This window comes from Nicotiana tomentosiformis, chromosome 7, assembly GCF_000390325.3.
Source record: "Nicotiana tomentosiformis chromosome 7, ASM39032v3, whole genome shotgun sequence".
Classification (NCBI taxonomy): Eukaryota; Viridiplantae; Streptophyta; class Magnoliopsida; order Solanales; family Solanaceae; genus Nicotiana; species Nicotiana tomentosiformis.
Window position 1 is genome coordinate 7,549,999 of NC_090818.1, and position 72,089 is coordinate 7,622,087.

At 36.2% G+C, this 72,089-nt stretch overlaps 6 protein-coding genes across 9 annotated transcripts in view; 4 read left to right on the forward strand and 2 right to left on the reverse strand.

Annotated features, from left to right (window-relative positions):
• Positions 1-4,160: 4,160 nt before the first annotated feature.
• LOC104110821 (WD repeat-containing protein 26 homolog) lies at positions 4,161-13,553 on the forward strand. 2 transcript variants are annotated; one of them, XM_009620378.4, is made up of 5 exons: positions 4,161-4,445; positions 6,319-7,214; positions 8,743-8,844; positions 11,806-12,435; positions 13,171-13,553. In XM_009620378.4, exons 2-5 carry the CDS (start codon positions 6,417-6,419, stop codon positions 13,384-13,386), a joined length of 1,746 nt encoding a protein of 581 aa, XP_009618673.1. In that variant the 5' UTR covers positions 4,161-4,445; positions 6,319-6,416; the 3' UTR covers positions 13,387-13,553. The 2 variants fall into 2 exon arrangements, with proteins under 2 accessions (XP_009618673.1, XP_018631348.1); XM_018775832.3 differs by having other exon boundaries at positions 6,432-7,214.
• Positions 13,554-13,867: 314 nt separating this feature from the next.
• LOC104110819 (oxygen-evolving enhancer protein 2-1, chloroplastic) lies at positions 13,868-16,121 on the reverse strand. Its single transcript, XM_009620377.4, has 4 exons — positions 15,736-16,121; positions 14,980-15,212; positions 14,824-14,874; positions 13,868-14,337 (listed from the first exon to the last, which is right to left on the reverse strand). Exons 1-4 carry the CDS (start codon positions 15,995-15,997, stop codon positions 14,077-14,079), a joined length of 807 nt encoding a protein of 268 aa, XP_009618672.1. The 5' UTR covers positions 15,998-16,121; the 3' UTR covers positions 13,868-14,076.
• A 3,489-nt stretch (positions 16,122-19,610) lies between these two features.
• Positions 19,611-23,472, forward strand: LOC138896412 (polygalacturonase-like). The gene is made up of 4 exons (XM_070181272.1): positions 19,611-19,832; positions 20,372-20,683; positions 21,804-22,319; positions 22,928-23,472. Exons 1-4 carry the CDS (start codon positions 19,698-19,700, stop codon positions 23,168-23,170), a joined length of 1,206 nt encoding a protein of 401 aa, XP_070037373.1. The 5' UTR covers positions 19,611-19,697; the 3' UTR covers positions 23,171-23,472.
• A 4,793-nt stretch (positions 23,473-28,265) lies between these two features.
• On the forward strand, positions 28,266-32,128 carry LOC104105794 (polygalacturonase-like). The gene is made up of 4 exons (XM_009614185.4): positions 28,266-28,487; positions 29,028-29,339; positions 30,460-30,975; positions 31,584-32,128. Exons 1-4 carry the CDS (start codon positions 28,353-28,355, stop codon positions 31,824-31,826), a joined length of 1,206 nt encoding a protein of 401 aa, XP_009612480.1. The 5' UTR covers positions 28,266-28,352; the 3' UTR covers positions 31,827-32,128.
• Positions 32,129-62,306: 30,178 nt separating this feature from the next.
• Positions 62,307-63,047, reverse strand: LOC138895219 (uncharacterized). The gene has a single exon (XM_070179885.1). It carries the CDS (start codon positions 63,045-63,047, stop codon positions 62,307-62,309), a length of 741 nt encoding a protein of 246 aa, XP_070035986.1.
• An 8,051-nt stretch (positions 63,048-71,098) lies between these two features.
• Positions 71,099-72,089, forward strand: part of LOC104092588 (reticulon-like protein B8) — a 4,784-nt gene continuing 3,793 nt past the window's right edge. The window contains exons 1-2 of one of the 3 annotated variants that reach the window (XM_009598220.4): positions 71,183-71,323; positions 71,752-71,788. The gene's annotated coding sequence lies outside the window, so the exon portion shown is untranslated. The other 2 variants (XM_009598219.4, XM_009598221.4) reach the window with 2 other exon arrangements.

The following is a 72,089-nucleotide window of genomic DNA, read 5'->3' on the forward strand; positions in this document are numbered from 1 at the left end:
AGATCACCGAAGACCTTGAAGTTGCTGGGTTATTTCTCTTTGGGCCTGTACTCATTTAACTTGTAATATTCGAGCATGTATTCTTCATTTTGGGCATGTAATGATTTGTAAATAAATAATTAGGGTGTTAGTGAAATCGGGGAATGGGTGTGCTTTCTTCTTGTATAAAGGGTAAAGAACATGCTTATAGAGCCCATGTGTTTTATTTGCTATTCTGTTTGACTTGCTCTACTTTTGCGTGCTAATAGAAATCATGTCTATAGGAACCACATACATCTCACCTAATTTGACTAATACTCACTACCTCAAACATGTTAGCATTCACTATACTTGATTTCTATGTTATTACTGTGCGTTTAGACAACATGCCTATAGGATATATAACATATGTTTTGTCAACCTAGAAACCATGCCTATAGGATTTCAAATAATCCATCGGTCAATTACTTCTATTACTTTTAGTGTAATGCCCATCTAAATATTATGACTATAGGACCCTAATCTTTTAATCAACTACTTATGTTTTTTTCATTACACTGCACTGCCTAGATGACATGCCTATAGGAGTAAAGTGTTATAAAAACAAGAATAGTTGTTAATTGTTAGAAATCCTACCTATAGGATGTTGTTACTCGCATAAGAACTGCTATGAGATCAATGTTGTTAATACTAGACTCTCAAAGCTGTTTCATTGCCTAAGTTATGCCACTACTAGAAATCATGCCTATAGGACAGTGTCAGCCGCCTAAGACGCCTATTAATAAAATCAGTGTTAATAATTCTGAGTCTGCAAACAGTTTACTGCCTCCTCGCCTAAGCCATTTAGAACAATAACGATGCATATACGATACTGAAATTCAGAATCACCTAGAAACCATGCCTATAGGACTCTAAGTCTCGATTCTGAAACTATGTACTGCCTAAGCTGCCCGTTTGCATTTGTTGTTTATGTGTGGAGGCTAACTTGGGCTTTTAATTGTCTTTATGTGAAGTCCTATCTGTTTTGAATGTCACTTAGTTTTACCATTTTGAGCAACCTAGGTGAAGTCTAGAACCATCCAAATAGTAGGTCAAAAGCGTCCTGGACCATAGGTATGGGACGAGTAGTGCACGCATAAGATACGATTTAGAATTGAATTAGAGCGCCTTTAAGTAACAACTTCGATATAGTAATTGGGTAGCAAGAGATGCTAGTTATGCCCGTTGAATAATATGAGCAACCCCTACCTTAAGGGAGTTGCGAAGTATTATTTATATTGCACGGGGTGTTCCTTTAGGCTAAAAAATATAGGACCCCCCTTTTCTTTATATACTTGTTATTTACACATAGTCATTTAACATAGACCAATGTAGTTGTATCCTTGTAATCATTAGGGATTTGTACCAATTCTCATGTGTTCATGATAAGACTCTTCGACTTCTATATTTTCCTTTGTTTATTTTATCACCTAGCTTAATTACATAATTTGCATAGTTTAAAATTTGGTCGGGATCTACAGTTGTGGACCTCGAAGAGTGTCTGACACCTTCTCTTTGAGGTAATTTGAGCCCTTGCCTGATCTTTGGTGACACAGACTAGTGAAACAAAGTTATTTACAAATAGACGCCCTAACGCACTTTAAAATTCGTTAGGCGACGACTCTTCTCTTTTAATGCTTAGAGTTGTCACATGTCAAAGCCCGTTCTCACAAGAAAACGGGGCGCGACACCGAGAATAACTAATCTTGGATTAGTTATATTATTATGATTTTATCCCAATCAAAAATGAGATAAACTCGTGTTAAATTTAATTCTGAAGTTAATTATCCTTTATCCCTCGTGTCCTATCTTCTTGAAAGTTCGATAGCTCTATTTGTATTTTTGTGTTTTTCCTAGGGTGAGTACTTTCCGATTGTGATTGTAACGATTTGACATCATATTATTTAATACTATAATCCTCATAATCTTGTTTTCTTTTTTAATTTGTTTTCTTCTGTGCGACATTTTACTAAAGAGAGTCCTAGATGTTATTCAGTTATGTTTATCCCTAACCGTGAACTATGTTTTTTATTTTTTATTTATTTTTATTTTTATAAAGTAACCGTGTATTATGTTCAAGTAAATGTATTCTTTCGTATTAAAAATTAGCAAAGCAATTTAGCATAAAATCATACATTTCAGACACCTATTTTTGAAAGAGAAAAACCTAAAATATATCCTGATTAATCTTATAGGTAGGACTACTAGTTGTTTAATATAAAACATGTTGTTGGCATATGGATTAGAGAGATTCATGTGGGAACGAATTGGTATTTAGGGATCGTTTGGTAGAATGCATTAGATAAAATAACGTATGCATTAACTTTGTGTATTAATAATACTTTGTTTGGTACACTTTTTGAATCTATACATTAGATATGCAAGCATTAGTTATACATCCTATTTAATATTATCCTATGCATAACTAATGCATAGAAAACCATGGTATTAATAATGCAATCGGTTTTAATGCATGCATTACCTTATTTAAAGAAAAAATCGCCCTTCAAAATTTATGCTTGATTAAAATTTGCTATTATATTAATGCAAGTTTGAAATAATCCAGGAAAGTGGAAGCTAAATTATATATAAATATTTATCATATTTCCTTTTTTATAAATAAATATTCAGTTCTATACTATAATATAGGTAGACAAATTAAATAATTTTTTAAAACCTTTTTATATAGAAACATTCCTCAGTATATGTTTCTTTTAAAAAGATAAAGTGATGGACTAGTTATGAGGGTATTTTTATAAACAAAAAATGCTTTTAGAAATTGTGCAATGCTTTAATACATCAAACCAAACAATGGATAAGAAATATATCATCATAACTAATGCCAGCATTACTATAATACACCATATTAAGTATTATTCTTGTGAACCCTACCAAACGACCCCTTAGGCCGTTGGATATAGAAAAATAAGATTTTGAAACACAAATCCAAGAAGCAAAAAGTCAAAGGTAAAAAACTTATCGATAACACCAATCAAGCACCAATACAAATAACTACTTAGGGCTCGTTTGGTATGTGAAATTAGGGATAATTAAATTAAATTTGAGATGAGTTTATCCCATGTTTGACTGGGATAAAATCGTATTGTATTTTTTTTTTAATCCCTCTGGGAGAGTGTGCTAACTAATCCCAGAATAACTAATTCCGGAATAATTAATCATGTGATAACTTGCTTCCCAACCAAATGACCCCTTATTGTTTTAGTAGGTGACACATGATTATAAGTTGCTTTCTTTGAACCGAGATTCTATCGGAAACAACCTCTCTATTTTTACAGGATAAAAATAAGGTCTACATACATACTACCCTCTCCAAACTTACTTGTGGAATTACAAATATATTATTGTTGTCGTCGTTATAAGTTCTACGAAGACATGTTTTTGTGGTTAGAATAGATGATAACATATAACTCCTCTTTAAATTTGAATTCATCAATTAGGAGAGTTTGTATGAGTTTAAATTTTATGCACGTAAGCAACCATATCATTTAAAATTAATTGCAAGTAACTCTATTTAATAGTATTGATTGATAACTTAGAATAAATAATAAGTAGCTTGTTATAACATAGAGACATTGAGAGAGGTGGTTCCCAAATAGCTTGTTTGGATTGTTGTTACATGTCATTTCATAATGTATCGTATTGTATTATACTGTATTGTACTGTATTATTTGATGAATATAATATTTGAATAGTTGTATTATTTGCCGTTGTTATATGATGTCACACACCAATAATATGAAGAATAAACTTTCAACATTACTAAGGAAAAATAGCATACATAGTAAAATTATTATATAAAAAATAAGGTGAAAGATAAATATGATTATTTAATAAGAAATGGCAAGATGAGAGAGAAAAGTGAGTTAACTATGCCACCACACTAAATTCGTCGTTGGTACTTTTTATTAATAATGAATTTAATAATATGATATAATAAAATTTAAGTAACATTATATTGAAAGTAACGATACAATACTATATAAACAGCCGCTCAAAAAAGATTAGTATAATATCTTACAAAGGTACCCTTAATAATATATATAAGTAAAAAATAAAATAAAGTGCCGAACTACACTTTTCTCCATTTCTCTTTTCATACAATCTGCCCCTAAAACTCCATTAACAAATACCCAATTCTCTCTCTCTCTTACCACATTCCTAACTCCTAACCCAACAATCAAATCATTTACCCTTCTTTAGCTTTCTTGAGATTGTCTCCTCTCTTGTTTTATCAATTAACTGCTCTTTACTCACCTAAATCTACTAGTCTTTCTTAGTTTGCCGACACCTAAAGAATACAATTACTGTTTTTTTCAATCAGTTTCTGTATCCATTTTGATCTGAATCTTTCAAATTCCTTTCTGGTATTGCAGATTCTGCCCCAATCGTTGTTCTTTCATTTTCTGGTAATCTTTCTTTCTTAGCGTATACTTTACTTTTCTTGTACGGAAATGCTTTTTGGTTTTCGTTCTTCATTTTGTTTGTTAGTGGATTATCTATAATCTGATTTTTCCGAGTTGGTTTTTGGGTGATTATTTGTAGTATGCTTATTTTTACTAAAAATGATTATGATTTGCACAAGTTAAGTTAGACTTCAGATGTATTTTGAGTTGAATTAACTTTTGCAAGATAGAATCTGCTTTGCTTGATTAGGACATTTATCTATAAAGTAGTGCCATTGTTGTTTTTGTGGTGTTGTAATGCACTAACTCTTTGTTTTTTATTGGATAAATTTTAATTCCCATTGAATCTTTTCATCAAGATGCGGAGTTTGTGCTGTTGATGGAGTTGACTGGTTTAGATGTACTGTAAATGCAATTGCATATTGGAGTTCAATTGTCCATAATTAGTTCATTGTTGATCATAGAAACTAGGTTTAAAAGGCTTAAGATTCATTACTACCTTGTGCATATATGTGTATGCGTTGCTATCACTCTTGATCGAAACAGGTTTGAGGGGTTAGGTGGGCGCACTCGTATCTTGCTTAGGAGAGGAATTAACTTTGTTGGCAAGATCTGATATAACAGGTCAAAGAATCTTGTAGGGAAATAGGGTAGACCTTGTTTGTCGTTTTGAGAGAACGATTACTTTGTGTAGGCTCTTGCAAATATTTGCACTGAATGAGTGAGAGATTGTGTTGATAACTCCAGCTCTATTGTGGCCCAATTTATGGTTTCAAGTCATCCTTGCATATGATTAGGAGGACTAGACTTTTCCAGTTAGTGGCTAAGCTATTCTGGATAGAGTTATCAAGTCAGTAGTTGTAACATATGTAGGATGTATTTTCTTTTCTATTGAATTCGAACATCAAAGGTCAAACATCAAGAGGCGAATTTATTTATTCATTTTACAGTAACTACCTAGTCTGAGTGTTGATTAATGGAGGACTTGTGTGTTACCATGCACACTGGTAAAAACATCTGTACTTTCTGTAATCTACTTCTGGTGTTGCATCAGTTTTCATATTTTGGTATCTGTTTGATCTAGAGGCTGGTATTCAGAAGATTGAGTAGGTTATGCAAATAAAATGGTAGCAAATGCTTTGTTTATGTTAATGTGGACTTCCTGGGAGCAATACTCTGGCAGGTTGTTCAGTGGTTGGATAATTAGTAGTCCTTTCTGGATGTCTATTTTAGGCTGTATGTTTGTTAAGTTCTTATTTCAGGCTGGCCCTCCCTCCTCTCTCTCGAATTGTTCTTAAAAAGAAAATTTTATGCACTGTACCTTGTATATGGATCAAAATCTCTAGTACCAGCGGAGCCATCTGTTTTTTGAGTTTTCAAGTTAAGCAGGAAAGAAAAAAAAAAAAAGGCAGAAGCAATTACTGGTATCTGGCATCATGTCCAATATTACTAGTTTCACTTGTGATGGCATTTATCTTGTAATTCCTTTAATTCTAAGTTGTCTGTTTAAGGTGTTGGTAGTGGATGGTTAAGAGCTCTTGACTGTTTGAAACTGGCAGCACTGTTCGTTGAGAATCTCTCCAAACAATTTTCTTTCATATAACTTATTGGGCACGTTTGTGTGATATAGATATCAACCGATGCTTTTGCTTAATGCTGGGCAATCTTCATCAATAAAATGGTTACATACTTGTAAAAACATTAGCCTATACTCTTTAATTGCAGTGTTTTTCTTTCACCTCTGTGTTTTGCACTTCTGCTTGCTGTCTCATTACTATCGTTTTCTTTTTGTAATCTTCGATCATTCAAAGTTGCTCCCTTTTTTCTGTTTCTATTTAATTAATTTTGTGTTATTTCCTTTTCTGGTGTTACATAGGAGTCTCTTTTGTTAATTGAAGGATTTAGGCCTACAATTTCAACTTTTCAGTTTTTTCTTCCCCCTGTTTTTTATATATGGGCTGAGGTGTTTGTTTCATGGGCGGTGCGGAGGATGAGGAACCACCATTAAAACGTGTGAAAGTATCCTCCGGACAGTTGGTAGATATTTCGGACGGGACATTTGTTAGAGATCGTGCAAGTTGTTCATTGGGTGACTCGATGGCTCGGCCCCTGGATCTTCAAGGGGATGATGAGGTTGTCGGTACAAAAGGGGTTGTCAAGAAAGTTGAATTTGTTCGGATCATAACTGAGGCATTATATTCTCTTGGTTATAATAAGGCTGGGGCCCATCTTGAGGAAGAGTCAGGGATACCCTTGCACTCTTCTGGCATTAATTTGTTTATGCAGCAAATTCGTGATGGTAAATGGGATGAAAGTTTAACCACATTGAACAGAATTGGTCTGGTGGATGAAAAAATTGTAAAGTTAGCATCTTTTGTGATATTGGAGCAGAAGTTTTTTGAACTGCTGGACAAAGAAAAAGTCTTGGATGCCTTGAAGACACTGAGGACCGAGATTTCACCTCTTTCCATAGAAAATAATAGGGTCCATCAGCTTTCCTCCTTCATTATATCACCTTCTCAGCAGGTTCTTTCTGGGGTATCAGGTCAAGGTATAGTGAGAGTAAAGTCACGTACAAAGCTATTAGAGGAATTGCAAAGATTGCTTCCCCCAACAGTTATGATTCCAGAAAAGAGATTGGTACATCTTGTTCAACAGGCTCTTGACTTGCAACTAGATGCTTGTAGATTTCACAATTATGTGGTAGGTGAAATGTCACTGCTCACTGATCACAAGTGCGGAGGAGATCATATTCCATCTCAAACAGTACAGGTTAGATCACATTAATATTCGGGTTCCACTGATTGTAAGACGTGTTCAATGCATCTGGCGATCACGCAATAATTTGTCCTATCTTTATCTGAGTCAATAAAGGGTGGTTAATGAATATGTTGGCAAGTGTTAATCAAGTTTATTCCTTTGCATTCTGAACATTGACATTGTGGTTAAAAGCCTTGCTACTGCTATTTTATGTCACTGTTTGAATAACATATGATGGTGTTCTGTTGAAAAGCATTCATTGAATTCATGTTTGCTTCATTTAACTTTTTTGGGGTTGAAGGTTTTGCCATTTTTGCATATGCTCTTTCAAAAGGCTTGTTTTAATAAGAATGGATGGGATGTCTTAGATTGTTAAATTGTTGTGAGACATGGTGGAGAGAAATTAAATTGTTACATCAAGTTTTAAAATAATATAAGTCTTCTATCTTTTTCGGATAAAAGTCAGCCCCGTGCAACCTTATCTTGATTTCTGCAAGATGTTGTTTTCACGGCTTGAAGCCTTGAACCAGTGAACTTCTGCTCGCATGGCAACAACTCTTACCGTTACGCTTCCCTTCAAAAAAGAACTTCTATTAATGATGTAACAAGTTAGTATCCACACACAAAAAGAAACCATACAAACTGCTTCAGTGTATCTGTAGTTCTATACACTAAAGTACGTTTACAAACTATCTCGAAGCTAATGTAATCCTTCATTCACCAAATAACAAATGAAGAACAGTGATCTGACTCCAGTTTTCAGTGCAGCTGATCTCCAAAATATCGGCTCCTTTTCAGTAGTTATCTACCATGAAACTCTAACTAAAGCATATTCATTTGTGCCCCTGTTTGTTCAGCAAATTAATATGAATAGTTCAGTCCTATCATAGCGAGCTTAGCAATAAATGCAGTTTTCTTTCTTCGGTGTTCTGTCTTTGCGTGATGCTGGAGTTAATGGTAAGCACTATTGGTTTCTGGGAGCTTTGTGCTTTCCAGGTCTTTAATGAGCTTGTTTCCACCATTTTATGAGGCTTTTGTCACAATGATATGAATCATTTGATGGATAGTTGCCAAACTTTTAAATCATGAAATTTAGCTCCCTTTCCTTTGTCGCTGTATGTTCAACGTGTAAACAAGTATGTGCTTTTTATTCTCTAGTTTTTGGCTTTTTTTGGGATGAAGGCGTAGCTAGTGTTGTTCATGTCGTTTATACCATTTGCTAGTTGACCTAGTTGGGGTGTTTAACCAGAAGATGTGGTTGGATCCACTGTGATTTACGTGAAAGCAGAAAGTATGTGCTTTTGTTGGGGGGGGGGGTGGGGGGTGCAAAAGTGCCAAGGAAATGTAAATGTGCTTGAAAATATTGAACTTCACTGGCTTTCCACTTGATATTTTTACCAGCTTTACATGCGACAACTGGCTGTTTTTGTGTTATAAGTCATTTTAGAACGATCGGTGGTACTGGAGTTTGATTTTTGAAGATAAAATTTGTTAGTCACCTTAAGCTCTAATTGTTTCTTCGTTGCTTCTACTGCACCAGATATTACAAGAACACAGTGATGAAGTCTGGTTCTTGCAGTTTTCCCATAATGGAAATTACTTAGCCTCGTCATCTGCTGATTGTTCGGTCATTATATGGGAGGTATGTTTAAATCCTCTTGAATTGTCGTAACAATTGTTGTTTTTTCAACTTAGATCAATTGTCACTTTGCTTTTTGTTGAAAATTTATTTTTTCCTCCATTTTTTGCATCTTATGTCGCAGTTTCTTTCGTATTGTCCTTTACTTCTGCTTTAAAGAATTAATATCAGGAAAAAGATGCCATTCTTGTATGCTTCAGAGCAGGGGCGGACCCACCTTATAGCAAGGGGGTTTAGTTGAACCCGCTTCGTCGAAAAATTTATTATTTTCACTTGCGAACTTCATCAGAAAATCATGAAAGAAGATACTCCAATATTATAAGACATGAACCCACTTGACACAAATGGAAGTTGCAGAGCAGTGGCAAAGAGGGTTCATAATGTGGGCAGAGGCAGTGGCGGAGCCATGATTTTCACTAAGTGGTATCAAAATATAAGAATTTAAATACACCGTAAAATTAAGGGGAGTCAATGTATAGTAAATATACATAAAGTAAAAAATTTATCTAGCAATACAGTTTAATTTTCCGGCGAAGGAGTGTCGATTGACACCCCTCGGTTGAATGTGGCTCCGCCACTGGGCAGAGGTCAGAATTTCGAACCTCTGCTGAAGTGTCGAACTTATATTTTTTCCACATTGCATTTTATGTTCCAGTTATATACGTAATTATTTTAGCTATTCTTATTAAACTCTATTTTACTTCAAAAAAAATAAATAAACCTTTCCATTAAGTGAATTTTGGTTCTCTCTTACATAGTTTCTGCTAAAATTAATGAGAGTGCCTTGTTGAGATTATTTGTAATTTTTTAATTTAATGTAGTTTGGTTTATGTTCGAGCCGTGGAAACAGGCTCTTGCAGAAATGCAGGGTAAGACTGCGTACAATAGACTCTTGTGGTCCGGCCCTTCCTCGGACCCCGCGCATAGCGGGAGCTTAGTGCACCGGGCTGCCCTTTTTTTTGGTTTATATATGTTGGAATTGTTAATTTGTGTTATACTGAAAATTTTAGTTTGGTGTTTACTCTTTTACTTTAAAAGTTTATATCAATTAGTTTAGTTCATAACTTCCCTTTTTACTTTTTTTTTGTTTGTAAATACTTATTATGTTAAATTTCTTAGAGTTATAAGATTTTTAAGTTGGTTAAATTTTTTTTGTTAAAATTAATAAATTTACAAATTTGTTGAAGTAAAATTTGTTTATATATATGGATAAAATGTCAATTTTGTTTTTTAAATTCCCACCTTTGATTATAAAATAGCGTCAATGACTTTATTTCGAGGTCACATGATGAATAAAACTAAGTAGTGAGCAAATTCTATTTACCGGTGCCGCTTATACAAGTGACTACTATGCTCTTTGACCGAACCCGCTTGTATAAAATCCTGGGTCCGCCATTGCTTCAGAGTTTCATGGTGTGCCACATATGGGTCCTCAAACAAACATAATGTAATACAACCAAAAGTCAATTCATTTTGATTAAAATGGTGACCTATCTTGGCCCTTGGGGTTTTCTATAAAGTAAAAGGTTGTGAATTAATGTATTACTCCCCGTGTTTCATTTTATGTGACACTCTCTCTCTTTTTAGTCTGTAAAAAGAAGAATGTCATGGCTTGTTTAAGACCAAAAGTCTGCAACTAACGGTGAAGCCTATACAGGTTGAGGTGTTAGTTGTCCGAAATTTATTTTCTTAATATCTCTTTTACTTGTCCAAAATAATTTTTTTTTAAAAAAATACAAAAATCAGTTGCAAGCTGATTTTGTATATAGTCTGAGGTGTTAGTTTCATGGAGCTTGAGCTCTATGTAATCTAATTAAATTTTTAGCCTATTAGATTGTCCGTTAACTGTTTCATGGTTCACGTTAGAAAATTATTGTATCAGATATTTCAGTCCAAAATTTAGCAAGGAAGCTAAATAGATTTTTCTGCCTGCAATAATTAGTTATTCATTATTATTCCATTGTTAAGAACAAAGTTATTATAAAGGTGATGTTGCCAAATAGTTATGAATGGCATGCTAAACGTTGATGTGCATGTCTATGTCAAATGTTGATGTGCATGTCTATGAATATCAGTTGAATACAACATCAACCTTAAGATATAATTTGGCTTTAGTTCCATTATAAGTACTCCTTCTGTTCCAAATTACATGACACTCTTCCCATTTACACGTTCCATCATTCTATTTTAAACAACTTTTAAGAATTTAAATTCATTAAAGTATTCACACTTTAACTTTGATGTGCTGTTTGTTGTCTTTTTGATACTACTTTAATACTCTTCCAAAGTCACTAATGTATTATACAAGTCAAAATAACATCTTTAAACCCTGTGCCCAATCAAATACCCTGACATAAAATGAGACCGGAGGGAATAGTTGTTTCATATCATGATAACCTTCCTTTTTAGGTTTCAAGAGAAATAAACACATGTAAGAGTTCCATGTACTATAGAAAAAATGAAAGTTGAAGGTCAATATTACTTTACTATAAGAAGGGATTTTGAACAAACTGTCTAGAAAAGAAATGTTAAGAGTGTCCTAGAGGTGATGATGTGCTTTATTCAGCTAGCTTTGTAAGTTGGAAATCAGAGTTTTATATTGTATTTATTCCTGAAATAATAGGTGGTACTTGTACCGCTTCTGTTTGCTTATCAACAGGATTAATATTGAACATATTGGGTTCATGTCCTCTTCTTTTTGATGCTTGATTATATTTTTGAGAGCTGTGATATGCAAGGTTCTTTCTCCTCCAAACTTTAAGATGCTATTATCAGGTGCATTTCATTTTGGTAAAAGTTAAATAGAAAAAGTTGGTGTTTAAAGGTTAAATAGAAAAAAAATGGTCTTTATGTGGGAGGGAGTGCTGGGTATGAAAGAAAAGAGTGCTGTTGATCATGAAGATTTGAACTAATCAGACAGTTGATAGCATTTAACTTCATGCCTTAATTTTCTGCTCTTTATAGGTCAAATTGGATGGATGTGTCTTCTTAAAGCACCTATTTTCTGGTCATCAAAAACCTGTCTCCTATATATCATGGAGTCCTGACGACCATCAGCTTCTCACTTGTGGTGTAGAAGAAGTTGTCAGACAGTGGGATGTCGAGTCCGGTGAATGTATACGCATTTATGAGAAAAATGGACTTGGTTTGATCTCATGCGGATGGGCTCCTGATGGCAAGAGGATATTCTGTGGTGTAACTGACAAAAGCATTAGCATGTGGGATTTGGAAGGGAAAGAGCTGGAATGTTGGAAAGGCAACAGGACTATAAGAATATCGGACTTGGGAATAACAAGTGATGGGAAGCATGTTGTCTCTGTTTGTAAAGAAAATACGATAGTATTATTTGAATGGGAATCAAGAACAGAGAAAGTAATTCAAGAGGATCAAGCAATAACCTCGTTTGTATTGTCCATGGACAATAAGTATGTATTGGTTAGTCTTTGGAACCAAGAAATTCATCTTTGGGATATACAGGGAACTGTAAAACTCATAGCCAAATATAAGGGCCATAAACGTTCTCGTTTCGTTGTGAGGTCTTGCTTTGGAGGACTAGATCAAGCTTTCGTTGCCAGTGGAAGCGAAGATTCACAGGTACTTCTTCTCTTATTGATCGAGAAGCACAATGCATTTTTATGTTGCAGAACTTTTTTTTTTTAAAGTATGCATATTAGCAGTTTAGCACATGATTAAATTGAGAATTCTATTCCTCAAATCAGGTTTGCATATTGCAGACGGTCTGTCTTTTGACCATAAAATCATCTTTCATTTACTCATTAAATACACTGTTTTCCTGCATAAAGAAGTCCTGTGAACAAGTTATGTTTTTTTAGAAATAATCATTTCATGTTTATGCTTCATATATGCAAGCAACATCATTATTTCTTTTGCATTTTCTAGGATTCTTGTAAATGATGCCCTAAAGAGTTAATTCTGTTTCTGTTGTTTGAGTATTTCAAAATTGCCTCTGGCAATCTGCTTAATTTTCTTTTTGAGTTTCTTCTACCATGAATAAAGCGTATTTTACTATTTGGACACATATCATCCTGCCTTTGTAATAACCACTGCTCTCAATAATCATGGATTTCCAATGCTCTCTTATTTGAGTTATTTCCATGTCATGGAGTGTCTCGTTATTGCAAAATTCTCCAGTCTTTCAGAGATTTTCAGACCATTTATATATCCTTGCACACGTTATCTTTATTATCTGTAGAGAGTTGGATTCTGACCTTGTATTCTCTAGAGAGACTTTGATCTTAGTCTATACCATAAACTTAGTCTTGGTATCCTTGAGAGAGATTTTGATCTTGGTCTATACAATATTTTCAGGTTTATATATGGCATAGAGGCTCAGGTGAACTTGTTGGGACATTGGCGGGACATTCTGGGACGGTGAATTGTGTTAGCTGGAACCCAGCAAATCCTCATATGCTGGCATCAGCAAGTGATGATCGTAGTATCCGTATATGGGGCTTGAATCGAGTAAACATGAAGCAACATGGCACTGTTACTAATGGTGTGAACTGCTGCAATGGGCGAAGTTGAAGTCTGAGATGCAAAAGGGCAGTGTATAATGTTTACAAGATTGATCTCTTATCCCTATTCACTGCTTTCTCTGTATATTCTTTACGTTCATGTCAAATTAAACATTTATGACAAACAAGAATGTGAAATTTGCATTCAGTCCATCAATAATTCATGTACTTGCTCCATATCTCAGTTCTCAGTGATTGCTTTGTGTCTCTTACTGAATTTAAGCTGGGGAAGTAGTCAATGGTTTGAATAGGTTGGATGCATTGTCATTTGCTTTTATCTCCAAAAAAATAGTGAAAAGAAGGGGAATTTAAGAGGGGGTTTAACTGTTATTCACGGGCAATGTTATCGATACATAGTTATAAAACTTGCCTATGGTTTAGTAACTCAAAATTTGCATATGAGAAGTGAGTTTAGGTCCTCAGAATGACACAAAAAGAAGAGAAATGGAAATAAAACAGTGCTTTAAACATGTCTAAAAGGGTGTCTAATATATGCAAAGAAAATATTAAAATTATTAACATTAGCTTTCTCCAACAATACTTCAAACATCTCTACAAACTTTTTTAGGGTGGCTTGAAAAGAGAAAAAAGGAAGTCCAATTAAGCAACTCATCTCAGCACCATATTTCTTTTTAAGAGGGGGGAGAACTAAGTACATACAAACTTAATACTAATGGTTTTACTTTTTTTTCATTCTTAATTAAGCAACACTGAAAGAAGTGGCAGCATTCTCCACAAACTTCCTAGCACCCTTAAACCATCTCTTGTCACCAGCTTGTGCTTTGCAAATGTAAAGTTTGCCACCATTTACTGTAGCTGAGATCAATTGGTGCTTACCACCTTCATCTCCATCTGCAGTTCTTGTTAATACTGACAAGATGTAGTACTCTTTTCCTCCTACAGTTGAGCTTGATGTCTCCAATAGGTTTGCAGTTGCCACTGCACCAGATTCAAATCCACCCTGCAGCAACAAATTCCCACTCTTCATTTTTCTATCATAATTCTTGCATACAATAGTCTAGATGGTGCTTTCGCAAACACCATCTAGATGGGCATAGTTATCCGGTATTTCTGCTGGTGGAAAATAGTTGATACACTAGGGGAATCAGGGGCGAAGTGAGCCTTTTGGCTATGGGTTTGACCGAACCTAGTAGCTTTGGTCCGAACCCTATATTTGTTTATGAGAAATCCGTTGAATATATACAAATTATTAAATTAGCTAAAATCCCCAACGTAATAACTTCAAATCCTAGCTCCGCCTCTAAGTGGAATAGTCTAGGTGCATGTGCGCGCAAGTTAGACTTGACACCACCGGTACGAAAGAAATTGTAGGGCATTTATTTCTAGGACTTACTTCATTTGTTCCATGTGTAAATACTCCCACTCTACAAATAACCAGAACAACAAATCCTTTTCACAATCATTTATTGTAGTTATGACTACTTACCTCTGAATCAGTTTTACCAAAGTAAGCTTGCTTTCCTAGCAAAAAGTCCACCTGCTCAGACAAAAAAAGAACAAGGTCAAAACTCATCACTTTGTGCAATTTTCAGTCTATAAAATGCATGCTTTTAGAGAGAGAGAGAGAGAGAGATGTAATTACTTGAGTGAGGAACTCTTCGGGGGAGCCGTAGTCAGTGATGGATTTCTTATCAGTTGGAGTGACAGTGACAATGAGATTGCTGGTGGAATCAAAGTTGTCTTCATATCTGAGAACTTGACCAGGGAACTCAACTTCTTTGCTGGGGTTCCATTTAGCTGGGACTTGCAACTTGAATCCATCTCCGTTGTATGCCAAGAAATCAGTGTTTTCCTTTGGCTTACCAAAAACATTAGCTGTATATATATGTATCACAAAAACCATCATTAAATTCCATTCAATAATTGTTTTAAGCATCATCATGTTATTCCATGGAAGAAGGGGAGCCTTGGTATAACTGGTAAAGTTGCTGCCATGTGATCAGGAGGTCACGGGTTTGAGTTCTGGAAAAAGCCTCTTGCAGTAACGCAGGGTAAGGCTGCGTATACTAGACCTTTGTTGTCCGACCCTTCACCGGACCCCATGCATAGCGGGAGTTTAGTGCATCGGGCTGCCCTTTATGTTATTCCGTGGAAGTTTTATATAGGTGCGTCTGATCAATAAATGTGTTCAAAAGGATTTAGTTTATATAACTAACACTATAAAGAATGAATTTTTACACTATCACTGATTTAACTTGTTATAACGTGTTGTACATATGCTCTACTTTCCTAGTGACTCATTCGCCGTATTATTAACAGTTACCTGTAATTATCTTTTAAATGATCTGATAGTATAAAAATTATTTGAGACAGTATGTCAAAATTGAACTTGACATACCAGCTTCTCCATAAGCAGCATCTGCAGGGGAAACCTTGGAACCAATGGCCGCAGCACCAATAAGGACAGTGAGAGCCAATCGTCGAGAGACGACGACGCTGTTGCCATCATCTTCTTGAGGTGAGGACTGTTTTTGGGCACGGCAAACCAATTGGTTAGGCTTAAGGGATGAAACGTACCTCTGTGATGACACTGAGGATGTTGTTCTAGCTGCTGAGCTAGAGAGTGCATGCTGGTGCAAGAAACATTGTGTTGAAGCCATTGCTTACAATTATCCTTTCTTTTCTTTGTTTTTTGGCTTGGTTTCCTCTTAATGTTTGTGATCTATGTGTGAAGGGAAATTGGCTTTAGTTTATGAATGTGTGGGAAATGGATATTGGGAAGATTAGATTTATGATGTGGGATAAGGTTCTTGAGTATTTGATTGGTGCCAAATGGACTTTCAAAATATTATTGTTTGTTCTAGTTTCCACTGCAATCTCCATGTCATAAAGTTGTGGGGCTTAGTTTGGACCAAGGCTGTTTCCAACCACACTTCCTTTCAGCATATATAGTGTACAAGATATATTGTAGAAGTGCAGCCTTTGTATGTTTTTAGGACTAGGACACTGACTCGAACATTTTTTTTTCTTTAGTGTTCCGAAGTATTATTTACATTTCGTAGCCGAAAAAGTGTATAAAATTTGTATATAACATACATAATGTATATATATACAAAAAAATATATACATATTTTTGACTATTATTTTGAGAGCAGTTATACAGTGTTATTTTTCCAATATAATAGGGGTAATACAAACACAACATAGTGTAGTGTACAAGTTTAAAATGATAAAATTATTTCCGTGTGACCGATAGGTCACAGGTTCAAGCTGTGAACGCAATCCTTGGAGTACGTCTTTCTCCGGACCCTATATGGATACAGAATACTATCCAATCTTAAAAAACCGATGAAATGCGATCTCATAGGCAATTTTCTATGAGGGTCCGCTCCATTATATTCCCCATTATTTCACTTTCTCGCTATTCGAAATAAGCGTCACGACAACATCCAAAGGTGACCTTTAGATTCTTAAGTAGGGGGGCAAGGAGGAGCACGTAGGAATGCTGACCACTATATAAGCCACTAGTGGCTGAGAGAAAGCGATGTCAACAGGTTAGGAAACTCTAAGATGTTTTATATTCGGTGGAAGGAAGGCTGAAACTCCACCCCAACCAAGTGAAACTAAGGGTCTGAAAGAGTTCATGATCTGTAGCTAGCTCAATCAGTGCGCTGGAGTTCCGTTCGTTCAAACTCTCCGCCAGGGAAGTGCTCTTCGGGCTGAGACTCGGTTGCTAGGAAGAATGCGGGCTTAAATCCAATAAAACTCGTGTTCCTTCGTCACCCTCTAGCGTACCAAACTTGTGAAAAGCATAATTTAAGATATGCAAACCTACCATTCTGTATAACCTATTCACATTAGTAAAGCGGTTAGATGCATAAAGAAAGTGAAAGTTTGTGAGACCTTAGTCGGGATGCATATGTGAGTCAACCTACGAGCACAGTTGATGGATCTGGTCTTGTCGAACAGGTCCAGATTCGAGGTTCGAACACAAAAGTCCACTAGCCGAGCTGAATGCACTTTGAGTGAGATAGCGTTGACCGTAAATCCCCTTCTTGGAATTCAAAGAGGTCTGCAAACCTGTGCTTCGGCTTTCGCTGGGAGGCTTTCGTCATCCATATCCATCACTGTCGGGGGTAATTTTTTTCTATTTCTTCTTTCTAAAGGCAAGGCTAAGCCATCGGCCCTTCATTGCAGGGTAAAAGGGGAGACGGTTCCCAAGGGGTGGCTAGTTCGAGTAAGTGAGACAGATACATATAAGGTCCTTTTTTCTAATCGAGCCTATGAAAGAGTATGCCCGAGTGGAACTGAGAAGATCAAATGACCCGACAGAGCTACCATCGGAGAGACTTTAGCCACGCGATCAAGAAAGTCGCCCCGAGGACTCCGCTTCGATATCATCTAAAGAGTCACGGTGCACTTGGCTGCCCTTTTACTAGATATAATGACAGGAAAAAAAAAGGTGCCCCCAAGACTACTATTATACAAGCAATGACAAGATTAAATTAAAACAAGGTGTTATCTAGGGGTGTACAAAGAAAACCGATAAATCGCACCAAACCGATAATCCGAGTCATACCGGAAAAAAAAATCCGATGTGGTTTGGTACTGAAAAATAAAACCCGACCATAATTGGTTTGGTTTGATTTTAACTAAAAAAAGTCAAACCGATACTAAATCAACCCGATAGTATATTTATATAATTTTTAAAAATATTTTATACATATAAATATTTATTGTAATGTAATTTATAAATATTTCTTAAACTTTTTCACAGTTTTATCTTTTAACGTATTATTTCAAGTTTAGACTTAACATTCTTGAATGGTAAATAAATTTTATAGCACATAAATCAAGAATGGTAAATAAATTTTATAGCACATAAATGTAGTAACTCAAACAAAGTTCAAATCAATACTAATGCTAACAAAACAAATTCAATTCAATACGAGGAATGACGATAGTGTTGGATAATTATTTTAGTTTTACATTGGTTTATAATGAAAATGCATAACTTAGTTTATATTTTTCTTTAGTGCTTAGTTATGTAACTAATATTAGTACTTATTAGCTATACTTATTTTAGCATGACCTATATAGTATTTTTAGATTACGTTAATTTTCATTATGACTTATTAATTAGTAATATTTGTTTTATGTAATTTTATTATTTTATCTTTGTTATTGAATATTTTAGTATAATGATATGACTTATCTCATATTATTGTGTTAGTTTCTTGGAAAACACATTATATAGTTGTATTTACTAGGATTTAAGAAATATTTGGAGCACAAGTTACATATTTTATGTTATGAAACTTTACCGAAAACCCCCCCGAAAAATCCGAGAAAAACCGAGATTGAAAAACCTGGCTTTGTTGGTTTGGTTTGGTTTATAAATTTAAAAATCCGACACCATTGATTTGGTTTGATAATTGAAAAATCCGAACCAACCCGACCTATGTAAACCCCTAGTGCTATCCTTTGATAAGAATGAGGTACAAACTAGGAATTGGAAGGTCACAAATGATAGTAATGGTTAACTCGTAGTACACTTCAAACATTATTAGAATTAGACTAAATTTTATTAAAATTAATAAGGCACAGTTGAGAAAGTATAACATGAAGAAGTACTTAAACTATTAAATTATCTTTGTTCCACTGAGGCTATAATAATTTGAAGAGAATTGACAACTTGTAGGATCTTAGTTTTGCTGGCTAGTAATTATTTCCCTAAGCTACAAAGTTAAACTACTAAAATCTTTGTTTTCTGCAATCTTCTCCTAAGTTTCTGGTTCCAAAAAAAAAAAAAAAGGACAGATCGGTGTACTAAGCTACCGCTATGCGCGTGATCCTGGGAAGGACTGGACCACAAGAATCTATTGTATATAGCCTTACCCTGCATTTCTGCAAGAGGCTGTTTCCACGGCTTGAATCCGTGACCTCCTTGTCACATGACAACAATTTTATTAGTTACGACAAGACTCTCCTTCCAAAATGATCGATAAATAATGAAAATTAAAGTCATTCACTAGGATTAGATTTTAGAAGAGCAAGAGCTTCTAACTTGGCTCTTTGGGTAGATGGTTTTGAAATTTTCAACACAATCTAATTAAATTTCTTGGATCTTAATTTCCCTAATTAATCATCCTCCTTTGTTGGAGAATATCTGTTCCATAGAAGACTAATTCAAATGAACCACTAAATTTCTACCATGTTGGTAGAAATTTGATGGTCTCAGTTCATCTTGATCATACTATAAAAGAGCTTCAACCTTCACTTACCATTTCAAACGCCAAAAAAGAAAAATACACAATAACGCAATAAAATACAATACAAAAGAAAAAGACAAGAAAAAAAATGGAATTAAAATTTACATCGTTTGCATTTTTATTGTTATTTTTTGCACGAATTGGAGACGCTCAACCAACAGCTTCGCCCGGAGTCTTTGATGTTACCAAATATGGCGCAACAACTAATGGAGATATCAGTAAGGTAAATCATGCATTTTTACCATATAATTGATTTATTTTTTTACTTGAGACAAATTCAAGATTTAAAGTCAATCTGTTAAGAATGAATGTGATCTAATATATATTTATGCTTTGAAATATTTTTGCATATGTATAGCATTTCGAGCTGAAAGTAGTGAGTTCGGTTGAATCCGGAAAAAGAAATCAGAAATAGTCCGATTTACAACTGATAATTAAAAAATAGTCACCGTTTCGAAAGTAATCGAAATTTAGCTACTTTTTCACGTAGAACAAAAACACTCTTAAAAATTCGAAAAAATTTCAACATTACGTACGAGATTCCAGCATAATGTGGTGGAGTTCCAACATAATGTGCTGGAAATTTAAACGCAGGAGCTCCATAATAAACTTTCCGTGTTTCAATTAAAATAGTAGCTATTTTTCAATGATTTTACAAACGCTGGCTATTTTTCGATTACCAGTCCGAAAACTGGCTAGCCCGTGCTATTTTCACGTTGAATCCTTTCTAGATTTGCCTATAACAGAAATTATAATTTATAGGCTGTGTTAGATGCTTTTAAAGAGGCATGTGCAGCAACAAGCCCAAGTACAATAGTGATACCAAAAGGTACATATCAAATGAATCAAGTAAAACTACAAGGGCCATGCAAAGCACCAGTTGAGCTACAAGTTCAAGCCATTTTGAAAGCTCCTTCAGATCCTAAACAACTCAGTGCAGATATTGAATGGTTAACTGTTAATTATATTGATCGTTTCACACTTTCTGGTGGTGGTGTTTTTGATGGCCAAGGTAAACAAGCTTGGGGTCAAAATAATTGCAAGGATTCCAAAAGTTGCAGCAATCTTCCCAATGTAAGTTATGACATGTATATTCCACTATATCTTGTGTTGATCAATGTTTTTAATGCGGATTTAACTTATATACACCGGCGGTATATAGGCCGCAACTTTTTAACTGCCACAGTTTTCTACTCCTGCTAATAGTTTAGCACATTCATTGTTGTTACTATGGGTCCTGAAGCACGAGTAGATTTTACTCGATGGTGTCAACAGGGGCGAGGGATCTGTGGACTTTTGTTGCTCTCTATGGAGCTTTTGGCCTGATAGGTTTCATGTTACGTCAATTTGAGCTTGCTCGATCTGTTCAATTGAGACCTTATAATGCAATCGCATTCTCTGGTCCAATGTTGTTTTTCTTTTTGTATTTCCGATTTATTCACTAGGTCAATCTGGTTGGTTCTTTGCACCTAACAGCCTCGTTTGTTCCCATTTTTTATTTTTTTTGTAGCGAAGTGATGTTATACAGAACATATATCATAGTATAACATAAAGAAAAGGTCCAAAGAAAACTTGGTTGTTTTAGGGAATTGTTATTATAGGGGATGACTGTTATAGAGAGGTCTCACTGTATTAGATATTTGTACACTATCAGTGCAATTTAACTTGTTATACAAAATTACTTGCCTTTGTTTTCAAGTTACTCATTCCATCTATCATAAGTAATTCTGATTATCTTTTAAATGATCCGATACAAAAACTTTGCAAAGTTAGTATATCAAAGTCACTCTTTTAAGTTGACTAGTAACACATTATCAAAAAAGAACTTAAGCTATATACAGTCAGTCCTCTCTATATAACAGCATCCCTATATAACAACACTTCACTATAAAAGTCAAGCTTTTTCGGAACCAATTTTTATGTTATGTTATAATATATGTTCTCTATAACATCACTTCGCTATAACATCCAAAAATATTCGGAACAAACGAGGTTGTTATAGAGAGGTTTGACTGTACATTCGTAGTTTAACATGTGCTAGTAAGTACATTACCGTTTTTATCAATAAATGTTTTACTATAGAATTTCTCCTATAATTACCTTGTAAGTGATATAATATATGTAATTATTTTTTGTACTGCATACAACATAAGCTTTTCCAAATTTTGTGCTCATTATCTTTACTCTGGTACAGAATTTGAGCTTCAACTTCCTTACAAATTCCACAATCCAAGACATAACTTCACAAGACAGCAAACTATTCCATATCAACGTGAATGGTTGCAAGAACTTGACATTCATCAGAGTAAACATCACAGCTCCACAAGAAAGCATCAACACAGATGGCATTCACGTCGCGCGATCGAGCAACGTGAACATCACAGATTGTGTAATCGGTACAGGAGATGACTGTATTTCTGTAGGAGATGAATTGGAACAGCTTCATATCACTAGAGTTACTTGTGGTCCTGGCCATGGTATTAGTGTTGGAAGCCTTGGGAAAACTCCAGGTGAAAAGCCAGTGGTTGGAGTTTATGTAAAAAATTGCACATTTATTAATACTGATAATGGTGTTAGAGTAAAGACATGGCCAGCTTCACATCAAGGTGTTGTCACAGATTTGCACTATGAAGATATCATTGTGCAAAATGTTAGCAACCCTATTGTCATTGATCAAGTCTATTGCCCTTACAATCAATGCAACAAAGATGTAAGAACAAAACTTTATGCAGTTACTTCTACTTTATGCAGTTACTTGTACTTATCTTTTTAAGTGACGATCTGATATATTATACTATAAAATTTATGTCAGGTAACCGACCCTTTGCCAGAAAATTATACCATGTATACAACAACCCAGTAAAATCCTACAAGTGGGGTCTGGGGAGGGTAGTGTGTACGCAGACCTTGCCTCTACCCGAGGGAGTAGAGAGACCGTTTCCGATAACCCCTCAGCGCGCAGAAAATTATACTATGTATATAAGTTAAATATTGCGAATAGGGTCGTGAGTTAATCACCTTCGTTTGTAACATATGGCGAAGGGTGGTTAGTTGAACATCATTCGCGAAACTATATTGAGTATATAAGTTAAACATAGCGAAGTACGGTCAGCTAAACACCCTTCGCCGGAAAATTACACTGTACATATAGGTTAAATATACTACGCCTATACATATATATTGAATCTTGAATACCTATAACGAAATTTCTAACTTTGCTACTACTATCAGCGTATAAGAGTTAAACTCCTTGAGAATAAGTTCTAGATTTGATTTTGTTATATTATGGTTCATATATTTATTTTGTGAATTTTGCAGTTGCCATCAAAAGTAAAGATAAGCAAAGTGAGCATAAAAAACATAAGGGGAACATCAAGAACACAAGATGCAGTGCTTTTACTGTGCAGTAAAGGTGCACCATGTGATGGAGTGGAGGTTGGAGATATAGACATTACCTATAATGGAAAAGAAGGACCAGCCAAATCTAGTTGTGAAAATGTGAAGCCAAAGTTAGTAGGGAAACAGAATCCACCAATTTGTGCTGGAGCTCAGTCTTCTTGAGCTTTTTTTAATTAGTTCCCAATTTTTGTGCAATTTTTAGCAAATTGTTTTTATATAGTTTTGATTAAGAATTAGATATTAATCCACCAGTTTGCACTGGTGTTGCTCAGTCTAATTATTGAGCTTAATAGCTTATAATATTTATTTATTTTAATTCTAGAGTTTTTAGTTTTTGGATATCCTAATTGAAATAGTATGTGTGCACGTATATAAGATGTGCATTGTATTCAAAGTGTAGAAATTACACATGAATAATGGAGTAATAGGAAATCCTCTTGGCGAGAGATTTTTGAACGTGAGAACATATATTATAACGTAGCACAATATATGTTTGTGCTGGAGCTCAGGCTTATTTGCTTCGAATATTTTTGGATGTTATAACGAAATGCTGTTATAGAGAACATATATTATAACATAGCATAAAAATTAGTTACGAAAAAGCTTGGCTTTTATAGCGAAGTTTGTTATATAGGGATGTTGTTATAGAGAGGTGTGACTGTATATGATATTTAAATTACGACCTGCATTTGCATTTTTATTATTAGTGTACGTAGCAGTGATTATTTGTGTTGTTTTTGCAAACAAAAAAAAAAGTTGCCTTTTTATCTTTCAAACTATTTTTTCCTTTTAATGTTTACAACATAACATCAAACCGAGTGTGATCCTACAAGTGGAGGTCCCAAGAGGATAAAGTATATGTAGATCTTACCCATACTTTGTGTGAGGTAGAGAGTTTGTTTCCAATAGACTGTAGGCTCAAAAAAAAAATCAAAACAGGTTGGGAAAATACGCTATGATTAAAATACTGACGATTCTTGTTTGAATGGTTATTACCTATTGTATTGTATCGTATTGTTCCTTTAAATACAATATTTATTTTGATTGTTCAAAATTTTATTGTATCGTATCATTAAATCCGTCGTTATGTAACGATGAAAAGTGTCACTTTATGTAACGAACGATTTGGTGTGGTTGCATCGTTACCTTGTTCTTTTCTCTCATCTTATCCTTCTTTATTATTAAATAATTATATTTTATCTTTTATCCTACCTTTTATATAATAATTCAACCTTGTACCCTACTTTTTCTTTGTAATATTGCAAGTTTATTTTTCATATTGTTTGTTCATTATATCATGGACAAGAGTGGGTTGCTCTAGTGGTAAGCACCCTCTACTTCTAACCAAGAGGTTGTGAGTTCGAATCACCCCAAGAGCAAGGTGGGAAGTTCTTGGAGGGAGAGAGCCGAGGGTCTATCGGAAACAACCACTCTACCCTAGGGTAAGGATATGGTATGCGTACACACTACCCTCCACAGACCCCACTAGTGGAATTATACTAGGTTGTTGTTGTAATAAGTACTATTAATTACACAATTAAGCATAGAAATAATAGATATCCAACACTATTGTCATTCCTAGTGTTGAATTGAATTTCCTTTATTAGCATTAGTATTGATTTTAACTTTATTTGACTTACTACTTTTATGGGCTATAAAATTTATTGGACCATTCAAGAATGTTAAGTCCAAATTTTAAATAATACTTTTAAAGATAAAACTATGAACAAGTTTAAGAAATACTTATAAATTATATTACAATAAATATTTATATGCATAAAATATTTTTTTAAATTGTATAAATGTAATATCGAGTTGGTTTGGTTTTAGGTTTGATTTTTTTTGTAAAAAACAAACCAAACCAAATCACAATGGATTTTTTTTCTCTCGATTTGACTCGAATTATCGGGTTGGTGCGCTTTATAGGTTTTCTTTGTACACCCCTAGTAATAGACACCCAAAAAGAAATGGTTTTTTTTTCACTCTTAGCCCACGCCAGAAACTATTTACATTTCGTAGCCGAAAAAATATATAAAATTTGTATATAACATACATAATGTACATATATACAAAAAATAAATATACATTTTTTCGACTATTATTTTGAGAGCAGTTATACAGTGTTATTTTCCCAATATAATAGGGGTAATACAAACACAACATAGTGTAGTGTACAAGTTTAAAATGGTAAAATTATTTCCGTGTGACCGATAGGTCACGGGTTCAAGCTGTGAACGCAATCCTTGGAGTGCGTCTTTCCTCGGACCCTACATGGATACGGAATACTATCCAATCTTAAAAACCGATGAAATGCGATCTCATAGGCAATTTCCTATGAGGGTCCGCTCTATTATATTCCCCATTATTTTACTTTCTCGCTATTCGAAATAAGCGGCACGACAACATCCAAAGGTGACCTTTGGATTCTTAAGTAGGGGAGTAAGGGGGAGCACGTAGGAATGCTGACCACTACATAAGCCACTAGTGGCTGAGAGAAAGCGATGTCAGCAGGTTAGAAAACTCTAAGGTTTTTTATATTCGGTGGAAGGCAGGCTGAAACTCTGCCCCAACCAAGTGAAACTAAGGGTCTGAAAGAGTTCACGATCTGTAGCTAGCTCAATCAGTGTGCTGGAGTTCCATTCTTTCAAACTCTCCGCCAGGGAAGTGCTCTTCGGGCTAAGACTCGGTTGCTAGGAAGAATGCGGGCTTAGATCCAATAGAACTAGTGTTCCTTCGTCACCCTCTAGCGTACCGAACTTATGAAAAGCATGATTTAAGATATGCAAACCTACCCTTATGTATAACCTATTCACATTAGTGAAGCGGTTGGATGCATAAGGGAAGTGCAAGTTTGTGAGACCTTAGTCGGGATGCATATGTGAGTCAACCTACGAGCACATTTGATGGATGTGGTCTTGTCGAACAGGTCCGGATTCGAGGTTCGAACACAAAATCCCACTAGCCGAGCTGAATGCTCTTTGAGTGAGATATCGTTGACCGTAAATTCCCTTCTTGGGATTCAGAGAGGTCTGCGAACCTGTGCTTCGGCTTTCGCTGGGGGGCTTTCGTCATCCATATCCATCACTATCAGGGGTAAAAAATTTCTATTTCTTATTTCTAAAGGCAAGGCTAAGCCATCCGCCCTTCATTGCAGGGTAAAAGGGGAGACGGTTCCCAAGGGGTGGCTAGTTCGAGTAAGAGAGACAGATACAGATAAGGTCCTTTTTTCTAATCGAGCCTATGAAAGAGTATGCCCGAGTGGAACTGAGAAGGTCAAATGACCCGACAGAGCTACCATCGGAGAGACTTTAGCCACATCTTAACCCATGGTTGAAGAATGAGGCGATCAAGAAAGTCGCCCCGAGGACTCCGCTTCGATATCATCTAAAGAGTCACGGTGCACTTGGCTGCCCTTTTACTAGATATAATGACAGGAAAAAAAAAGGTGCCCCCAAGACCACTATTATACAAGCAATGACAAGATTAAATTAAAACAAGGTGTTATCTAGGGGTGTACAAAGAAAACCGATAAATCGCACCAAACCGATAATCCGAGTCATACCGAAAAAAAAAATCCGATGTGGTTTGGTACTGAAAAATAAAACCCGACCATAATTGGTTTGGTTTGGTTTTAACTAAAAAAAGTCAAACCGATACTAAATCAACCCGATAGTATATTTATATAATTTTTAAAAATATTTTATACATATAAATATTTATTGTAATGTAATTTATAAATATTTCTTAAACTTTTTCACAGTTTTATCTTTTAACGTATTATTTCAAGTTTAGACTTAACATTCTTGAATGGTAAATAAATTTTATAGCACATAAATCAAGAATGGTAAATAAATTTTATAGCACATAAATGTAGTAACTCAAACAAAGTTCAAATCAATACTAATGCTAACAAAACAAATTCAATTCAATACGAGGAATGACGATAGTGTTGGATAATTATTTTAGTTTTACATTGGTTTATAATGAAAATGCATAACTTAGTTTATATTTTTCTTTAGTGCTTAGTTATGTAACTAATATTAGTACTTATTAGCTATACTTATTTTAGCATGACCTATATAGTATTTTTAGATTACGTTAATTTTCATTATGACTTATTAATTAGTAATATTTGTTTTATGTAATTTTATTATTTTATCTTTGTTATTGAATATTTTAGTATAATGATATGACTTATCTCATATTATTGTGTTAGTTTCTTGGAAAACACATTATATAGTTGTATTTACTAGGATTTAAGAAATATTTGGAGCACAAGTTACATATTTTATGTTATGAAACTTTACCGAAAACCCCCCCGAAAAATCCGAGAAAAACCGAGATTGAAAAACCTGGCTTTGTTGGTTTGGTTTGGTTTATAAATTTAAAAATCCGACACCATTGATTTGGTTTGATAATTGAAAAATCCGAACAAACCCGACCTATGTAAACCCCTAGTGCTATCCTTTGATAAGAATGAGGTACAAACTAGGAATTGGAAGGTCACAAATGATAGTAATGGTTAACTCGTAGTACACTTCAAACATTATTAGAATTAGACTAAATTTTATTAAAATTAATAAGGCACAGTTGAGAAAGTATAACATGAAGAAGTACTTAAACTATTAAATTATCTTTGTTCCACTGAGGCTATAATAATTTGAAGAGAATTGACAACTTGTAGGATCTTAGTTTTGCTGGCTAGTAATTATTTCCCTAAGCTACAAAGTTAAACTACTAAAATCTTTGTTTTCTGCAATCTTCTCCTAAGTTTCTGGTTCCAAAAAAAAAAAAAAAAGGACAGACCGGTGTACTAAGCTACAGCTATGCGCGTGATCCTGGGAAGGACTGGACCACAAGAATCTATTGTATATAGCCTTACCCTGCATTTCTGCAAGAGGCTGTTTCCACGGCTTGAATCCGTGACCTCCTGGTCACATGACAACAATTTTATTAGTTACGACAAGACTCTCCTTCCAAAATGATCGATAAATAATGAAAATTAAAGTCATTCACTAGGATTAGATTTTAGAAGAGCAAGAGCTTCTAACTTGGCTCTTTGGGTAGATGGTTTTGAAATTTTCAACACAATCTAATTAAATTTCTTGGATCTTAATTTCCCTAATTAATCATCCTCCTTTGTTGGAGAATATCTGTTCCATAGAAGACTAATTCAAATGAACCACTAAATTTCTACCATGTTGGTAGAAATTTGATGGTCTCAGTTCATCTTGATCATACTATAAAAGAGCTTCAACCTTCACTTACCATTTCAAACGCCAAAAAAGAAAAATACACAATAACGCAATAAAATACAATACAAAAGAAAAAGACAAGAAAAAAAATGGAATTAAAATTTACATCGTTTGCATTTTTATTGTTATTTTTTGCACGAATTGGAGACGCTCAACCAACAGCTTCGCCCGGAGTCTTTGATGTTACCAAATATGGCGCAACAACTAATGGAGATATCAGTAAGGTAAATCATGCATTTTTACCATATAATTGATTTATTTTTTTACTTGAGACAAATTCAAGATTTAAAGTCAATCTGTTAAGAATGAATGTGATCTAATATATATTTATGCTTTGAAATATTTTTGCATATGTATAGCATTTCGAGCTGAAAGTAGTGAGTTCGGTTGAATCCGGAAAAAGAAATCAGAAATAGTCCGATTTACAACTGATAATTAAAAAATAGTCACCGTTTCGAAAGTAATCGAAATTTAGCTACTTTTTCACGTAGAACAAAAACACTCTTAAAAATTCGAAAAAATTTCAACATTACGTACGAGATTCCAGCATAATGTGGTGGAGTTCCAACATAATGTGCTGGAAATTTAAACGCAGGAGCTCCATAATAAACTTTCCGTGTTTCAATTAAAATAGTAGCTATTTTTCAATGATTTTACAAACGCTGGCTATTTTTCGATTACCAAGTCCGAAAACTGGCTAGCCCGTGCTATTTTCACGTTGAATCCTTTCTAGATTTGCCTATAACAGAAATTATAATTTATAGGCTGTGTTAGATGCTTTTAAAGAGGCATGTGCAGCAACAAGCCCAAGTACAATAGTGATACCAAAAGGTACATATCAAATGAATCAAGTAAAACTACAAGGGCCATGCAAAGCACCAGTTGAGCTACAAGTTCAAGCCATTTTGAAAGCTCCTTCAGATCCTAAACAACTCAGTGCAGATATTGAATGGTTAACTGTTAATTATATTGATCGTTTCACACTTTCTGGTGGTGGTGTTTTTGATGGCCAAGGTAAACAAGCTTGGGGTCAAAATAATTGCAAGGATTCCAAAAGTTGCAGCAATCTTCCCAATGTAAGTTATGACATGTATATTCCACTATATCTTGTGTTGATCAATGTTTTTAATGCGGATTTAACTTATATACACCGGCGGTATATAGGCCGCAACTTTTTAACTGCCACAGTTTTCTACTCCTGCTAATAGTTTAGCACATTCATTGTTGTTACTATGGGTCCTGAAGCACGAGTAGATTTTACTCGATGGTGTCAACAGGGGCGAGGGATCTGTGGACTTTTGTTGCTCTCTATGGAGCTTTTGGCCTGATAGGTTTCATGTTACGTCAATTTGAGCTTGCTCGATCTGTTCAATTGAGACCTTATAATGCAATCGCATTCTCTGGTCCAATGTTGTTTTTCTTTTTGTATTTCCGATTTATTCACTAGGTCAATCTGGTTGGTTCTTTGCACCTAACAGCCTCGTTTGTTCCCATTTTTTATTTTTTTTGTAGCGAAGTGATGTTATACAGAACATATATCATAGTATAACATAAAGAAAAGGTCCAAAGAAAACTTGGTTGTTTTAGGGAATTGTTATTATAGGGGATGACTGTTATAGAGAGGTCTCACTGTATTAGATATTTGTACACTATCAGTGCAATTTAACTTGTTATACAAAATTACTTGCCTTTGTTTTCAAGTTACTCATTCCATCTATCATAAGTAATTCTGATTATCTTTTAAATGATCCGATACAAAAACTTTGCAAAGTTAGTATATCAAAGTCACTCTTTTAAGTTGACTAGTAACACATTATCAAAAAAGAACTTAAGCTATATACAGTCAGTCCTCTCTATATAACAGCATCCCTATATAACAACACTTCACTATAAAAGTCAAGCTTTTTCGGAACCAATTTTTATGTTATGTTATAATATATGTTCTCTATAACATCACTTCGCTATAACATCCAAAAATATTCGGAACAAACGAGGTTGTTATAGAGAGGTTTGACTGTACATTCGTAGTTTAACATGTGCTAGTAAGTACATTACCGTTTTTATCAATAAATGTTTTACTATAGAATTTCTCCTATAATTACCTTGTAAGTGATATAATATATGTAATTATTTTTTGTACTGCATACAACATAAGCTTTTCCAAATTTTGTGCTCATTATCTTTACTCTGGTACAGAATTTGAGCTTCAACTTCCTTACAAATTCCACAATCCAAGACATAACTTCACAAGACAGCAAACTATTCCATATCAACGTGAATGGTTGCAAGAACTTGACATTCATCAGAGTAAACATCACAGCTCCACAAGAAAGCATCAACACAGATGGCATTCACGTCGCGCGATCGAGCAACGTGAACATCACAGATTGTGTAATCGGTACAGGAGATGACTGTATTTCTGTAGGAGATGAATTGGAACAGCTTCATATCACTAGAGTTACTTGTGGTCCTGGCCATGGTATTAGTGTTGGAAGCCTTGGGAAAACTCCAGGTGAAAAGCCAGTGGTTGGAGTTTATGTAAAAAATTGCACATTTATTAATACTGATAATGGTGTTAGAGTAAAGACATGGCCAGCTTCACATCAAGGTGTTGTCACAGATTTGCACTATGAAGATATCATTGTGCAAAATGTTAGCAACCCTATTGTCATTGATCAAGTCTATTGCCCTTACAATCAATGCAACAAAGATGTAAGAACAAAACTTTATGCAGTTACTTCTACTTTATGCAGTTACTTGTACTTATCTTTTTAAGTGACGATCTGATATATTATACTATAAAATTTATGTCAGGTAACCGACCCTTTGCCAGAAAATTATACCATGTATACAACAACCCAGTAAAATCCTACAAGTGGGGTCTGGGGAGGGTAGTGTGTACGCAGACCTTGCCTCTACCCGAGGGAGTAGAGAGACCGTTTCCGATAACCCCTCAGCGCGCAGAAAATTATACTATGTATATAAGTTAAATATTGCGAATAGGGTCGTGAGTTAATCACCTTCGTTTGTAACATATGGCGAAGGGTGGTTAGTTGAACATCATTCGCGAAACTATATTGAGTATATAAGTTAAACATAGCGAAGTACGGTCAGCTAAACACCCTTCGCCGGAAAATTACACTGTACATATAGGTTAAATATACTACGCCTATACATATATATTGAATCTTGAATACCTATAACGAAATTTCTAACTTTGCTACTACTATCAGCGTATAAGAGTTAAACTCCTTGAGAATAAGTTCTAGATTTGATTTTGTTATATTATGGTTCATATATTTATTTTGTGAATTTTGCAGTTGCCATCAAAAGTAAAGATAAGCAAAGTGAGCATAAAAAACATAAGGGGAACATCAAGAACACAAGATGCAGTGCTTTTACTGTGCAGTAAAGGTGCACCATGTGATGGAGTGGAGGTTGGAGATATAGACATTACCTATAATGGAAAAGAAGGACCAGCCAAATCTAGTTGTGAAAATGTGAAGCCAAAGTTAGTAGGGAAACAGAATCCACCAATTTGTGCTGGAGCTCAGTCTTCTTGAGCTTTTTTTAATTAGTTCCCAATTTTTGTGCAATTTTTAGCAAATTGTTTTTATATAGTTTTGATTAAGAATTAGATATTAATCCACCAGTTTGCACTGGTGTTGCTCAGTCTAATTATTGAGCTTAATAGCTTATAATATTTATTTATTTTAATTCTAGAGTTTTTAGTTTTTGGATATCCTAATTGAAATAGTATGTGTGCACGTATATAAGATGTGCATTGTATTCAAAGTGTAGAAATTACACATGAATAATGGAGTAATAGGAAATCCTCTTGGCGAGAGATTTTTGAACGTGAGAACATATATTATAACGTAGCACAATATATGTTTGTGCTGGAGCTCAGGCTTATTTGCTTCGAATATTTTTGGATGTTATAACGAAATGCTGTTATAGAGAACATATATTATAACATAGCATAAAAATTAGTTCCGAAAAAGCTTGGCTTTTATAGCGAAGTTTGTTATATAGGGATGTTGGCGAGAGATTTTTGAACATGAGATTTTTATTGGTACAGTTAAACCCTCTCTATAACAGGCTTGTTTGTTCCGAAAAAAAGTAAAGTCTCTCAAGAAGAGTAAGTTTTAATCAACTTACCTCGTTTTCGCTTTATTAACATTCACAAGTATTCAATCCTCCTCCATCATTCCAATGTTGATTAAAATGTTCAACATCACTAACAAGTCGATATCTACAATTAGATATCCTAATTACATCAAAGTATGACCTAAGATATTGATCAATATCCATACATGACTCATAAGTTGGCTACAAGCCTCCAACAACTCAAATCGCCAAATAGATTTACAAGCTAGACAATTCAACTTCATTCTTATATTTTAATACCCATTCGAAATCATTATTGATACTACATCGATTGTCCAATGCCACCAAGTTACTATTCATCGTCTTTCATAATCAACACTTGCAAAATCTTGGGTTGATATAAATGTTTTAAAAGTATATATTGTGGGTTATGTTTTACTTGTCTTTCATTTAAAATGACAAGGATCATGAATTGATAAAATTTCTTTTCGTTTTATATCAAATATTGATGCATTATTTTTATAAAGTTTGTCCCAAGAACTTAAGTTAGAGAAAGTATATGACACTTATTGAGTATCGTCATGGTGTACTCAGCCCTTTAGGGCCCCCCTCCAGGGTCCCGCTTACTTTACATATTTCAGAATGATATATGATACGTGGCATGCGGTCAGGGCTAGGATGACTCTCTTTCCGAGGTATTATGAAGCACCATTTTTATTTCGTGGTAGCTATCGTGTTATTTCTTATTTTATTTTATTGAAATTACTCCAAGTGTTGGTTCTATTCTTTGGTATAGAGGCCCCATAGATAGTTGTGGAATTATAAAAATAGGATTTGTGGACGTCATGCATAAAGGAATAATCATTTAATTTGATTATATCATTTTTATAAAAGGTTTCATGTATGATTTTGGAAATGAAAAATATGTTATGACTTGATTTGAAAATGTACAAGATTCTCAATTGGCTTCCGTAATTATACTTGGTCTTGACATATGGGTTGGTTCACTCGGGTCGGGTAGTATGCCGGGTGTCGGTCACGTGAATTTGGGTCGTGACAAAGTTGGTATCACAGCACTAGGTTCTAAGTCGAGTCCTAGGAAATCTATGGAGCTGTGTCAAGTAGAGTCCCTCATATCGGTGTGTTGCCGGCCACACTTATATCAGGCAGGCTACAATGACATCTAGGGAGTTTCACTTTTTTCATACTCTATATCGTGCGTTTGTGCCTGAGGTGAGAGTACGAATTCTCGATCGTATTGATTACCTGATGAGGAAGATATTGAAGTGATGAGAATAAAGCTCAAGGTTCAAGTTATAATACAAGATGTTTAGGCTAATAGCCAGGAAGTGTCAGATTTGTTCAAAATGGAAGGATAAGTTGAGAATAGATTGGGACTGATACAGTCAACACATATGACTTTGGTGAATAAGGATTATCAGTCGAATACTGAGAAATCATGGAAGAAAATAAGGTGATGATGTCAGCTGGTATTGTCAGGATGGTGTCCTGACTTATAAAGAATTTTACTAAAGGATGCGAATAAGGGCACCTATGTTAGACCCTAAATTTCAATTCAATATTGTTGGTCAAGATGTTAGAGCGACTGTTTACTATGGTAATCACCATGTCACGCCCCGACCTGGGAGCGAGACTGGCACCCGGTGCCTCAACTAACCCGGTGTACCAAATTGCAACTAAGGAAATCTGAACATATAATGTCATAATTTGGCCATGAGGCCACCTTGCAAGATAATTTGCGAAGCAAAATATAAAACTGAATGGAAACTAGCGTTGACTAAACATCAATATAAAGTTGGGTCGACAAGGCCGTCATAACTACTACAACTGACAAACCACCAAAATATACATACCAGGCCTACAAGTCCAACATAGTGCACTAACTGACAGGATATGTCTACAAGCCTCTACTGATGGATATATTATAATCGGAACAGGGCCCCGACCTACCCATAATATATATACATACATACATACATATATACATACATACATACATACATACATAAGATGTACACGAAAACCTAGACCCGATAACTCCAAAGGACGTGGAGCTTACCGATCAGGCTGAACTCTGAAAACACCTACTGAGGAGGTCTACCCGTCTGTCTATCTGAACCTGCATGCATGAAATGCAGCGTCCCCAGAAAAGGGACGTCAGTACAAAATAATGTATCGAGTATATAAGGCAATAACATAACTGAAAGTTGAAACTGAACTGATAATATAATAACTGAAAGTAATTGGGAGTCAAAGATGATCTGGAGATATACTTACCTGTTGATACTGACTCAACTCCTTCAATATAGTAAGTAAAATAATTGTCCGGCCTTATAAGGCTCGGTATATATAACTGCTCTGCCATAGTAGGCTCGCTCATAGGCGCTCGGCCATACTAGGCTATGTATCTCGACCATGCTGGGCTCGCTCATAGGCGCTCAGCCACAGTAGGCTCGGTATATAACTTTCCATCTGATCAGAGGTTACCCAATAGGGGCCTGCCCATTGATTATAACTCGATGGTAATGAAAATACTGTAATACTGTATATATAGGCTTGCTGCTCTCTTGAATGGAAGAAAACAATACTAAATTGAATATAGAGTCTCGATAAGGAATAATATTGTAACTTATGAGACTAGAATAATGTGAATAAATTCATGAATACGAACTTCTCTTTATGTCTCATTACTAACACATGTAGCTACGAGATCATGCCAAAATGAAGGAAGGCTTAGCCTTAACATACCTTATCACACTCTTTCCAATCACCAAGTTGAACTCGCCTCTTCTCACCTTAGTCTACAACAACGATAATAATACTATCATTAAGTTATGAAATGTATAACTATCGCACAACGAACGACATGCTTATTTTGTATTAAAACGGATAGCATCTCCCCTATAATCCTTACTTTCTCCAAATTCAAGATAACACCAACAACACCAAAAACAACAATAACAACATATATACATTATTTTCCAACCTTATGTACACCACACAATACTACAAAACAGCCCAACACACCCCAATCTCTTCATACATAAAATGACCACCGTAGTAGTGTCAACAACCCCGAAAATGTTACGACGAACGACCAGCCCAACATCCTGAATTTATGTGGTGTTTCTCCACACCCTTCCTCCTCCAAAACTACACAAAATAGTAGTAAATCACGCAGCCCAACAGCAACACCAAACAGTCCACAAAACAATCCATAAAATAGTCCGCTACAAGTGAATAACTCGAACTCACGGCTTCCGATCGCCGTCCCGTGAGTTCTTAAAAATATAGAACAACTTACCATGCATATACAACTGTAAAGAATGGATGAAAGAGAGCAGTAAACTTACCTTATTTGTGGGATAACTCGGCTCCTATCTTGGTTCTTCAAACTCTAGGCTTTACCTCCAATTAGAACTTGAAAGGGAGAGAAAATCAATTGGGGTTTGTGAAAAATATTTGGAAGGATTTTTGCAGAGATTAAGTCTGGTTATTTTTCCCTATTATCATCCTAATATATGAAGGGTATAGGCCTTTAAAAAGGCCTCTTTGAGCGACCCGAACTGGCCCAATTTTGGATTCTCGTTTAAGCAAGTAGGTGACAGTCTGCGCAGTCTTGCAAAAATGCCTATATCTCTCTACTCCGATATCGTATTGACAAACTGTTTAATGTGTTGGAAAGTAGACTCATAGATATTCAATTTGATGGGTGGAACACCCCATAAATCTAAGTATATTCGGAGAAAATTGCAGTTACATTTGACCCAAAGTTTCAGTAAAACTTATTAACGTAACTTGTGATGACTTTCATCGACTTTTGTTCCACCATTCGCTTGACTTCAAAAAATAACATACGACTATCATACGAATAACATAACTCGTAACATAACCTCCTTATCATGTAAAATACCCTTGTCTCATCCCAAAAGTACATGCTATAATATTCCCAATTTGTCGGCTTTCGACAAAACATTATTTTCTTCAATTCCTTTAGCTTCTAAACCTTCCAACCCTCTTTGTACTTGTTATTCATGATATTCAATATTTGTAACTTCCGAGGTAATATGATTAACTTGCTTTATATATTTTCAAAGATGATCTCATTTCTAGGTCCTACATTAGTTTGCTCACGACGCAGTTTTACGTACAAAAACTAATATAGGGTGTAACATCATTCCCCCCTTGGGAAAATTCGTCCTCGAATGTTTACTTTTAGAGACTTTGGAAAAATTTTGCTAGGGTTTCCTCCGTACACTAGATATAACCAACTTTCATGCAGCCAGAAAACATACTATGTATGCCACACATGGCCAATGTCTATAAATAACAACACTTTGCCTCAAAGAGTCGTAAATCATAAATACTGAAAGTCAGAAAATAAGAGCTTACCTGATGACCTACTAGCCTGAATAGAGTTGTGTTGTAGCATCCCATCTCGAGCCATATCTTCAGTTTGAAATAGGTGGGGGTATTTATACTTCATTTCTTCCTCCGCTTCCCATGTCATCTCTTCCACATTATTGCTTCTCCATAAAACCTTCACGGAGGCTACCTCCTTATTTTGTAGCTTGCCAATTTGTCGGTCTAAGATGGCAACTGGAATTTCCTTGTATGACATGTCCTCCGTAATTTGTACATCATCTGTGGACACCACTCTGGTAGGATCGCCAATGCACTTCCGTAGCATAGATACGTGAAAAATCGGATGGACTGACTCCAATTCTGAGGGCAATTCTAACTCATAAACTACTTGGCCCACTCTCCGAATAATCTTGTAAGGCCCAATATACCGTAGGCTAAGTTTGCCTTTCTTGCCAAACCTCATCACGCCCTTTATAGGGGATACCTTTAAGAATACCCAGTCATTAACCTCAAACTCTAAGTCTCGTCACCGCACGTCAGAATATGACTTCTGGCAACTCTGAGCTGTCAACAGTCGCTCCCGAATAAGCTTTACTTTCTCTACGGCCTGCTGAACTAGGTGTGGCCCATATAACCCAGATTCTCCAACATCAAACCACCCTATAGGAGATCTGCACTTACGCCCATACAAAGCCTTGTACGGAGCCATCCGGATACTGGAGTGGTAACTATTATTATATGCAAACTCGACAAGAGGTAGATATTTATCCCAACTTCTTTTAAAATCCAACACACATGCTCGTAACATATCCTCGAGCGTCTGAATTGTGCGCTCGGCTTGTCCATCAGTCTGTGGATGAAAAGCTGTGCTGAAATTCACCTGAGTCCCTAGACCTCTCTAAAATGACCTCCAAAAATGTGCTGTAAATTGAGCCCCACGGTCAGATATAATAGATACTGGTACTCCGTGTAGCCGCATTATCTCCTTAATATATAACTTTGCATAATCTTCTGCTATATATGTATATCTGACCGGTAGAAAATGAGTTGATTTAGTGAGCCTATCGACTATCACCCATATAGAATCAAACTTACGATGAGAACGAGGTAAACCCGTAACAAAGTCCATGTTTATCGCATCCCATTTCCATGTTGGGATCTCTATAGTCTGCATTAGCCTTCCGGGCTTCTGATGCTCTATTTTCACCTACTGGCAACTCGGACACTGGGCGACAAACTCAGCAATGTTCTTCTTTATATCGTTCCACTAGTACACATCCTTAATGTCATGATACATCATCGTCGACCCATGATGAATGGAGTACTACGAATAATGTGCCTCTGACATAATCATGTCTCGTTGCCCTGCTACATCTGGAACACACAAACGACCCCTGTATCTGAGAACCCCATCTCCCTTGAGCTATAACAATGGATTCTTCTACTATGGAACTCGCTCTCTCAACTCAACCAACTCTGGGTCCTCGTACTGCCTTTCCTTGACTTCAGTTATGAGAGATGATTTTGCAGTGTTTTGGAGTACAACTCCACCATCGTCGGAATCTACTAACCGAACCCCCAAACAAGCCAATTGATGAATCTCTCAAGTTAATTGTCTTTTCTCGGCCTTTACATGTGCTAAGCTAACCATAGATCGGCGGCTTAAGGTGTCTGCTACAACATTAGCTTTCCCTGGATGGTAGAGAATGTTAACATCATAATCTTTCAATAACTCAAGCCATCGCCTCTATCGCAAATTCAACTCTCTTTGCTTGAATATATATTGCAGACTTTTATGATCTGTAAATACATCAACATGAACACCATATAAATAATGTCGCCATATCTTAAGTGCATGGACAACCGCAGCTAACTCGAGATCGTGGGTTGGATAATTCTTCTCGTGCTTCCTTAACTACCTTGAAGAATACGCAGTTACCTTCCCATGTTGCATCAGGACACATCCTGACCCGACACCTGAGGCATCACAATACACGACATAACCCTCTGGACCCTCTGGAAGTGTTAGAACTGGCGCTGAGGTCAACCTGTTCTTAAGCTCTTGGAAACTCCGCTCGCAAGCCTCCGTCCATGAAAACTTAGTTAATTTCTGCGTCAACTTCGTCAATGGTGCCGAAAGGAAAGAAAAACCCTCTACGAACCTCCAGTAGTATCTTGCTAAGCCTAGAAAGCTACGAACCTCTGTCGGAGTGGTAGGTCTAGGCCAAGATTTCACGACCTCAATCTTCTGAGTGTCTACCTTTATACCTTCATCGGATACAATATGCCCAAAGAATGCTACAGACTGCAACCAGAACTCACATTTAGAAAACTTAGCATACAACTTACGATCACAGAGGGTTTGGAGTACCGCTCGCAAGTGGTCCACATGTTCATCCTCTGAACTTGAATAGACCAGAATATCATCAATAAATACTATCAAGAACAGATCTAAAAATGGCCGGAATAGTCTATTCATCAAGTCCATAAATACGGAGGGTGCATTCGTCAACCCGAAAGACATGACAAGGAACTCGAAGTGGCCATATCGGGTCCTGAAGGCTGTCTTCGGAATATCTTTCTCCCGAACTCTGACCTGGTGGTATCCCGATCTCAAATCTATCTTTGAAAAGAATCTAGCCTCTGCAACTGATCAAACAAGTCATCAATCCTTGGAAGTGGATACTTATTCTTAATAGTTACTTTGTTCAGCTGTTTATATTTGATACACATCCTCAACGAGCCGTCTTTCTTCCGCACAAAGAGTACCGGTGCACCCCAAGGTGAGGTACTAGGCCTGATGAAACCTTTCTCCAGCAAATCTTTTAACTGCTCCTTCAACTCCTTTAATTCGGCAGGTGCCATTCTATACGGAGGGATGAATATTGGTTGAGTTCCTGGAAGCAAATCGATGCTAAAATCAATCTTTCGCTCTGGAGGAATACCTGGAAGCTCATCTGGAAACATCTGCATACTCATTGACTACGGGAATAGACTGAAGTGTAGATATCTCTGCATCTGCATCTCTAACTCGCACAATATGATAAATGCACCCTTTTGAATTCATTTTCCTCGCCTTCAGATAGGAAATAAACCTACCTCTGGGTGTCGCTGTATTACCTACCCATTCAAGGACTGCCTCACCTTGAAAATGAAATATGGCTGCCTTTGCTCGGCAATCAATTGTGGCATAGCAAGCTGACAACCAGTCCATGCTCATGATAGCATCAAAATCCATCATCTCTAGCTCAACTAGGTCGGCTGAGGTCTGACGACTACAAATTGTCACCGTACAACCTCGGTAAACCCGTCTAGTAATAATCGATTCTCCGACCAGTGTAGATACCGCAAAAGGATCACTTAGTATTTCAGGCACTATACCAAATTTCCCCGCGACAAATGGGGTAATATATGATAAAGTAGATCTTGGGTCTATCAAGGCATAAGCATCGTGAGAGCAAATGGTCAATATACATGTCACAACGTCTGGTGAAGACTCCTGGTCCTGTCGACCCGCTAAAGCATAAATACGGTTCTAATTAACACCTGAACTGGAACCTCTACCTCTACCTCGACCTCTACCAGCCGAAGATTGAAACTCGCACCCAGAAGGATGCACAGACATAGATGATCATGTCGTTGAACTTGCTGGTTGTGCCATACCCCCAGAATCTCTATTTGGGCAATCTCGAATCATATGCCCTGGACGCCCACATGTATAACAAGCATCAGAACCTGCTCGGCATTGGCCTAAGTGTCCTCTACCACAGATGTCACACCGCGGTGAAAATGACCATGTCTTCCTTGAACCTTGTTGTCGTTGCAAAACTGATGCCCGTGAGCTCTCACCTGGTCCTGACTGAGTATAGCGGTCATACCTGTAACCCTGTAACTGAGGTGGCGGAGGCCTAGGTGGCCGTTCGAAGTAAGGAAATCTCATCCTCTTATGTTGCCCTTGCTCAGTCCTCTATGTACCCTGCTGTCGATGCCTACCCCTTTTTATATTCTGAGCGAATGCCTGAATTCGAGAGATATCCATATTATCATGCAATGCAGCGGTGGCACATGCCTCGGTCAACTCTGGGGCTAACCCTGCAATAAACCTGTGAATCCTGTCACGCATAGTAGCAACTATGGATGGTGCATATCTGGCTAATGAATCAAAACAGAGACTATACTCTCGAACACTCATATTGCCCTACTTAAGGGCTAGAAACTGATCGACCCGAGCCTGTCGGATCTCCCGCGGTAAGTACTGGTCAAGGAAAGCATCTGAAAAATTCTCCCAACTAGTTGGAGGTGCATCACGTGCCTTGGACTTCTCCCATCCCTCGTACCAAAGGATGGCTATATCTCGGAGTCGAAAAGCTGCTAGCTCAACTGCTTCTTTCTCTGTGGCATGCATAACCCGAAAGATCTTATGAAGCTGATCTATGAAATCCTGTGGGTCCTCCCTCTGATCTGACCCCGTAAACTCTAGGGGACTCAAAGCAATAAACTCTCGGACCCTTGAACTCCTAGACCCCTCAGAAGATCCTCCACTAGCTGATGCCCTAGCTTGTTGCTGGGTAGCTACCAATTATGTCAACAAATGCACCGCACTCCTCAAGTCCTGATCTGGTGAAAGTGGAGGGGGAACTGGATGTGCGGTATCCCTAGGAATCTCCTCAGGTGGTGGAGGAGCCGGTAATGGCTGAGTAGGGGTCTCGCCTTGGGCCTCAGACTAGGACCCATCTACTGGGGGTACCCTGCTGGTCCCCTCACCTGTTGTTGTATCTCCCCTCTGGCTAGCCGTAGTCTTCCTAGTCACCGTCATCTATGTATGAAAACACCAACACGTAAGCTTAACTCAAATTTCCTATAACTCAGTTCCATAGCACGATTTAGATTTGAAAGAAGGGTAACCAACTCCTAAATGCCCTGTAGCTCCCTGCTTATATAATGTGGTGCACAATATATCTATAAACAAGATCCTACTAGACACGGCTTGTAGACTCCCTAGGACAGAACTGCTCTGATACCAAGTTTGTCACGCCCCGACCTGGGAGCGAGACTGGCACCCGGTGCCTCAACGAACCTGGTGTACCAAATTGCGACTAAGGGACTCTGAACATATAATGTCATAATTTGGCCATGAGGCCACCTTGCAAGATAATTTGCGAAGCAAAATATAAAACTGAATGGAAACTAGCGTTGACTAAACATCAATATAAAGTTAGGTCGACAAGGCCGTCATAACTACTACAACTGACAAACCACCAAAATATACATACCAGGCCTACAAGTCCAACATAGTGTACTAACTGACAGGATATGTCTACAAGCCTCTACTGATGGATATATTATGATCGAAACAGGGCCCCGACCTACCCATAACATATATACATACATACATACGATGTACACGAAAATCTAGACCCGATAACTCCGAAGGACGTGGAGCTTACCGATCAGGCTGAACTCTGGAAACACCTACTGAGGAGGTCTACCCGTCTGTCTATCTGAACCTGCATGCATGAAATGTAGCGTCCCCAGAAAAGGGACGTTAATACAAAATAATGTACCGAGTATATAAGACAATAACATAACTGAAAGTTGAAACTGAACTGTTAATATAATAACTGAAAGTAATTGGGAGTCAAAGATGATCTGGAGATATACTTACCTGTTGATACTGACTCAACTCCTTCAATATAGTAAGTAAAATAATTGTCCGGCCTTATAAGGCTCGGTATATATAACTGCTTTGTCGTAGTAGGCTCGCTCATAGGCGCTCGGCCATACTAGGCTATGTATCTCGACCATGTTGGACTCGCTCATAGGCGCTCGGCCACAGTAGGCTCGGTATATAACTTTCCATCTGATCAGAGGTTGCCCAATAGGGGCCTGCCCATCAATTATAACTCGATGGTAATGAAAATACTGTAATATTGTATATATAGGCTTGCTGCTCTCTTGAATGGAAGAAGACAATACTAAATTGAATATAGAGTCTCGATAAGGAATAATATTGTAACTTATGAGACTAGAATAATGTGAATAAATTCATAAATACGAACTTCTCTTTATGTCTCATTACTAACACATGTAGCTACGAGATCATGCCAAAATGAAGGAAGGCTTAGCCTTAACATACCTTATCACACTCTTTCCAATCACCAAGTTGAACTCGCCTCTTCTCACCTAAATCTACAAAAACGATAATAATACTATCATTAAGTTATGAAATGTATAACTATCGCACAACGAACGACATGCTTATTTTGTATTAAAACGGATAGCATCTCCCCTATAATCCTTACTTCCTCCAAATTCAAGATAACACCAACAACACCAAAAACAACAATAACAACATATATACATTATTTTCCAACCTTATGTACACCACACAATACTACAAAACAGCCCAACACACCCCAATCTCTTCATACATAAAATGACCACCGTAGTAGTGTCAACAACCCCGAAAATGTTACGACGAACGACCAGCCCAACATCCTGAATTTATGTGGTGTTTCTCCACACCCTTCCTCCTCCAAAACTACACAAAATAGTAGTAAATCACGCAGCCCAACAGCAACACCAAACAGTCCACAAAACAATCCATAAAATAGTCCGCTACAAGTGAATAACTCGAACTCACGGCTTCCGATCGCCGTCCCGTGAGTTCTTACAAATATAGAACAACTTACCATGCATATACAACTGTAAAGAATGGATGAAAGAGAGCAGTAAACTTACCTTATTTGTGGGATAACTCGGCTCCTATCTTGGTTCTTCAAACTCTAGGCTTTACCTCCAATTAGAACTTGAAAGGGAGAGAAAATCAATTGGGGTTTGTGAAAAATATTTGGAAGGATTTTTGCAGAGATTAAGTCTGGTTATTTTTCCCTATTATCATCCTAATATATGAAGGGTATAGGCCTTTAAAAAGGCCTCTTTGAGCGACCCGAACTGGCCCAGGTTTGGACGACCCGAACTGGCCCAGTTTTGGATTCTCGTTTAAGCAAGTAGGTGACAGTCTGCGCAGTCTTGCAAAAATGTCTATTCTCTCTACTCTGATATCGTATTGACAAATGGTTTAATACGTTAGAAAGTAGACTCATAGATATTTAATTTGATAGGTGGAACACCCCATAAATCTAAGTATATTGGGAGAAAATTGCAGTTACATTTGACTCAAAGTTTCAGTAAAACTTATGAACGTAACTTGTGATGACTTTCATCGACTTTTGTTCCACCATTCGCTTGACTTCAAAAAATAACATACGACTATCATACGAATAACATAACTCGTAACATAACCTCCTTATCATGTAAAATACCCTGGTCTCATCCCAAAAGTACATGCTATAACATTCCCAATTTGTCGGCTTTCGACAAAATATTATTTTCTTCAATTCCTTTAGCTTCTAAACCTTCCAACCCTCTTTGTACTTGTTGTTCATGATATTCAATATTTGTAACTTCCGAGGTAACATGATTAACTTGCTTTATATATTTTCAAAGATGATCTCATTTTTGGGTCCTATATTAGTTTGTTCACGACGCAGTTTTACGTACAAAAAAAAAATATAGGGTGTAACACACCATTAACGAGTTAATCAAAGGTACAAAAAAAAGAATATTGTAAATGAAGATGTTACATCTTAAATTATCATGATAAGATATAAAGCGGTGATATGGATATAATTGATATGTGAATGTGATTCAGTCAAGTTTGTAGTAAACATAGTATGATTCATAAGAAGTATGGCATAGTTAAAACAATGTCAATAATGACCAAAGACACATTCCCAAAAGAAAAAAGAAAAAGACTTTCTTGATCATTCGAAAAGGGAATGTTACAGGATGAGGGACTTGAACCTTAATTATACTAGTCACTGGGTTTTCTCTGAGCATGATAGGTTGTCGTCATGATTGTGTCGTACGTAATAGAAGTGACACATAAGAAATAAAGTGTCACATATAAATACGAGTCGAGGATAGACGAAGCATTCCATATGTAAAAGATGTGCATGACAACCTTGAGTTCCTCCAGATGATGAATGTGATACAAATAAAAGTCCTCTAATTATACATACCAAGGTATGCGAGGATAAAATATGTGAACTTAAATGGGTAAGCGTGAAAATATTAAGGCATGTGATGCATGAATGGCGTAATCTTGGAGGTTATAAGAAGCAACATAGGTTGTTAGAGAAGAAAAACGAAATGACGTCAAATGATAATCTTGAGTTTTTTTTCTAGTCGGGGTATGTCTTATTTTATTCTGTTTAAATGATGAAAAATTGAGAATCTCCAAGAATGATTTCAAAGCAACTCTATATGTGCCCGACATTAAAAAAGCAGTTAACTTGTGAGTGAACGGATCCTTATGATTCAAGAAGAATAAATATTGAAATGGCTCATGGGTTAAGTTAAAGTTGTTGGAAAGTTATACATACAAGGTGTATGACGTAAGACTTGAAACAAAGATTGAAAACGGTTATGGTACGGATTTGGAGATTGAGAAGTTATAAAAATTCTAAAACTATATGATAATGTGTCATAAATCCCTACATGAATGTGTATGGACGATGTCAACGATACCATGAAGAATGAAAAAATATGAAAGTATATATTTATCATATAAAACCTATTGATGTAAACATGTGGTACTAGCTATGGCCAAAAGAGTTCGCATTATGATGAAGACATGAAGTAATAAGACCCTACATGCATGACATCTTTATCACAAGTATTAGCCTACTTGGTGGGATACCATCAAAATAAAATTTTATGAAAGGACTTAATAGCAAGAAATATAATTTCTGAGATATACAGTATATATATATATATATATATATATATATATATATATATATATATATATATATATATATATATATATGACTTGAGAACATGATGGTGGCATAAATATAGAATGTGTAATTCTTACATTTAGCATTGTGAAAATGGTATATGTTGTGAAAAGTTATATAATGATATATAGATTTAGCCTTAGGGAGTCACACTTGTTTAGCATATTTAAGCATGAGATGAGAGGTGCAAGGTAGTCGTACTTGCTAGAACTGTGTTAGAGCATGGATTAAAGGGTGAAATGTTAGAAGAGATTTCAACGGCAGAGTGAACATGAAAGAGTGGAGTGTTAACTATAATGATATCGTAAGGGCAGAAAATAACGACCCTTAGCAATATATGTTGCAGCTAGTAGCGACGTGATACTTGGATACAAAAATGAACAAAGAAAGTTCCTATGAGTATAACCAATCTATCCTATTGTCAGAATAATGAGCATATCAACATAATGATGAAATAAAAGTCAATGTACGATGAAAGATTGAAGCGGTAAAATAGAGATTTCTAATTGGGAGAGATAAATAGCCTATTGTAGTGGGTCAACAAATATATTGTCAATGAAAAGTTGTATGTGAGATAGAAGTTTAATAATGACTTCGAGTGGAAAGTAAGAGTTTGAATTGGGTTTACTCTTAAGTGGGGGAGTTTCGGAACAGAAAAGATTCACCTTAAAGGTAAAGATTTGAGAAATAAGATATTTTATTGACTAGAGTCAAGATAAAGAGAAAACCTTCGGTAACTTCATGATGGAATGAGTACAACTACCATAAAATATTTGTAGAGAATCAGAGACTCATTACAATTAATAGTTATGATGTTCTGCATCAAGGATGTTAAAAGTTATGTCTGATAGTCAAAGATTTAATGGGCAACTCGAATATATTCCTACAACTTTGGGGACATGTGCGATTTGAATTAAATTCAAGTGTTGGCGGAGAACAAGGAAGTACTTTGAATTGTACGTGAGATTAAGTAAAATAAGAGGGTATTTTAATATGTGCACACTTAGCACGAGATGAAATAGAAAAGGGTAATGTAATGCGCATTCTTGAATGAGAAGAGACTCTTCTATACAAAAATAAAGTGTGCCAGTAAAGGGCATGGGTTCAAAGAAGAGCACTAATATTAAAAGAGTGTAAGTACCATCGCGATAACGATAATTCTCGACTGTTGAAGGCTTACGAGCTACGGTAGCATGTCTATTGTGTGCATGGAAATAAATGTAATCCCAAGTTTTTGGTAGAAAAATATCACAATATACTCAATGGTGTCAAAGAATTGGTAAAAGTTAAGAAATAAAATTGGAACACAGATGTCCACGAGTAGGTGGCAAACTAGTATCATGAAATCGAACGAAGAGAGTTGAATTATTATTTTTGAGTAAACTTGTTGGTAACAATAGTTATCAAGTTATGAATCTAACATGAGCTCTAAAAGTATGAGCCAAAGTGGGGGTATTAAATTATCATATATATGATGGATAAATCTGAGACAAATATCTTATTAATTTTTGGAAGGAATAAAAGAACATTCCAAAATAGTTTTGATGATTAGAGAATATTAAAAGTCTTAAGTGGGAAAACTTTTTCTGGAAACAAGACTCAAAAAGGGCAACATACTAATTTGAAAGTATTGGTTATAAGACAATTTCGAGACTATGAGTCAGAATAGATAAGTTTACAGGTACTAAGTGGACAATATAATTTTGCTCTCACCAAGCATGAGCCATAGCTTCGAGGAAGATGAGAATTTAGGCAGCATGGAAATGTGTCATTCTACATTATGAAATTTGTAAAAGTTTCAACCACAGAGAGATTTTAGTTTACTTGAAGATACTTTTCAGGTACAAGTTGACGTATTCAAGATGAAGGACTACACATATGTTCAGTAGTTATATGGGTACTATATCGAATGGCTATTATTAATATTGAGCAGTATGCAGGTATGTAAATACTCAAAGTACAAAATTATATATTTTATGCACTTATGGTATATGTAAGGTCGTGTGGGGCCTAAAGAGTTCATCATGTTCTATATTTCTAGTTGTTGAGCTATATTGTTATTGGTGCCCATATGGGGGGCTTATTCTGGATAGGTTAAATATTTTTGGATAGTCCCAATTATAAGAGAAACTCTACTGAAATTCTTAAAAATTTGTAAAGATAGCCAAATTTTGAGGGCCATAAGTAAGTTGAGATTTTGGAAAAAAAAAGTATAAGACCCATATAGTCATAAGTACCTATGTATAATAGTTGGAGGTAAAAGGATGGTAACTCTATTCTTAAAAGTGACTTGTAAAATATTCGAGGACGAATGTTCTTAAGTGAGGGAGAATGTAGCACCCCGAAAAATTTCGAAGTACTTAAACTCTATTAAGAAAGTTGATGTGCGTTAATTATATTATTTTGTGTGCATATGAGGACTATTAATATTATGGATATTAATTGGATGTGATAATAAGTGTACGAGGCATATTATAAGTGATGTGGGGTCTAAGGATAGCCCTAAGTCCAAGTCAAGTTGGAAATTACATGATAGACTAAAGTTCCAAATGAGTACGCACAATACCAAACTTTGGATGAGCATAGCTACATATATATAAGTAGTTATGTAATGTACAACCTATCAAATGAAAGATCTTCGAGTCTAGTTTTTAACGTTTTAAACCGTTTGTCATTTGAACATTTTTACAAGAAGTTATGACCAAATTACCAAAGGCTGGCAGAGGAGTCTGCGGATGCGAAGCATCCGGGGCCGCGCCAGAAAGAATGGCTAGCAGTGAAGTGCTGCCATAGCATCCAGGTCCGCGTTCGAGCTTTGAAGGGGAGTGAACTGGGGATGCAAAGCATCCGAGGCCGCGTCCAAAACACAGAAATCTGGGCCTATAAATACAAAGTTGGGGGAGGATATTATTTTTGAGTATTGGGGGTTAGGGTTCTTGAGATGAAGGGCGATTTTAAGCTCAAAACAAGTCCAACCAACCATAGTAAGTTGTTAATGATGTTTTGAGTTGATTTTTACTCAATATACATGAGGTATAACATCATTCTTGTATCCAAATACTAGATTTCATCTTCAAATCCTCAAGAACACTAAAATTACCAAAGTTATAATTTTTCAAGATTGAGCTACTAGAGATAATTTCAATGCTTCAAACTCGTTTATTATGAGTAGTTAGAAGTATTTGAAGTATTTGTTACAAACTTTAATGGTTGAAATATTGGATTATAAAACTCTAGTTCATGGAATGAATAATACTTTTGAGAATATAAGAGAGAAGATGAGTATTAATCTTGGCGATGAAACTGATGAATATAATAAACCTATAGATTTATTTGTTAGCAAAAGTTGGAAGTGGTCAACTAAGTAATCACCCGAATTGTATATTTTGCAAGTGTTGATTATGAAAGACGATCAATAGTAACTTGGTGGCATTGGACAATCGATGTAGTATCAATAATAATTTTGAATGGGTATTAAAATATAAGAATGAAGTTGAATGGTCTAGCTTGTAAATCTATTTGGCGATTTGAGTTGTTGGAGGCTTGTAGCCAACTTATGAGCCATATATGGATATCGATCAATATCTTAGATCATACTTTGATGTAATTAGGATATCTAATTGTAGATATCAACTTGTTGGTGATGTTGAGCATTTTAATAAACATTGGAATGATTAAAACTTACTCTTCTTGAGGGACTTTCTCTAAAAACATATTTCGAGTTAATACTTAAGTTGTTTGCAAATGTGCTTTCATGCTTGTGGGGACAAACAAGTACGGATGTCTCCATGTACTAGAATATTATATTGCATATGTAGTGTCATGCCGTTTATAAAATTTTATTTTAAATCTTGTTGGCAAAATGACACTCAAGGTAAATGTTATAAGTTTTTATCAAAACTAACATATTGAAAAAAGTATACATGTTTGAGTGTTAAAGATAAGTTTTCATGAAAAGTACTTCTTTTGGAAAATTGACGAATAGAATAACACTTGTGGTATCTTTTAAAGATTGATGTTAAATTGCTAAAGGTTGTAGCATGTAAAAGGTTGTTTATTTAATTTTTGTTCAAATGATTTAAATTTTCTATAAATGCTATGAGTTGATAAAAATAGATCATTTGAAGCTACTATGCTATGAATCTATTTTTCAAGTATCAAATATTTTGGGAGGTACTTGTGTTCACCGAGATTGATTTCAGATATATTGTGTTCGTTGTCATGAAACTACACGTGCCGGTATAGGCGTAGATGGCCACTTTGTGGTATAGTCTATGGCAGAATGCTCTCCCTCGAGAGAGTACTATTTTGTGCTATTATTAGCATGGCTGAGTCGATTCGTACGGCACTACGATGAGACGACCTGATCAAGTAGGGTATATGATACTTGCCGCTAGGTACATAACCTAGTTGACCTTCTTATGTCGGTGATGGTATAGTACTCCCAGTGAAAGGTAAAGTTGATTTTCTTATGTTTAGGCCTAAGGAGCCGAAAGTAATTTCGATGACTTATAACAAATGGAATGGTTTTATCCAAAATCTTGGGTTGATATAAATGTTTTAAAAGTATATATTGTGGGTTATGTTTTACTTGTCATTCATTTAAAATAACAAGGATCATGAATTGATAAAAATTTTTATCGTTTTATATCAAATATTAATGCATTATTTTTACAAAGTTTGTCCCAAGAACTTAAGTTAGAGAGAGTCTATGACACTTATTGAGTGCCGATGTGGTGTACTTAGCCCTTAGGGGCCCCCTACAGGGTCCCGCTTACTTTACATATTTCATGATAATATATGATATGTGGCATGCGGTCAGGGCTAGGATGACTCTCTTTCTGAGGTATTATGAAGCGCCACTTTTATTTCGTGGTAGCTATCGTGTTATTTTTTATTTTATTTTGTTGGAATTACTTTAAGTGTTTGCTCTATTCTTTGGTATATAGGCTCCATAGATAGTTGTGGGATTGTAAAAAGAGGATTGTGGACGTAATGCATAAAGGAATAATCATTTAATTTGATTATATCATTTTTATAAAAGGTTTCATGTATGATTTTGAAAATGAAAAATATGTTGTAACTTGATTTGCAAATGTACAAGATTTTCAATTGGCTTCCGCAATTATACTTGGTCTTGACATATGGGTTGGTTCACTCGGGTCGGGTAGTGTGCCGGGTGCCGGGCACATGGATTTGGGTCGTGACAATTTTTATCTTTCAAATTATTTTTTCCTTTTAATGTTTACAACAATAACATCAAACCCAGTGTGATCCTACAAGTGGGATGTGGAGAGGATAAAGTATATGTAGATCTTGCCCTTACTTTGTGTGAGGTAGAGAGTTTGTTTTCAATAGACTCTAGGCTCAAAAAATCTATTTTCAAAACAGGTTGGGAAAATACGCTATGATTAAAATACTGACGATTCTTGTTTGGATGATTGTTACCTATTGTATTGTATCGTATTGTTCCTTTAAATATAATATTTGTTCTGATTGTTCAAAATTTTATTGTATCGTATCATTAAATTCATTGTTATGTAACGATGAAAAGTGTCACTTTATGTAACGAACGATTTGGTATGGTTGCATCGTTACCTTGTTCTTTTCTCTCATCTTATCCTTCTTTATTATTAAATAATTATATTTTATCTTTTATCCTACGTTTTATATAATAATTCAACCGTGTACCCTACTTTTTTTTGTAATATTGCAAGTTTATTTTTCATATTATTTGTTCATTATCTATATCTATATTATTATAAAAGCACGAATGTTTCGTGCTAAATATTGAGTGACTAAAATATCCCTAAAATATTAATCGGTTTTTATACCCTTAACTATTTATATTAATTTTGATAGGAACTTGTAATGGAAGGACACAACTGGAAATAGACACGTTAGGATGAAGAGTTGTAGTAAAATAGGGACTTAATAGTGGAAGAAGTAGAGTTATGAATGTATAAGAAAAAGTAAATCCTAAAACTAAATATTCTAAACTTTCCTCTAGCTAAACGTGGAACAAATATGTTAGAATTGAAGGAAGTTAGTTCAATTGTATATAGTCAGATATTTTCAAAGTATTAAAATTAAAATAATTAGTTTAAAAAATTGAACAAAACTTTTTAGTTTTCGTTTGAATTCCAAGACGAGAAAAACAAAGGTTTGACTAATTTTATTTTCGTAAAACATTTTGAGTTTGTTACCCGAAACTAACAACGCATTGTTATTCAAAAGAATTTTTGTATATTTTATATTGTATATTATTACAAACCCAACGTACTTAAACAATTTTTTCTTTGATTTTATAGTTTTAGAAATCTGATTTTGACCCACTTTTCAAGTTTCGGACATTAATACTTTTTTATTTTTTATTAATAAGATAGTTAAATTAATAATTATAAGCTAGCATAACTGTAGATCAAAGGAACGACTATAGGATCACATTTACAATGCACGATCAAGACTAAAACACATTGGACTGAAAGAAATTGAAATTTATTGGGATTAGGCTTAAATTATTTTTCACATAGATTATTTCACATTGAATAAAATCGTAATACATTAGGACTGTCTAATATTTAATATTTTGAAGTAAACTAGATAAATATTAAATTCTTTAAACTGAAGCTCTAATTCATACTAATTTCACAAAATATTGTTGAACAATGGTGAATTATCCACTAACTGGCTCAAACTAATTTGCACAAGGATTTATAAATCTGGTGGAACTTTCTCTCATAAAGTCTTAATAAGATGTATACTATCTTAATTACTTTATTTAAAAAAATTCAATTTTAGGTTGATAGTTGACTTCAAACGAATGTATTTTGGATGATCAGCCGCCGAAGACGCTGGTATTACGACTCTTTAGTTGACTCGAAAGATCATTCAAGCTACATATAAATTATAAAGCAATGGCCAATTACGCTTTGAATTAATATATTAATTTACTAACGATGATAGTTTTTTTTGGTAAGTAAATTTTTTATTTCACAAACCAAATATAACATCACAGCACTTGTTTTACTAGGAACTTGGATATCATGCCCCAAGTCCTATACTCATCAGACTCTATCATTGAGTACAAGAATGAAAACAACTAAGACTATCCTCAATCTCTAGGGTACCACTTCATAGCTTGCAACTTCCTAGTTAGCTTCTTATACTGATTTCCTCGACTATAGACTTCCTGTGCTATCAATCGTAAGATGATCTCCTTTGTCCTGGACTTGCCTTGAAATATCCTCAAGTTCCTTTCCATCCATATATGGTAGACACATGCTGTCATGCATAGTCTATACGTATTAGCCATTGCTGACTGCCTTTTTGCATGAACCTCTGCCCATTGAACTTCTTCAGACCATCCTTGAGCTCTTTTTTTGATTCCCTGCCATTCCAATAATTTCTCCCACATTTGCGATGTCATTTCACATTTAAAGAATAGATGCTCAGCTATTTCTAGTTCTCTAGCACACAGTGGGCATGTCAAGTCTTCAATCTGACTCCATTTAGCTATTCTATCTCTCGTTTGCAATCTCCCTTGTAAGTTTACGTACAGTATAAACACCCATCTAGGAGCCCCGTAGTTGTTACATATCAGTCTTCTCTAAGAGCATTTAGGGAACTCACCTTGAAGCTTCCTGTACATTCTTTGAATAGAAAAGGTCCTTATCAGTATGAATTCCTTCTCTTCTAGTCCCACTTCTTCTAGGTATTTTGCTGCTTTTAAGATCTTCTGTACAATCCAAGATGCTTGCTTAGGTTGACTCATCCACAGTGTGAGTCTTCTCCCATAGTAGAAATGTATCCACTTCGCCTATAGCTTATCCTTTTTGGTACAAACATTCCACCGTAGTTTGCATATAGCAGCCTTGTTCCAAGCTTGAATATCCATGATATTTAGTCCCCCTGCAACTTTTGGAATACAGACTTTATCGCACGCAGTTAGTGCCCTTTTTGAATTATTTACTTATCACGACCCAAACTGACCCATGTCGTGATGGCGCCTATCGTAGAACTAGGTAAGCCGACTCATTTCCAAAACAAACCGATATTTTTATTTCAAAGATAATTTCAATATTGTTTAACATAAAAACTTTCGTAAGGGAGTTCCAATCAAAATAAAAGTGCGAAAGGAAAAGCCCGACATCGGGGTGTCACTACTCATGAGCATCTACTACAATCTGTCTAACAATATCAAGGCTAACTCAGTCTAAAAAATAGCTAAATACAACTAGAGGAAGATAAGAAGGAGAAGAGTAGGAGTGGCGGTCGCCAAGCAGCTACCTTGCAATCCCCGAGAAATTTGCAACCAAAATAATCAACAACCGCTACCGTGTCCAGCTACACCTGGATCTGCACACAAGGTGCAGGGAGTAACGTGAGTACGCCAACTCAGTAAGTAACAATAATAAATAAAGACTGAGCAGTACTGACGAGCAATAAAGTATATAACGTTCATATCAGGAAATCTTAGTAAAATACCACATGTTTTTAAAATCAGAATTTGAATCAAAATATCTCGTTTAAACCCAGTTCCAGTAAAAATCATATAAAGATATTTTTCAACAGTTTTCAAACAGAGAAAAAAAGCAAAGGTGAGCAAAAATGATGAAATCATAAAAAAAACTCCGGGCAAAACATTACTCTTATACAGCCCCTCGGGCAAACCTCACAGTCACTCGTGCCACTCGGGCATACCTCACAATCACTCTTGCCACTCGGGTATACCTCACAATCACTCATGCCTCCCAGTCACTCAGCACTCGGCACTCGCACTATAAGGCCACAATAGAACTGCACCATAGGTGCATGTAACCAACGAATCACAACTCCTCGTAGCATAGAAGAGTAACTCACAGATCATTTTAGAACACGAATAATCTTCACATCAACCGAATGGCACATCCTTAAACAATAGCAGTATGGAGCCAATCAATCCGGCTTGGTGTAGAATACACATTCTAATTGGGCCTACCAATGGGCCTCAAATAACCTATGGTCAGCCACCAATAGATAAACAACCTCCGAACGTCCACAATGATGGAATCATAACACCTTCTATCATCTGGCTAGCTCTGGCCACAACTTCACAGTCTATAACCATGAAACAATCTGCTCCTGACAACTTCCAATCTCTAATTCCATAGAACACATGAATCACCATATTTGATTCCACCTCCACCACCCGAATGCCTAACACCTCTCTCATACATAATCATCCCACGAGAAATACTTTAAAAATTCTTCCGTGCCACCTGGTAAAACAATTTGAATATCAACAATCGATCAACCAGGAGAGTGCCGCAATACCAGCGAAGTACCCATAAATCAAAACAAATTACCCCTTATGAAATGTACACTCTCATCAAGCCATACCAAATAGTAATATTATTTATCTAGTCATTTGAAACAGTCCATGCTGCCTAAGAATTTATGTCCTTCCCTTCAAAACTGAACTGTGACCTTGTACATGTAAATTTATTCCCGCACACCACACCACATCTATTATGCCATCATGTGACAAGCATAAGAATTCCATTATCAACTCTGAGTCACTAGCAAATTACAAACCTTATTAGTCAGAAACCTCTTTGTTGCTTCTTTCTAGGAGGAAATCATAACACACAACACGTTCCATATATCGGTAGAAAATATCCGGTTCAAACCATAGTAGAACCTATCATGAACACTTTGAAATCCATTTGCACATAACCAAGCTATCTGAACTGAATTCCTCTAACTCCACCAAGCCACACAGGTTGCAAAATTTGAGAGCATTCCCACGAAACACCTGTAGATACTAGCCACATCATAAGTACCCAAAGAACCGATCATACCCATTATTGTGCTAACCCAACCTACTACCAAGCTGTCCTATTTCTCCAAGTTCTTTCTAAACTGCCTTCAAATTGTTACTTTTTCCTTGTTAGAACACTATTATCCTTAACTAAAACTTACCCCCACAAACTCTAGCATAGAATCACGCCGCCCTAAGTCTTATAAGTCGTCGAATTCCCTTTTTATGTATCCCAAAGGTTCCACAACCAAAAATGCTTACTCCGAAGAGACTTTATGTGAACCTAAAACTGTTTCTTTCACCTTCTTGATACTAAAATGCATGATTCACAATGATATAAGATGCCACGAGTCTCAACACCGTTCAATGCAACTCCCAGTTTTCTAGCCATATTTATAAATCTTGAATCCATTGGAACCATTCTCGAGAGTCATCCACTCTACTCAAATCGCTAATTAACTGACCAAACGGACCGAAACGACCTGTGCCCCATTAGCACACCAACACCCAAGGGAATAAAGAGTAACCCACACTCCTACGCAACCGAGCAAATTCCCGCTCCATGTACACTACATTCTTTGTGAATAACCACTCAATTATTTTATGGTCCTCCTATAACCATAGAGTATAATACAACTTGTGTCCAGAAATTCCTTTACCCGAGTCATCCTCGATCTCGACCTCTACAAGTCATAATTGATTCATCGGTATACCCCGAACAGAAACTAATATGACCCATAACCGTGCAATCAACTCGTCGATAGAAGACTCCCCCACTTAGCCTTAAGCTGCAATTATATAAAATTAGAACCCGTAAGGATTTCTCCTTCTCAATTACCAAGGTCTCGCACCGTTAACCTGCCAGACTTCTCGAAGTCTTTTATTAAGCCTTTCATGAACATTTTGAATCTCCATCCAAAATCATACACGCGACCTCCTCCCGGGTAGCAAGTAATATTCCTCACAAAAGCTTCATCAACATCACGCCACCGCTCGCTGCACACAGGAGATAACCCACATGTGGAATTCCTTACCGACATCTTCCAATGACACTGCACTGAGTGCAACGACTACTAAATTCGTAAATTCTCCTGAGTTCATGCTCGCCCACCATTTGTATAAGTCTGCACTTTCCCTATTGACATCAATTGTACGTCAACAACACCTTCCGAACTCAAGTCATATTGCGCCTGACACGATAATCAGATCTTCACGCCTCTATTCATTTCAAACACACTCCTTTCTGCCATATTCAATTTTCCTTTGTACACTAACCATTACTCCAAATAGAGTCTGCAGGTCGATTCACATACTAACACGATTCCAAACCATTCTACACTTTCTCAAGGCGCACGACTACCCTACTAGTGAATTCATATGCTAATCTGCCACTCTTACTTCGGTTAAATCATCTCCTTTAAGAAACTTCTCAACCTCTACTTCTCGTACTTGACCTGCTAGTACTTCAACCACCGCGAAACACTTCCCGTCATGTCTTCCCCCATACTTTGCTACCCAACTACTGCATCAAATCAAAATGTATCTCTGTCGCACCTGAACCAATAAAATATTACCGACTCTAAGTCTCTTCGAAGATCATCTTTCTCGAGCCATCAATATCAAAAATACCCATTCGCAACCACAATTACTACACAATCACTTACTCTTCTTGAGTCCAAACTCATTGACAAGACATGAGAATTTAGTTTGCCCCAAAATTTAACAACGTGAAAGATCCTTCAAAACATTCACACTCGAGACCGTACGTCACATCAAAACGAAAAATCAAGCGCCCAATGGCCTTCCTTTACATTTCAAGGAAACACTTCTCGTCACATTTAAATTGTCTTAACACATCCCGCAGTTACATCATACTCATCACAAAGCCATTCCATCGCTCATCGAGCCACAAATTCCACTCGTAGGGGCATTATCGGACATATGAGTCCAAATATACAGGTTACAACTGAAGCTACCGAGCCAAAACTACGGTTTAAACCTGGCCTCAAGTCCTCCAGACTAGCCCATCACCAAAACACATAATACACACCTCAAAACTCGTTCATAGAATCACAAGCCGGCGATGCACAACTGATACCGAGCGCTCATGTGCGCATACGAATGCGTGGAAGGAATTCAAAGAGTTATGTTTCAAACTGAATCAATTTCGCACGATAGAATACAAGAAAGTGAAATTTTCCTAAGGGTTTTGCAGCCTCTCGAAGATAAGTACAGACGTCTTCGTACCGATCCGCAAGACTCTACTAAACCCGCTCATGACTCGTGAGACCTATGTAACCTAGGCTCTGATACCAATCTGTCACGAGCCAAACTAACCCCTGTCATGATGGCGCCTATCGTGGAACTAGGCAAGCCGACTCATTTCCAAAACAAATCGATATTTTCATTTCAAAGATAATTTCAATGTTATTTAACATAAAAACCTTCGTAAGGGAGTTCCAATAAAAATAAAAGTGCGGAAGGAAAAGTCCGGCATCGGGGTGTCACTAGTCATGAGCATCTACTACAATCTGGCTAACAATATCAAGGCTAACTCAGCTTGGAAAATAGCTAAATATAACTAGAGGAAGATAAGAGGGAGAAGAGCAGGGGCTGCGGTCGACAAGCAGCTACCTTGCTATCCTCGAGAAATCTGCAACCAAAATAATCAACAACCGCTACCATGTCCAGCTACACCTAGATCTGCACACAAGGTATAGGGAGTAACGTGAGTACGCCAACTCAGTAAGTAACAACAATAAATAAAGATTGAGCAGTAGTGACGAGCAATAAAGCATATAACCTTCATATCAGAAAATCTCAGTAAAATACCACATGCTTTTAAAATCAGGATTTGAATCAAAATATCTCGTTTAAACCCAGTTCCAGTATAAATCATTTAAAGATATTTTTCAACAGTTTTCAAACAGAGGAAAAATGCAAAGGTGAGCAAAAATGATGAAATCATAAACAGCCCCTCGGGCAAAACATCACCCATATACAGCCCCTCGGGCAAACCTCACAGTCACTCGTGCCACTCGGGCATACCTCACAATCACTCTTGCCACTCGGGCATACCTCACAATCACTCATGCCTCCCAGTCACTCAGCACTCAGCACTCGCACTCAGTAGGTACCTGCGCTCACTAGGGGTGTGTTAAGACTCCGGAGGGGCTCCTTTAGCCCAAGCGCTATAATCTGCACGGACAACTCACGTGCTATAATAATAAAGTATGATGCAGGCGGGCAGCCCCGATCCACACTCATCCTCACAATCAGGCCCTCGGCCGCACTCAGTCATAAACCTCTCAAGCCACTCGGGCATTTCAGTAAAACAGGGCATTCAGCCCAAAACATTTATATGCATCAAAATAGAGTCATAAAACTGAGTTATGCAGTAAACAAGTATAAACATGACTGAGTATAGGTTTTCAATCGAAAACAATGAGAGGATAGTAAGAAAAAGGCCCCTAAGGGTCCAAACAGCACTGGCGCAAGGCCCAAACATGGCATTCAGCCCAATTTACAGAAATTCTTTCTAAAATATATAAGTATCATATAGTTTCAACAAATTACGCAACTTTACAGTTGCTACGGGATGGACCAAGTCATAATTCCCAACAGTGCACGCCCACACGCCCGTCACCTAGCATGTGCATCACTAAAAATAGTAGAATGATACAAAATCTGGGGTTTCATACCCTCAGGACTAGATTTACAATCGTCACTTACCTCAAACCGGTTAAATCTCTATCTTGCCTCTGGACTCGGCCATCAAATGATCTGAATCTATTCACAATCAGTACAATACCATCAATACGCACTAATGAAATGAATTCCATAAGAAAAGCTACAAAATTAGACCAAAACCCAAAATTGGCTCCAACCCGGCCCCAGGCCCGCGTCTCGAAATCCGATAAAATTTACAAAACTAGATAGCCCATTCACTCACAAGTCTAACCATACCAAATTCATCAAAATCCGACATCGTTTGGTCCTTCAAATCCTTAAATTACTTCTCCAAAAATCCCAAGCCCTAACCCCTCATTTTCACTAATTACAATGACTAAACAACGGAAAATTACCATATAAACAAGTATTAGGGCTCAAAAAACTTACCTCACTGATAGCCCTTGAATCACCCTTCAAATATCACTCCAAAAGCTCCACAAACCAACTTGAAAATGGTGGAAATGAACCAAATTCGCGAAGGGTTCTATTTATGGTTTCTGTCCAAGTTTTCGCACCTGCGGGCTCTTTTTCTGCGCCTGCGGGACCGCACCTGCGGTCAATGCGACGCATCCGCAAACTCCACTTAATTCCCCAGCTTCCACACCTGCGCTCCAGGACTCACACATGCGGGCTCGCAGGTGCGGCCAAATCCTTCGCGTCTGCGCTCCATACTCCGCTTCTGCGAAGCCTGCTCAACATCCCCTTTCCGCATCTGCGCCCCAGGTTTTGCACCTGCGGGCTCGCAGATGCGACCTCCAACTCGCACATGCACAACCTTCCTAGCCCAGCATTGCCCGCACCTGCAAACTCCCCACGTGCACCAGTGGCCTCGCACCTGCGACTCTTTCTTCCGCAGGTGCGAAAATAGCAGTAGCAGCAGCTTCAGCTGCATTTTCCAACTTCGACAAATCCGTTAACCACCCGGAATCACTCCGAGGCCCTCGGGACCTCAACCAAAAATACCAACAAGTCATATATCAATATACAAACTTAGTCGAACCTTCGAATCACTCAAAATAATATCAAATCATCGAATTACCTTCGGATTCAAGCCTAAGAACTTCTAAATTTCCAAATTCAGCAACCAATGCCGAAACCAACCAAACCACGTCTGAATGACCTCAAATTTTGCACACACATCACAAATGACACTACAAACCTACTCCAACTTCCGTAATTCCATTCTGACTCTGATATCAAATTTTCCACTGCCGACCGAAATCGTCAAATTTCCAAATTTTGTCAATTCAAGCCTAATTCTACCACGGACCTCCAAATCACATTCCGGACGCACTCCTAAGTCCAAAATCACCTAACGGAGCTAACAGAACCATCATAATTCAAATCCAAGATCGTTTACACATAGGTCAACATCCGGTTGACATTTTCAACTTAAGGTTCAAAATAAGAGACTAAGTGTTTCATTCCACTCCGAAACCACTCCGGGCCCGAACCAACTAACTTGGTATATCATAATATAGCTTAAGAGCATAAAAAAAACATAAATGAGGGAAACGAGGTGATAACTCCCAAAATAACCGGCCGAGTCGTTACACTATTCCTCCTGTCCATAAGAATCTTTTGCATACATTTTCGACCAATTGAATCAACTTCTTTGGTAGGGTAAATATTTGAGACCAAAATGTTTGGATGGAGAAGAGAACACTCTTGATTAGCTGAAGTCTCCCTGCATAAGACAGTAGCTTTGATGTCCAGCTTGTGACCCTGCCTATTATCTTATCAATTAGGGGCTTATAATGAGCCAATGACAGTCTTTTTGTGCTAAGAGATACCCCCTAAGTATCTTATAGGAAGTTCTCCTTTTAAGAAACCAAGGTGGTCAAGTATGTGAAGCTGCAATTGCTGATTAACTCCATCAAAGTAAACACTGATTTTCTCCACATTTGCCTCCGGGCCTGACACTCTTGAGAATATATGAAAACAAGCATACAAAGCTTTCATCTGCAAAACCAAGTTGTACTATGTTCAACTTTGCACACTCAGAATGGAATTTAAACTCCTTATTCTCCTTCAGCCTTTAGAACTCTTGTGAAATATTCCATGGCTAGTATAAATAGGAAAGGGGATATAGGGTCCCCCTGTCTGAGTCATTCCTTTGCTGGGAATGGCTTCATAGGATTCCCATTAATGAGAATGGAATAGGAGACTGTAGTGACACACTTCATGACCCATTTAATGAAGATCTCTGGGAAATTCAGTTGAATTAGAATCTGTTCTAGAAAGCACCACTCCACAGAATCATATGCCTTCCTCATATCAATCTTCATACAGCATCTTGGAGAGATAGACTTCATGTTATATCCTTTAACTAGTTCATGACTTAATATAATATTATCTGATATTACCCTTCCAGGAACAAATGCAGACTGACTATCATCTACCAGATAATCCATTACCTCTTGTAGTCTGCTAGTAATGAGTTTGGAAATGATCTTATATATGGTGGTGCAACAAGATATTAGTTTGAACTCAGCTATTCTGGATGGATTCTGCACTTTTGGTATCAAAGTCATTGTGGTGTAATTAATTGGCTTGTAAACCTCAGCTGTTCTGAAAAACTCTTGTACTGCCTCAACTACTTCATCTCCTATGATTCCCCATGTCTTCTTAAAAAATACAGCATTATATGCATCACACCCTGGGGCTTTGGAATCTTCTATACTTTGTAGAGCCTGGTAGATCCGTTCCTTAGTCACAGGAGCTATTAGCTTCAATTGCTGATCTTTTGTCAACACATTCCCTCTCTTCATTACTTCAGGTTCAATAGCTAGAATTTCCACTGTTGCTGATCTTAGAAGCTGTTTGTAGAATTGAATAATTTTCTGTTGCACTTCCTCTTGATTTTGGATATGCATCCCTATCTGAGTGAGCAACCTAGTGATTTTTTTTTGGCATTTCTATTCTTGATACTAGCATGGAAGAAAGCAGAATTTGAGTCACCCAGCTTTAGCCACTGAATTCTAGACTTCTGCTTGAGAATACTTTCCTCTACCATAATCCACTTCTCCAGCTTCTCTTTTAGATCTTTTTTACTGTTCTTCAATCCCTCTGAGTGATTAGGGGTTCTCATTTCCAATTGTACTTGTTGTAGTTTCTCTCGAATAGCTTGGATCTTTTCAGGAATTCTACTATACTCCTAACTGCTTCAATCCTTTTTTCAGCCTCTTTAACTTCATCCAAATTCTTTGCATAGTAGGCCTTAGCATGCTAACTTCCCAGGTATCTTTGACTAGCCTTTGAAACTCCTTATGCTCAGCTAGGTTATTGAAGAACTTGAATGGTTTAGGCATATATTGGTGATCATGTTCAATGTAAACACAAATAGGGGTATGATCAGAGAAGAGAGGATCTTGCAGTACCACCTCTAACTGTGTCATATTCATCATCCATCTAGCATTAACTAAAGCTCTATCTATTCTGCTATATACATGATTGTTTGTCCACGTAAATTCTTTGCCAAGTGTTTTAAGTTCTGTCATTCCTATGTTCTCTAGGAAATCAGAGAATTCTCTAGTTTCTACCCCCATAACAGGGTTACCATTATACCTATCTTCAAAACGTTGAATGGCATTATAGTCTCCCATAGCAATCCAAGGTCCCGGTAGCTCATTATGCAGTTGTTCCAACTCTTCCCACATGACCTTTCTATGTTCAATGGTATGCAAATCATATACTGCTGTCATCCAGAATTCTTTATGACTTTGATGTATGATAATCTTTCCAGTGATTAACTTCTCAGAACAACTATGAATGGCAAAGTCCAGTACTCCAAGATCCCACAAGAACCATAATCTCCCTATGTTACTAGCCACATAATTATCTGTCCACTTCCAATTTCTAGAGATTTTTTGGATAGTTTCCTCTGTCATAGGTTGTTTCACCTTGTGCTCAATTATTGCTATCAACACTACTTTATTGTCTCTAAGATACTACTTTTTTTCTCTTTGTTTATAGACTTTATTCAAGCCTCTAACATTCTATGATACTATATTCATCTTGGTACAAAAGGATCATTTGTCTCCTGCATCAATTCCCACCTATTCATGTTGCTAGGCCCCAAGCTTACTTGTGCAGGAACCTGAGAACTTGATGGATCAAGGGTATTGAAACCATTGGATGTGCTCACCCCCATGTTCTTTTCCACATTTCTTAAGCCTTTTGTCGCAGACTTGTTCTTAACAGTCTTCCAGCCTTCATTATCTGCATTTATTGCTGGACTTTGTGAAGAGTTCTGTGGCTGTACATTTTCAATTCCCTTCTGCTTCTCATCCTGTACTTGAGTTTGTGGAATAGCATTCTTTTGTATGCCCTGATCCCTTTGTGTAGCCCCTTCCTCATGCCCTATTCTCCTCCAGAATTGTTAAGGCTTCTGATTTTTCCCCTTTATTTGTTTTGGCAAAGCTTCTTTCTGTGATTCCTGGCACACATGCCCTAGTTGCAAGCATTTATTACAATACATAGGCATCCAATCATACCAAACTTCCTGTTCGAATTCCCTTCCGTTTGGATCTTCCACCATGATCTGTCTTGGGAGAGGTCTAGTAACATCCATCTCAACTAAAATTCTGGTATATGATATACGTTCAACCTTAGTGGTGCAAGCACCAGCATATATAGGAACACCCAAAGTACTACCAATTCTACTTAGCGAGTCATCCTCCCAGCAATTCAGTGGCAGCTTAGGAAGTTGAATCCATAGTGGGATGGTCTTCAGTACTTCATTTGCAAAATCAAAAGCAGCATTCCACATTTTAACCACAATTGGTTTGCTATTTATCGTATAAGGTACGGAATACAGCATAACATCTCTATCCTCCATAGTAGCAAATTTTACCACAAAACACCTATCATTATGGAGGTATATCGAGGGTTTAGCAACAAAATTCCATTGGAATGTGACAAATCTTTCAAATGCAGTTATAGTAGGCGTTTCACCCACTACATACACTATTACAACCATTTTCCGTCGCTCAGTAGCTCTTTCAACCACCTCTTTGTCTAATTTAGCCACTTTAACTCCATTCTTAATCGTAGGAGTTATGTAATGTAGATTCATACCTCTAGTAGCCATCTTGTTCTCCGCAAATAGATTCTTCCATTTTGTCGCTGCAACTGGTTGAGCAGGTAGCTCCAATTTCCTCTGCGCTCCAGGCTCTCCCGTTCCCCTGTCACCTCCTGTTTGTTTAGGTCCTTCAATTATGACAGTTGCACTCTTACTCTGCACAGATTATACTGAATTTGAACTTCCAGCTATTATCGGCGGGGTCTTAAGCCTTTTTGTTAGGGCTGGCCACTGTTCCATTGGTTTTTCCTCAGCTATAACCGTAATTGCCTCATCTAATTTCTCTACTGACTTCGTGATTGAACACTTCGATAGTAACTCCTTCAATTCCACACTAATTGCATGTCTCTGAGGTCGACCTCGCGGCATTTTCCGGTGAAGGTGGCGCACAATAATTAGTTCATCTGTTCCATTGGTTTTTCCTCAGCTATAACCGTAATTGCCTCATCTAATTTCTCTACTGACTTCGTGATTGAACACTTCGATAGTAACTCCTTCAATTCCACACTGATTGCATGTCTCTGAGGTCGACCTCGCGGCATTTTCCGGTGAAGGTGGCGCACAATAATTAGTTCATTATATATATATATATATATATATATATATATATATATATATATATATATATATATATATATATATATATATATATATATATATATATATATATGCGATTAAAATTTTAATATCTTTTGTACAAATTATGTGATACTTGACTTAAGATATTAGTGCAACGCACGAGCAAAGAGACTAGTTATTATAAAAGCATGAATACAATGTGAATGAACCAAATTAGCCATAAAATTTTATGTTAAATAAGGACGAAATTGTAATCACCTACAAATTAATATATTAAATTTTTTATGAACTAATATATGTAGGGGCTATGATAAAGCGGATTAAGGATCCCACATTGAAGCAAATAGATGAATCCCACTTTGATTAGAAAGGCACATTTATAAAAATAAAATAAAAAATTAAAAGCTGATTATGGACTTGCCATTCCATCCCTAATCAAGAAGCAAATGGAATCCCACTTTGACTAGAAAGGCACATCTATAAAATAAAAAATAAAAAAATTCTTATGCATAATCTTACGAAAGTTTTAAGAAAAACACGGCTATTAATAGTCGGAGATTGAGCTAAAATTTTGACTTTATGAGTTTTAAATTTTAGTACGATAATTTTATTGGGTTCTAAATTTAATATTTGTACATATTAATAATTTTTTTTTTCACCGAATGAATTTCTTGAATAAAAATTATTGAGTTCAGACGAACCTGTATTCAATTCGGGTTTCTAGCTGCCCCTGTTCATAATATGCGTTTAACTTTTGTTTCTTCTCAATTTCTAATATTTTGATTCTCTACTAAATTTTTGAAAGCAAACGTATTACTTCAAAGAGATAATATTTGTTGGATAAAATTTTATTCAATTATCTATAACCCTTTAATGTTGACGGACTATATATTAATACTTTTTTTGAAATTAAATGAATTATCTCTTCACATAAGATCATGCCAACGACAAAAACATCGACCAAAAAGTTGTATTAGAAAACAAATAACCTTAAGATTCTTCTACTTCAATTAGACATGTAATTGAACTCAAGAAAGTTGTTTTAGAATACAAATAACTTTATGAATATTCTACATGCAGCTGCACGTTTGTCATTTTAGCCTTGACATATTTTGATTTTTTTTTTGTATGACTTTTCGAAAACTAAAAACTTGAGTTCAAGGGATATTCTTGCTAATTTGTAACTGCAAACATTGGTTGCAATACAATTCTTGCAATAACAAGAATCTTTTTCTCGACAACATTCTCTAAATTTAATATGTATATTATAACTAGATTGTATAGCTTCACCACTTGGTTATTTTAACTTAACATTAATATTAAGCTCAATTTAATGGTTATTACAACCTAATCAGTGGGAACTTTAAAATACTATAACTTTGAGTTTTACAAAAATTACTATCTCGAATATTAATATTTAAGACTACATTAGTCATGATTAAAGCGCCTTTATCGAACCAGATCTATAAGGCGGATATTCTTCTGTATTTTTTATTCAAGGGGTGATTAGATGAAAATAGAAAATCCCTATGTTGATCGCTTTGCAATGATATACAGTTAAATGACTTGCAATAATAGATAACTATATCCAGCAACCTTATTTAGAATCTTAAAAATAGTATAAGTAATATGTCATAACAAGTAAAGCATAAAATAACAACAACAAAAAATTTACATTGTCAAAATGTATAAGATTTATTGTAATATTCTTCATTATATGTAAAGTTTTTTTTTGATTTTTGATTTTAATCATTTGAATTGATTTAATATAACTAAAATGAGAAACTTATTTGTTTCTTCAATTTATATTTTAATGTTAAAATCTCATTTTTGGCACAAGACTTTGTAATAATAACGTGAAATATATGTACTTTTACATGCCAAATGATGTTGATAGACAAAATAACAAGTAATGTTAGATGAATTTTAATTACTTTTACAAACTGAATTCGGCTGCATTCACATGTTTATGATCGTATAATATGAATAAACGTAGATTTTGGCCTATTAAAAATTCAAACCGAAATATTTTTTCATAAATTACAACAGTCTAAAGACAGTTATTTATATTAGTTATCATGATTTCTCACCCAAAGATTAGATTAGACTCAAATGTTTTAAAAGAATTTCTTGTGCCAATGCCAAATCAAACGTTTGACCTAAAGAATAATTTTCTTAGGGAAGGAGATAAGAAGCTTTTTGGAGAAATTCTGTTACCAATCAAGAGGGGATGTTGATAAAGTAATAAATTTTTAATGCCATTTCCGTCAAGTACTACAAGTATATTTTTTTAAATCAACAAGAATAAAGGTACATTAAATATATGCTTTATGTAATCATACTTAAGACATGAAATTGAAAAAATTCACCTAACAATTACTATAAAAGAAAGAACATATGTAATATTAAGTGATTTATTACTTTACGTCACAATAACGAATAATTATAAGAGGTGATGTGACCCTCCTTCTAGAACAGTTGGTCCTCGAACACAATGGTGATAGTAGTATTAAAGATCTCCTAGCAAGGAAAATTTTAAATATAAATATGCGCATGAAAGTCGAGTAAGGTGAAAAATCAATTTACTGTTTTTTGAATGTGATTATAAGTTGTGACAATTTATAATATAGATCCAACGAACTACATATAGTTTGTTAATAAGAATCATATCGTTGCAGGTCTTTGGTCCTTCACTTAGCATATATGTATTGCAATGAACATTCACAGTCATAAGAGAATTTTAACCTTGAGCTACAAATGAATGAATCTTCGTCCTCAATTATATGAGCAGAAGCAACAATTATAAGAAATTTCATCTTCTTTTTTTTGTCTCTTTTGATTGGTAGCAAATGAGAAGAAGACCTATGGTCTACTAAAGTTAAAAAAAACTATCCATCAGTAAAACTCAAGATACTAGAAATATGTTCATAAATTTTTCACATACGTGATGACCCAAAAGGTTATCTTATGTTTTAGAACTTGAATCTGCGCTCTTAAGCCTTAAAAATTTCATTTTTATCCTTCTCGATTTGCGTGCGCAGTCCAGGCAGGTTTCCGGAAAGCTTTTACGTTAAAAATTGATGAAAATAAGAATTTATACCTTAAAAGTTGATTTTAGTTGATTTCGGTCAACATTTTGGTAAACGGGTCCGGATCTATATTTTGACGGTCTCGGTGGGTCCGTATCGAATTATGGGACCTAGGCGTATGCCCGGAATCGAATTCGGAGGTCCCTAGCTCAAGTTATGAATTTTTGATGAAAATTAAAAGTTTAAAAATTAATTATTTTTAAGAATTGATTGATGTTTGGCATTGTTAGTGCCGGGTCCGTATTCTGGTTTCGGAGCCCGGTACAAGTTCATTATGATATTTAAGACTTGTCTGTGAAATTTGGTGAGAAACAGAGTTGATTTGACGTGATTCGGACGTCCAGTTGAGAAAATAGAAAATTTAAAGTGTTCTTGAGAATTTCATTTGATTTGGTGCTAAATTCGTAGTTCTAGGTGTTATTTTGGCGATTTGATCGCGCGAGCAAATTCGTATGATGTTTTGAGACTTGTGTGCATGTTTGGTTTGGAGCCCCGAGGGCTCGGGTGAGTTTCGGATAGGCCACGGGATGTTTTGGACTTTGGAAATCTGGTATTTTGTTGCAGCAGGTATTTTGGCATGTCCTTCTTCGCGTTCGCGAAGGTACTCTCGCGAACGCGAAGAGTAAACTCGGCAGCTGAAGATTTATTCTTCGCGAACGCGAAGCGATGATGGCGTTACCCTTCGCGAACGCGACAAGCCCATCGCGAACGCGTAGTGTTAGGCATTGGGGAGGGGGAGTCAGTTGTTCCTTCATCGCGAACGCGAAGGCCAGGGGGAGTAACCATCGCGAGCGCGAGCTGGGTCTCACGAACGCATAGGCTTGGCAGCCAGTATCCTTCGCGAACGCGACAGTGCTCTCGTGAACGCGATGAACACTGTTCCCAGCACTTAACAGAATCCAAAAACGGGATTTTAGCCAAAAATTCATTTTCTCAAAAATCAAACGGTGAGAGGCGATTTTTCAAGAGCTATTTCTTCCCCAAATTGTTGGTGAGTGATTCTAAACTATTTTCTTTCAATTACCCATTACATTTCTTGAATTTTCAACCTAAAATCTAGAATTTTAATGGTAGAATTACGGGGTAGGGTAGAAACTAGGAATTTTGGGAATTTGAGAATTTAGACCCCAATTTGAGGTCGGATTCAAAAATTAATTACATATTCGGGCTCGGGGGTGAATGGGTAAAATGATTTTGGTTCGAACCTCGAGTTTTGACCAAGCGGGCCCGGGGTCGATTTTTTGACTTTTTGGAGAAAAAATTGAGAAATTTAATTTATGAAATATAATTGATTCCTTTAGCAATATTTGATATTATTGAGTCATTTTTGAATAGATACGAGTGGTTTGGAGGTGAATTCCAAAGGAAAAACTGTGATTGAGAATTAAGTGGCCTTCAGAGCAAGGTAAGTATTGTGTCTAACTTTGGCTTGAGGGAATAGGTATTGTGTGAGTATTTGCTACGTGTTTTGTTATTGAATACGACGTATAGTTGAGGTGACGAGCATCTATGCGTTGTAGTCGAGTTATAGCATGCGAGTGAAATTCCATTCTTGCAAATTTTTAGTCTTAAATCTTGTTATCCATGTTTATTGTTGTTGTTGAAATATTGTGAGACTTGTATCCGGTTCCACCAAGGTTGATAAAATTGTGAATATTGATTCGAGGTTGAGATGTTAAATTGTGAAAGTAATCATTGATGAAATATTGATTTATTTGTTAAACTTCTCTCTATCCATTGTTATTGATTCTGTGAATTGTGAGGAAGAGTGTAAAGTACGAAGGGTGATGCCGTGCAGTCTTATTTATTATTTGGTGAGGTTGAGAGTAAAAGTACGAAGGGTGATGCCGTGCAGTTTTTCTTGCTATTTTAATTGCTCAATTCGTTTAAGGATTTTCGGTTTAATTCTGCATTTTCATTATTCTCACTCTTTATGTTGTATTCCCCCACTGTATGTTCCCTTCCCATTAATTCCATGTTGTTTCTTTATTTACTGTTGGTGTCACTAGCACGATTATATTGTTAAGGTTATATGTGGGTGTCTTGTCCTAGCCTCGTCACTACTTCGTCGAGTTTAGGCTCGACACTTACCAGTACATGGGGTCAGTTGTATTGATGCTGCACTCTGCACTTTCTGTGCATATTTTGATACCGGCTCAGGTTGATCGAGATTTGCTACTGGTCCGCTGTCCGGAGACTCAAGGTAGATCTGTCGGCGTTCACAGACCTTGAAGTCCCCGTCTATCTTTTATATCCTACTGTTTTCTTTCATTCAGACATTTGTATTTCTTTCAGACTATTACTTGTAGTAAATTCTAGAATGCTCGTGAATTGTGACTCCAGATCCGGGTGGTAGTAATTAATACAGTTTTATGATATTCCGCACTTATTATATTTCATCTTAGTTAATTATTGTTATTTACTGAACGGAAATAAGAAATTAGTTTAACGACTTTTCTAACGTTGGTTTGCCTAGCAAGTGAAATGTTAGGCACCATCACGATTCCGTCGATGGAAAAATTCGGATCGTGACAACATAGTAACTCTTCTAGCACATTTTTTGTAAAACGTTTGGAAAAGTGCCTAAAACTGAGTTTGCAATGATTTTAAGAACTAAAACTTCTTATAATTGAGTTGTTGATTAATTTGTGAATGTCCTACAAGTTTATCTTACCACCTAATTATTCTTTCTGAACTTTTGATGTTTTACACAATATTAATTGAATATTTACAATAATTCTTTCTTCTTGTGTATGTTTTCAATTGATATGGTATTAACGAGCAACACACGTTCGTAAAAATTAGTATCATGAAATGAACGATGGAACACTGTTTCGCTCTGTTGGATGCGTCGGATCCCGTATAACAAGCGAGCTCTTTACCAATCTACTCAAATATTATATTCATTAAAATAATACCGTACAATACAATATATTATGAAATAATTTATAATAAATAAGCCATTAATGATTATAATCTCATATTTTCAAATTTGAACTGACCCAACTCCAATAAAGTCCAAATCAAACAAAAAAATTAAACCAAATCAAATTATTTTAGTCAATTTCGTATATTTTAAGAAATTGAACCGAATCGACAAATTGGAGGCGCCATAACAGGGAATTAAATAAGCAGTATTTGAATATTGGCACTAACACAAGTGGCGACTGTTGCAATGTGTCGTTATATATATATATATATATAGTACAGACATAACGCAGGCTTTTAATATAGAATCTCATCTTCGTCCCATTTCCCAATTCAAATTCTATACTATTAGTATTATCACACCATTAGTTCGCCCCAACTACTATGTCCTAAACGTACGTACAAGGGGTCCAAAATCCACAAACAAATATTACTTCATCGCTTTGGGTTTGGTTCTGTTTCTGATTTTGTTCTTACATTTGATTTGGTGAGTCTTTTTTTTTATTTCCTCTTACTTTTTGGCATCTGGGTTTTGCTCCTCTGATTTAAGGTCATTGTTTTTGTTTGTGTACGATTATCTTGCTCTTTCCTGCAAATCAATTGGGTCTTTTTAATAATGCTTAAACCTTATTTTGGGGGAAACTTTTGGGTTTGCGTCTTGCTGTTTTTTTTTCTTTTTTTCTTTTTGTGTGTGTGTGTGTTTGTGTTTTCGCATTCTTTAATTTTCTGAGCTATGAATATGGTGTTTTGATTAGAGCTACATTGTTTTTGTTTGTGTACGATTATCTTGTCTTGTTCTCCTTTCACTTATGTGTTGCTGTTATTATCTTTCTCCCATCTCTTGTTGTTACAGGCCTTTTCTTTTGTTTCTCTTTTGATATTATTGTAACAGCCTCTCTACCTTTTTCGTGATAGGGATAGGTCTGCGTACACTATAGTGGGATTTTACTGGGTATGTTGATGTTAAGATTATCTTGTTCTCTCCTGCAAATCAGTTGTGTCTTTTTAGTAATGCATAAACCTGATTTTGTTGGGAAATATTTGGGTTATTTGATGAAAGTTTGTGTCTTGCTGGTTTATCCAGTGTGTGTGTGTGTGCGTGTGTAAACTTCTGGGTTTTCGCATTCTTTAATTTCTGAGCTATGGGGCTATTTTGATGAGAGTTACAGTTAATAATTTTCTGCTTCCCACTTGTGCTCCTTTTTACTGGTAAATCAGTAACAATTTATTTGCTCATTCTTGGAGATATTTTA

Bases quoted from the DNA above. Each gene is read 5' to 3' on its own strand.
- LOC138895219 (XM_070179885.1), bottom strand. From the start codon at position 63,047: ATGACAGAGGAAACTATCCAAAAAATCTCTAGAAATTGGAAGTGGACA.
- LOC104105794 (XM_009614185.4), top strand. From the start codon at position 28,353: ATGGAATTAAAATTTACATCGTTTGCATTTTTATTGTTATTTTTTGCA. The intron at 28,488-29,027 runs GTAAATCATGCA...TATAATTTATAG, and splicing joins CTAATGGAGATATCAGTAAG to GCTGTGTTAGATGCTTTTAA. The intron at 29,340-30,459 runs GTAAGTTATGAC...ACTCTGGTACAG, and splicing joins GTTGCAGCAATCTTCCCAAT to AATTTGAGCTTCAACTTCCT.
- LOC104110821 (XM_009620378.4), top strand. From the start codon at position 6,417: ATGGGCGGTGCGGAGGATGAGGAACCACCATTAAAACGTGTGAAAGTA. The intron at 7,215-8,742 runs GTTAGATCACAT...CTACTGCACCAG, and splicing joins TTCCATCTCAAACAGTACAG to ATATTACAAGAACACAGTGA. The intron at 8,845-11,805 runs GTATGTTTAAAT...TGCTCTTTATAG, and splicing joins GTTCGGTCATTATATGGGAG to GTCAAATTGGATGGATGTGT.
- LOC138896412 (XM_070181272.1), top strand. From the start codon at position 19,698: ATGGAATTAAAATTTACATCGTTTGCATTTTTATTGTTATTTTTTGCA. The intron at 20,684-21,803 runs GTAAGTTATGAC...ACTCTGGTACAG, and splicing joins GTTGCAGCAATCTTCCCAAT to AATTTGAGCTTCAACTTCCT. The intron at 22,320-22,927 runs GTAAGAACAAAA...TGAATTTTGCAG, and splicing joins ACAATCAATGCAACAAAGAT to TTGCCATCAAAAGTAAAGAT.
- LOC104110819 (XM_009620377.4), bottom strand. From the start codon at position 15,997: ATGGCTTCAACACAATGTTTCTTGCACCAGCATGCACTCTCTAGCTCA. The intron at 14,875-14,979 runs GTAATTACATCT...TTGTCTGAGCAG, and splicing joins CCGAAGAGTTCCTCACTCAA to GTGGACTTTTTGCTAGGAAA. The intron at 14,338-14,823 runs GTAAGTAGTCAT...TTGTTGCTGCAG, and splicing joins TTGGTAAAACTGATTCAGAG to GGTGGATTTGAATCTGGTGC.